Source organism: Nuphar pumila, chromosome 7, assembly GCF_984573655.1.
Source record: "Nuphar pumila chromosome 7, dmNupPumi1.hap1.1, whole genome shotgun sequence".
In the NCBI taxonomy this organism is placed as follows: domain Eukaryota; kingdom Viridiplantae; phylum Streptophyta; class Magnoliopsida; order Nymphaeales; family Nymphaeaceae; genus Nuphar; species Nuphar pumila.
Window position 1 is genome coordinate 44,574,820 of NC_143255.1, and position 72,089 is coordinate 44,646,908.

At 38.3% G+C, this 72,089-nt stretch overlaps 1 protein-coding gene and 1 long non-coding RNA gene across 2 annotated transcripts; one reads left to right on the forward strand and one right to left on the reverse strand.

Annotated features, from left to right (window-relative positions):
• The first annotated feature begins 235 nt into the window (after positions 1–235).
• On the forward strand, positions 236–7,722 carry LOC149832110 (uncharacterized). The gene is made up of 9 exons (XM_090013162.1): positions 236–462; positions 5,339–5,427; positions 5,608–5,741; positions 5,990–6,046; positions 6,156–6,265; positions 6,456–6,524; positions 7,300–7,352; positions 7,439–7,505; positions 7,584–7,722. The coding sequence occupies exons 1-9, from the start codon at positions 236–238 to the stop codon at positions 7,720–7,722; spliced, it is 945 nt and encodes a 314-aa protein (XP_089869288.1).
• A 620-nt stretch (positions 7,723–8,342) lies between these two features.
• Positions 8,343–29,613, reverse strand: LOC149832111 (uncharacterized). The gene is made up of 2 exons (XR_016433077.1): positions 29,434–29,613; positions 8,343–8,524 (listed from the first exon to the last, which is right to left on the reverse strand). It is a non-coding gene; the product is annotated as an uncharacterized LOC149832111 (long non-coding RNA).
• Between the last annotated feature and the right edge of the window lie 42,476 nt (positions 29,614–72,089).

The following is a 72,089-nucleotide window of genomic DNA, read 5'->3' on the forward strand; positions in this document are numbered from 1 at the left end:
GGCCATTCGATGGCATTGCAAGGGTGCCCCCCTTCGAGAGAGGACCCAGGCCAACTAGCGCTAGAAGCTCAGGGCAATCTGTGGCAACCTCAAAAGTTGAAGCAGGGGCCAACAACCTCATGGGCAGACATTGTTGGAAGGACAGAGACAAAACAATGGCAATGAGACCAGCCACCTAATCTGAGTGTCCTAAAGTCATCATCCTGCAAAAAGGTACTCCCAACTCATGGAACCTATGGAGTGGACCCTTCTTGTTGGCTGCCGAGGGGGATATCAATGCCAAAAGATTGGAATATGGCTTCATGTTAGAAGCTTTGCGGGGGCAAGGGCCAAGAATGGAGGGTTGTTTTCCATCCTTAAGGATGGACTCTTTCTGATTTTGGGGTCTAGTGAAGACCACGTGAAGCTCATCGCTCGGAAGGGCAGATGGAGGGTTGTAGGTTACCAGTCGCTGGTTTCCAGGCATGCCCATTAAATTAGAAATGAACTATGCTATCACAATCTACATTCGACTCCCAGAATTATCAGCTGCACTTTGGTTGAGTGATCTATTTGAGGGCATTGCATTGGCACTTGGAGGGGAGTACTTATGGGGGGTGTAAAATTGAATTCTTGAAATAAGCACAGGCACACACACATACAAGAAACACAATTTATACTGGTTGGGTCTAACCTGACATAAGTTCATTATAGAACCTCTCTCTCTATGCTTCACGTCTTCAAAGGAGACTCCTGTGTTACGGGCTAAATTTCAAGGCCAAATTTCTCGCCTTTCAAGCCAAGGAACGCCTGTGCGGTACTAGGCCTCGTGGCCTAGTCAACCTCACAACACATGTTTCCCATAGATAATTTTCTTACATAGCAGAACTTCAACTTAGCAAACTTTTCTTTCTTTTAAGAAATCCTTTCGATATGATCGTCGCATATCCGATAGCTACTTACATGAATAATCGTTCCATACCGGCTACCATCTCCAACCAAATGGCCAAACGTATCTTGCTGCATACACAAGCAAGTGTACACTGTCATAAACCGAAATGAGCCTATACGACACTACCGACTTAACCAACATTCAACGCGGGTCATAAGGTGCATGGCACATCCCCAAAGCCTTTACCAATGAATTCCAAGCCTTTAAGTATCATTGAGAGTCACCTTTCTTTAATTTCAATCACCGAAGTCAACAATGCACGGATACCTTAGCCTCACGTGTCATGGAGCGTATTGCGACTCCATGCGTACGACATAGCAAAACCTCGCCACCAAAGGGACAAGGTCTTTTGACCCCCAGTTCGAAGATTAGTTGATGATTGAACACCATAGTGAAGAGCACTACCCAAACTCATTCATTTGTGCCTAGGCATTCACTCGCCTAACCCCGAGTCACAACTTTTTGTTTGGTCGATTGAATTGATATGTATCGGTGCTCCAAAGTGATAACCTAAAATTTTGTGATTTGACAATTGATTGTATATGTGCTTGTGCTCATGTTGGTGGCTATCGACCACGAAAGTGGTCAATTATATTGATGCATGTTTGATAATAGTATTCACTGAATAAGGTACTTGTTGATGAACTGTTCTCGATGGATTCTCTATAAGGGTGTGCATGACCAGATCAGGTAATCTGGCTAGAGTGGTAAGTCTATGCAAGGAAGTGCATTGTTTAAGAGCAGGTAGCCCACGAAGATGATATATTTCTGTGAGGAAGTGCATTGTTCAAGACCTGACAGACCATTCATCTAGGGCGGTAACTCCTTGTGAGGTTGTATATTTTTTATATCATGTGATGTGACGTAGATCTTGTGAATATTTATATTATTAAATGAAATGTTATGATGAATTATGATGATCGTCTGAATTGGTTGAGGTAGCCAATTATGAATCTATGGATTTGGTTTTTCGGTTGTTACATGATTATATGTTGAACTCATATGTGAGAATCAGATCTTATCGATTTTAGATCTTGATTTGAGGTTATCATTGAGATGCTTATATTAGTGGATAGGTGAATGACACATTATGCCTATAAATAACTAGGTTGACTTATTAGGTAGATAACACATCACGCTTAATAGTTTTATTGCAAATGATTGCATTATGATTGTCTGATTTGAATATATCACACCTATGTATCATGATTGATGTGTATTATGAATATCTAACTGATTTATTTGGGAAGTATGTCCATGTGTTTCATGTTGGAACGGTTAAATATGATTTGACCTATTGTTTATAAGAATTATGAATGCAAATAAAAATGATGCAATGACCTGAATGTCTTATATATATATATTCATGTGATGACTTGTATGTCTTGAATACTTTTGAATTATGCTTTATGATGTTAGTTAAGGTTGAATGAAATATTAAGTGATGAAATATTTTTAAATACTTTATATTTGAATGCTTGAATAAATGACTTATGGGACATTGTTCACTTGTCTATCACATGATTATTGATAAATAATATATCATATCTTTACCTTTGAATGCTTAATATGTTTTCTTTAAGTTTGGGTTTGGGTTGCTTTACCAAACTTTAGTGAGTCTGACCCCGTTTTATGAATGACGGGTAATACAAGTAAAGTATGATGAGTAGCTGAAGTGAAGAATTGGTCGACCTGCATCATTGAGGGTCCACTCTTTCCTTACGATCTTGATGGTCATAATCTTTTTATTTTAAGTACTTGATCATGTAGAGACTGAACTATTATTTTTATACCCTGATTTGAAATAAAATTACAACCCTTCATATTTCAGTCTTATATTGTACGTGGTTTGAAATGTGTATATCTCGTACATTTTGAGTTGATTATTATATTTAGTCTAACCTCGCCTAAAGTCTTAACCGTTTTTAAAATCATTTTCACATTATAAGATCTGATTTATAAAACAAAATTTGTCTCAAAATTTTAATATTGAAAAAATAATTAAGGTTAAAATTTTTGGGGCCATTACACGACCCCTAGGATTCATGGATACCCCTCTAATGACCTCTACACAAATGAGAAAGTCAACCCTCAAGATGTCTTTAAAACTCAAAAAATAAAAAACAAGTTTCGATCATTTTTAAGGTGCGTCGAAGGTGTATCATACGTTACATCATGTATCGTACTATACGACACAATATAGGGTTGTATCGTACGATACACATGATACAGATACAGTACACACTCATATCGCGATACGAGTGTGTATCGTATCGCGTTTGCTTATAGTAACGATATGTATCGTATCATATTGCATGTGATACGTTACGATACTTACAACTTTAACATTATATGTTATTTTTATAATATGTTTAATGTATACTTTTATTAATATATGTATAACCATTTTTTTATGAATAATGTACATAATATTTATATTATATTTTGTATAATTATATAATTATATACAATATATATGACTTGATCGAGTCATAAGCATGAGCTGACTCATGCTAAAACTCGTCTGACTCGACCAAGTCAGCCCATGACTCAGCCGTGTTATGTTGATTTCTGGGTCATTCACTGGTTTGAACCAGTAAGTGACCGAGTCGAACCGAGTCAACTAAGTCACTGGGTTGTCTTGGCAAGTTTTTAAACCTTGTTTTGTTGTGCCAAGGCCTTGTATCCTTTCACTTTTTTCTACTATTGACTGATATTGAATTTTGAGTAATAAAGAATAGAAAATTATAAAATAGAAAAACTGATAATTGAAGCAATGTTGTAATTATTGTAAGTAATCATACTTAAGGATGGAGAATGATTTGGGCTGTTTCAGGTCTTTTAGTTGGGCTGTTTCACCATCCGCTTGCATCATTTGTGGATTGATGCAACAAAATAGGACTTGAGGAAAATCTTTAGCGGATGGAGAACGATTATAATTTCAAGGGAACTTCCAAATATGTTGTCATAATTCATAATTTAATTTTGTTTTCACTCTTTATAATTTTTTTTCTAAGTGACATGCTAGAACTTCTAGATTTTAAAGCATAACAGATTCTGCTTCCACCTTAATCAATTATTATAATGTAGAATAAGAAAACATGGTAAAAGAAGATGAATTATATTGCATTTAGTTAATTGACTTCAGTCCGATGGCTTAAAAATGATAGAGCTTGCAATGGAGGAAAGACTAACTTTTACAAAGTCCGTTATGTATAAAAAATTGCTCGAAGGCTTCTTATAATGTAAAGTACAATACTATGAAATGGAGAAAAAGAAAAGCCCCTGGTAGAGGAAGGTGGAATTTCAAATTACATGTGTTTTCCTTTTAAGTATTTGATTCTACTTCTTTAAGTGTGGGTGCACCACACTTGCATGTACAGCTGGTAAACAAATTGAACTGCTTTTGGGCTCGGCCATCGGAGCCCAAACAGCTTGTTTACCATAAACGAGCCAAGCACAAACAGAGGGTGTTTAGCTCCTGTGGATATAATATGTAGGGGTGGCAATCGGGTCGGGTTGGCGGGTTGGTGGGTCAGCATACTTCAACCCGAACCCGACCCGTTTATTAAACGGGTCGGCTGTGGCAAACAAGAATCCGACCTGTTTATTAAATGGGTAACCCGACACGACCCGCCAACCCTTTTAATAAATGGGTTGGGTCGGGTAAACGGGTTGGCGGGTTGGTGGGTGGGTTGGCAGGTCGGGTTGGCGGGTCGACCTGCCCGCCTAACCCGTTTATTAAATGGGTCAGCCGGGTTGGCATACCCCTAACACGAACCCGACCCGTTTAATAAACAGGTTAGGCGGGTCGACCCGTTTATTAAACAGGTTAGTTTAAGCCCAACTCGAACCCGCCTAAGAGGCGGGTTGGTGGGCCGTGTCAGGTTTTGCCACCCCTAATAATATGTATATATAATCTAAATGTTACATATTTCACAAAAACTGCACAGGACAAGTTGGTTGTGGTACATAACTTGCAAAAGGGAGGTTCTGTGTTTGAATCCCATCGTTCATGCTCTATAAAACACATTTATTTATTTTTTCACAAGCAAAATGATGCTCACCTTGTCTTTGCTTGGGCTCCTCACTAACTCATAATTTGCTCAGTTTTCCAGGAGCATGAGTCCTCCCATGCTGGGTCTAGAACTAAATAAGCCAAGCCCAAACAGCCTGGGTTCGGCTCATTTACCTTTCCTACCTGCAAGCTAGGAGGGGACTCTTATATCATTCTATGTTTTCTTATGGAAATATTATTGTATTCTGATACAGTGAGGTCGCCTGTACCATGTTATTTCTTCTGTGAAAATATGGCTGCCAACTTTTTCTTTATTTTACTTTATTGGTTCACTTGTTCTAATGTTTTAATTTCTTATGTGTCAACTTTTCTTTTTTTTTGAATTGCAGTGGTGTTTCTTCTTTCAACCAACTTATTCATGAGCTTTCTGTTGAATATGATCCTTCATCAACTTCTGATTATGCTTCTGGGGATGAAAAATGATGATGATACAGCCAACCTGCATCTCCTCTTTCTCTATCTTCACAATTTTCTCGAGCTACCTACTTTTCTAAGCATGATAGACACCAAGTATCTTGGATCAAGAGGATCTTCTTATAGATTTTTTCGCCTGTTATATTCTTCATGAGGATTCCTTTCCGCGTCTTTGGTTCATCAGGAAAAAAGAAGGATGCATCTATATCTCTTGATGTCGTTGGGAACCGTAAGTCTTCTCATTTGCAGTCTAAGTCAAACCTCAACAAGGATGATGTGGTGCAGCACACTACAGATAGAAGGCGTGGAGTCATTGAGGTTGTACATGAGTACTATTTCCCTTTCATTCATAAATTATTTAAGTCCATTATATTTGTTACGTAGAGTTCCTGTTTTGCACTTTAGCAGGTTTCAGCACTCAATAATAGGAATTGTCATTCCATGTTTCCAACTGTTATGTCTTCCAAAATAAGCATTACTGCTTTTAAAGTCTCTTGCACATATACTGAGAATAAATGAAATGAGCATGAATCATCACACAACCATGGATCTTTTTTGGCGTACAGGACCTGCAGCTAGCAATTGAGATCTTCATAGAATCTGTATTTGACAAAGTCCATAAGGTGGCACATCATCTTCTTTCTCCCTTTGCCACCTGCCAAATGTTATTTAGATACATATTTTCTCATAACAAGAAGAAAAAATATGCGGCTACCTATGTGGCTGTTTCAGTTCCTACTTCCACCCTTTGTGGGTCCAACTCTGACTGAAAGGCAAACCACATTTCACCAGTCACTGAATACAGGTTCTCGAACTTGTCGGGATGTCATTACAGAGTTTGGGTATCTATCTGAATTCCTTTTATGTTAGATGAATGCTTTGATTGTACATAGCTGTTCTTAAGTTGATATTTTCCAGTAGTTCCAAATATTTTTAAATATGGTTATTGCATTTCCAGATTGGCATGACTTTGTGACCATCTTGGTACTCAGGTTTTAAAAGTAATAACGGATATTGATATTTTCTTATCAGGTACCCATATGAGGCCATTCATGTTGTAACTCCTAATGGATATATTTTGCTGTTGGAAAGAATCCCAAGGTGCAAATAGGAGAATTATCTTTTACATCCTATGTCACATGGGTGCGGGTGGGGGGGGGGGGTGCGGCAAAAATATAAAAATATATATACATATAAAGTCCAAAAGTTGAACATAAATGACACTGGGTGCGTTGACTGCACCCAGGGTCGGGTTGACCGCACCGGGTGCCGCACCCTCACACACACCCGTGTCGACGCGGGTGCAGCACCCAGTTGGCCGAGTCCTTGTGACATAGTTTACATCTTTTTGTTATCTCTGTGAATAAGGAAAATGTTACTCAGTTTTTTTTTGTTATTCGGGCATGACTTGCAGAAGGTTGTTTATTTACATGGGATACTGGATTCATCTTTAGGGTGAGGGGTTTCTGACTGTGCTCACTCAAATGGTTCAGTTTTAGCATAGTTCTACAAAACTTGTGTCAGAAGTGCTATAGGCATGACAACTTGCATCAAGTTCTAATTGAAATAAGTGTTTTTTTTTTAAGATAAACTTAAGTGGCAATTGTTTTGTTCTCCTGGTATGTAATGTTTTTGAAGTCTAAAAGGTAGCAAAATAGTGTTATATGCGTCTTAAAACTCTAAAGTGTTGGTTCTACATGTTTTTCTGTCTTCCAAATATAAATGTGCAATAATGCATCCTGTTTAGTTTGAAAGTTTTAATTAATGATCGTTTTCTTTGAATTTTGTGATTCTAAGGGTTCATTAATGTGTTTGTGTGTGGTGTTAATGAGCCTTCATCTTCATCTTATTTCTGACATGTCCAGCTTACATGCAGTTGGGTTTCCAATGGAGTCGTTGGTTCTCCAGCATTTGCAGCATATGATCAAGGTTGACTTCTATGCTTGGAACTACTGTGATACGTCCCCCGCTAGTATGAAGCCAGTCATATTCATCAACCTGTTCTCATGTTTCAGGTTATGATGTTTTTCTGGAGAATCTCCGTGGGTTGGTTTCCAGGGGCCATGTTGACGACCATCTCTCGCAAGTAATAATTTGTATAGTTAACTAACTGTTGATTTCTCATTATTCAGTAATCCTCATCATTACACTTTTCATCAGGTATTGGAGGTATTCCATAAACGAGCATGGAACCCAGGATGTCCTTGCAATGCTAGAGAAAATCCATCAAGTTAAAACTTCAGAACTGCAGCACCAACATCGCATTGAAGAAAAACTAACCATAGGGGCCTATTTATAGAATACAAAAGGAGAAGATAACCTACAGATAAGCTATTATACAGAAACACTCCCACCCTAGATGGGAGTCAAGAGGGCGTTGCTGTTAAGATATGTTAAAGATATACATATATGTATATTTATTTTGCTGTAAACCGAAATACCCATCAAGAGTATTTCGGCACTTTCACTGTAATAGGCGTCAGCCCAATAGAAGCTAACTGTTCCATTTTTTTTTCATTTTTTCAGTTTTTGTAATCTTGGGAGCAGCTCCAAAGTGACTGTTGGAGCTGCTCCCAACGGTCATAAATCTGACCGCTGGGAGCAGCCCAAGAGTCACTTTGGGCTGCCCCCAAGTGATCTTTTTTGTTATAAATAGGCCTTGAGGGCCTTGTATTTTTACAACACCCTTACAAGTGATTATATGCAATAACAATAATCTTTAGACCCTTGTGTGGGTGGTTCGGTGATTCAATCAAGCATTCCACTTGATTGAAGGTGTGTTCTTGCATGTGTTTTGGATTCTATTCATTTCATTATGTAACGCCCCGAAATTTTAACCCAGATTTTTGAGGATTTTTTTTTATAACGCGGAAACAACTAATGATTTCAAGGTTAAGCATTTCAGAACGATACAGGAAGGAAAAAGCAAACCACACCATTTATTTTTATTTCAATAATAATAGAATCCAACATCAGAGTTTTCACATTATGAGTCTCAAAATAAAATTTCCAATCCGAAAGAAAGTAGGACCGCCAGGGAACAAGTAGATCAAATCTTGGTCAGCGCCTCATCCCGCGTCGCTCATAGAACTACTCTTCTCCTGAAAATGATAAAAATTATAGGAATTAGACTACCACGTCTAAGTAGAAAACTGTACTCTTAATGCAGGTATATCATGAATCGAGTATGAGATGTGGTTGTCGTGTGTGGAATTTCAACTTATTAGGAAGCACACAAGAAGACTATGTAACAGCAGTAACAGGCATATATCTAAGCAGAGAAGTAGATTATGCGACAGTCATAATTAGGCAAGTAAAGTATTTTATGCAACTACAACAATTAAGCAAGGAAGGTATTAAGCCATTAAAGCATATTATGTAACAGCACTAACAGTAACATGCATAACATCTATGTAACATCCACAATATGAATTAATTATCTCAAATCTGCACATTTTAGGATGTCATTTCATCACAAGTACCGAATGTAAAGCATGTTGAAGAGTATGCGAATGTCTCTTAACTAACTCCCTCACAGTGATACCTAACTGTTCTAATAGATGTTTATCTTTTATTATCCCGCGGGTACACACGGGCCGAGGCAACCATCTCAGAAGAAAACATTCAGGGGTATATTATTCAAGGGTATTTTATCAACCCGAACATTCTAACTGAGACTGAAATCCCAAGGGAGCGGCCAGTGACCGAGAGAAAACACCCAAAGGCCGAAACCAAAATAGGATGCATCCCTAACTTTTGCAGAAGAACAAAGATCTACCACCTAGGACATATTGGTAGTCTGGGTCCCCCAACTCCGAGGACTGGTGACCAACGAGTCACTTTAGCTCGAAACTAATAATTATGTCCCCAGAGTTTTGTACCACTTACCCTCTCCAAGGTAAGCCCGAATCTGAGTGAGTAAATCTTTTTATTTAGTTAACCTTTCAAAGTATAAGGGCATTTTTCCAAACCTTCTACTACCATAGTAGTAGATTCCCAACCTTAGTCATTTTACCAAGGTGTATAAACCAACCCAATCATTTTCCATATGGTTTACATAAACCCACTCCGAGTGCTCCGATGCCTTTAAACCAGTCAAGCACAAAAGTTAATATTTAATTTTCTTACCAGTACAATGGAACCCGACCACATACCTACATTAGGTACTTAACCCGTATCGCCCATTGAGCAAGGTTTCCCAAACAACCCCCTAGCAGGAGGGGATAATCATGACTAACTTAAGCATTTACCCAGTTAGGTTACCCCTATATTATTTCCTTTCAATTCACAATGCACCTAGGAAAAGAAATTTACATAATTTGAGTACATGCAATGCCACTGTCCATACATAACATCTCTTTGATATGCCTCACTCATTTCCTATGTAAAGGGATCAAGTGTTGCAGACAGTTTCAGTTATGGATTAGAAAGAAAAAGAATTACAACCTTAAGCTGATATGAATTGGGGATATAGAACTACAGATGCATGGATGCTAAATACAAACATTTTCAGAATTACGGTAAAATGCCAAACATAATTTTTGTTAGAGGACTTCACCGGAAGTATTCTGCTGCAAACAGTAATTTACCTAAACATGCTTAAGTCCTGCACCACAAAATCTGATAATCAAGGATTTGACACCAATATGCTGTTTTCACCTAACGAAATTTAGACATGTACTGCTAACAGTATTCACCTAAACATGCTTATGGACAGTTAGAGGAATCAAATACAGAAAATCTGATTTGGTAAACTCCACAAAATAACATATTTTTCAAGTATTAACATTGTCAAAATAATGTGACATCTTTAAACTACCACGCACTTCTGATTAACTATGTTAATATGGTAACTACGCAAACTCCAAATCTACTATTTAAACATATTACAATTCTGATCAGCCGTTTCAACCTTGAAGACAGGCAACCAGATTTTTTTTTTGACCATTCACAACTATAACAAAACCATGAACTGTGTGGATCCGATGCAAACTCTGAACATTTTCAAATACCCAGTATAGCCGACAATCATTGTATGTGTCAAATGCTAAAGACTTAACCTATTTCGACCTATGATGCATACATGCATTGAACCAAATGGGACTGCACGTATTATCTACCAACCAATGATATTGCATACTAAAGTTTCCTCGTTAAGAAATTGAATTCCAATATGCTTGTAATATTAACAGCAGGAACTCATAAAGAAGAATCGATAGGCACCATCCCCTCCGGTCGCATGTTCAACAATTTAGCTTAATGTACACCACAGATATCTAACTTTATTAACCGTGTACAGAAAGGTGAGTGATCCACCAATTTTTTTTTTAAATGGTATATCCAATAGTGATTTTCCCTTGGAATTTGACATGCTTCGGTCCACAACCTCACACCCCAAATACACGACAGGCTAAGCCCTCTTAACAAGAATCAAACTCCCTTGGCAAAAATCTAAAACAAGCCCTTAACTGAAAACAAAACCCCCTTTTTTATATATATAAAAAACCCCAATGAAACCCTCGAATCATGCGATAACAATGTTTCTTCCTTGACAGACCCATCATAACCAGATGCAATCAACACCGAACAATAAAAGTGCAGAGTTCCGACCATTTTCCGGCGAAGGGGTTGCGTCAACCACGAGGGGAGGTCGTCGGCCTGGACAGCACCACCACTGGAGAGGTCGGCTTCTCCCGGCAAAGCTTCGAGCTGCAGGCCGGAGCTCGGAGGGTGAACCGAGGGTTAGATATATATATATATATATATATATATATATATATATATAGAGAGAGAGAGAGAGAGAGAGAGAGAGAGAGAGAGAGAGAGAGAGAGAAAATGGAATAGCGAGAGAGGGAGAAAGAGGGGTTCGGGGGTCCCCCTTTGTAGGAGGGTGGCCACCCGAAAAGGAAGGGAAGCATACCTTCCCGGCGGCTGTGGTGTGCTCCCCCACCTCCCCATCTCCTTACGTGTTAGGGTTCAGTTGAACCCTAACACCCGATATATCGGGGGGAGGGGTTTTCCCCCCCTCTTTTGCCTATCGGGCAACCCATATCGGGTTGCCCCCCTTTTTTAAATCCCCTACTGTTTTCGTTTTACAGGGTGTGGGCCGGGTCCAGGCCCGACCCGCGACCCATACTCGGGATCCAACAACGTGTTGGATCTGGGCCTTGTTTAAAAAAATGTGGATTCATAATTGGATCCAAAACCCCACTTATATATTTATTTTATTTATTTTCTTATTTACGTATTTTAATATTTAAATAGGTTTATCTTGTATAATAGGTGTCACATTGATATGGGTTCTAGATCCGAAACTTGGATCCATGCCCAGATCCGCCCATTTTACGCCTAAATTACTAAAATTTTTAAATGTAAAAATTGTGGTTATTACACATTACATGTATCCGAGTTTTTGTGTTCCAAAGGGCGTTCATTAGAAGGAAGATCGTGATCAAAAGGAGGATCTTGGACTTGGAAAAATTCTGGTTGTTACATCGGGAAGCAGACCATCTCCAAAAAGGCCTTATATCACATTCATTTTCTCTCTTCCTCTCTTCATCGTGTTCTTTTGTGTCTATTTCTTCTTGTTGTAAATGGAGAATGAGAGAAAAGTGATTATCTCCATTCTCATACGCCTAAATGACACTAACTATGTGATGCGCGCATCCATAGTTAAACATAAAATATGAAAAAAGGGGCTTTGGGGGTTGGTTGACAGCACCGACAAGGAGCCTAAGCTCATCCTTACAAAGTTGGAGAATGGAAAAGAAGTTGCGCTTCAAGGAGAGGAAATGGCTAAAGTCATTCTGGAATATAAGAAAAGATGGAAGGAATGGAGGATGGGTCATTCCAAAATTATTCGATGACTCATCAATAGTGTGGACATTCACAAATGTTCTAGTTTGGCAAAGTTTTACTTCACTAGTGATGCATGGAAATACCTTAAAGACATGTATAGTCTTAAGGATATTACGCATATATGTAATATTCAAAATAAAGTGAGGACAATGACTCAAGGAGAGATGAGCATGAGTAATACAATGCACTCTCTCTCCTTTGGGATGAATTAGCTCTTCTTGAGCCAAAGCGACATTGTCTACAAGATGTTGAGCTTCGCGAAAATCAAATCAAAGTGGAGCACTTTTATAAATTCATAAATGGCCTTAGGCCCGAATTTGAAGAAACTAAATCCGCTTTTCTTCATAGAGGAGGAGTTCCTTCCATAGTTGAGACATTTGAAGAATTAACTATGGAAGAGAATAGATTGAAAAGGTCATCCACTTCTAAGGATGAAGAATCCGTGCTTGCTATGTCAAAGCCCGAAAATCATACAAAGAGTTATAAACTTCCTCATTTTATAAGAAATGAGAATGGTAGAAACCCCAACAACTATGAAAAAAATGGTGATCATGAGTCAAAGAAAGGTGAAAAAATTATTTGCTATTGTTGCTATGAACCGGAATACATCAAACCTTTTTGTCCTAAAAGAAAGAAGAAGGATTATAAAGAAGATAAAAAAAGTAGCTTTGGTTGAAAGAAGTAAAGTGGATGACTCCAAATGCATCGGTTCACTCTCCTTAGCTCAATTGATGGAGGCATTGCAACCTATGTTTAAAGCGCAGTCTCCTTATTCGGAAGCGGTCGTATCGACAAGCGACAACCATGGTAAGATCCCTTGGATATTAGATTCTGGTACTTTATTTCATATGACCCCTAATGAGTCAATATTGTCCGAATGCAAGATTAATTCAAATGATTCTTGTGTTTCAACTACCAATGACACTTCTTTGAAAATCAAAAGTTTTGGTATTTATAAAAAAACACCTATATTTCACGTACCAAATATTAGAGTAGTACCAAAATTAAATTTAAACCTTCTATCGGTTTCTCAAATCGCGGACTATGGTTGCAAAATAGTTTTTTTATCTAATGATTGTGTAATACAGGATCTCTAGTCCGGGAAGCCGATTGGGCAAGGCCATAGAAGAGAGACCTCTATGTTATGGACAATCTTGAATTGCCAAAACAACGTTTTTGTAATTTTGTGGAAAAGAAAAATATAGAAATTTGGCACAAAAGACTAGGATATCCTAGTGTGTCCAAATTACAATTGTTTTCATTTCTTTCAAATTGTAAAAGAGAAAAATTTGTATGTGAAGATTGCATTCTTGGCAAAATGAAGTCTTTACCTTTTGGAACAAGACATCTTATAACTAAGACTTCATTTAAATTAGTGCATTCGAATGTATGGTGCCCCACACCGATCGTATCCAAAAGAAGTGTTTCTTATTATGTTATGTTAATGGACGATTTTAGTAGACACTCTTGGATATTCTTTTTAAAACACAAATCGGAAGAACTTGATTGTTTTAAAAAATTTAATAGTTATATACAAAATTAATTTAAAACCAATATTCAAGTTTTTAGAACTTATTCTGTGGGAGAATTTGTGTCAAAAGAATTTAAAAATTATCTTGACTCAAATGGTATTGTACATCAAAAGTCGTGTCCATATACCCCTCAACAAAATGGTCTTGCTGAAAGAAAGCATAGACACATTATTGAAACCACTAGAACACTTCTAGTATCTAGAAATGTTCCAAAAAAAATTGGGCCGAAGCCTCCCTTACAACAGTCTATTTGATAAATAGAATGCCTTCAAAAAATATTGAAAACATTTATCTTATTAAAAAACTTTGTAAAATGTTTTTCAATTACAAAAGATTTAGGGTTTTCGGGAGCAAATGTTTTGTTCTTACCAACAAAAATGATAAACTCTCTCCTAAAGCCATTCCTTTTGTGTTTTGGGGTTATTTCGAAAACCAAAAAGGATATAAGTGTTATGACATTGAAAGAAATAAATTATATATTTCTACAAATGTTACGCTTCTTGAAAATGAAAACGGGTTTACCAAAGATAATATTTAAGAGAGTTGTGATTATTTGTTCCTCTTTGACCTAGTCAATAACAAAAGTGAAAATATTCATGAGAGCCAAAACATTCATGAGGCAAATGAGAATGTGAGTAGGAGTCTTGACAATATAGACCTATTTCACGATAATTTACAAACATATGCTCGACGTACTGAAGATCATCCATAGTGTGCTCTAGAAAGATATTCCCAAAACCAAGAAGAAGATCCTTCTACCCTTAAAAAATTCATAAGAATTTTGAAAGCTCCTATTAGATTTGTATCGTATCATTCCTTTCAACCAAGGTTTAGATCTTACCTAATGGCCATTCACCTGTATTTTGAACCTCAATCATATCATGAGGCAAAGCAAAACACTGTCATGAATGGATTACGGCTATGAAATGATAAGTTGGAAGCATTAGAAAGAGCAAACACTTGGGAAATCCAAACATTACCTAAAGAAAGAAAAACTATAGGATGCAGATGGGTTTACAAGGTAAAAACCAAGTACACTGAAACATTAGAAAGATATAAGGTTAGGTTAGTAGCTAAGGGATATAGTCAAGAATATGAGATTGATTACGATGAGACATTTGCCTTACATGCTCGCATGACTACTGTTAGAACTCTCATTGCTATAATATCGATTAGGAAATGGTTTATATTTCAAATGGACATTAAGAATGCATTTTTAAATGTCAACCTAGATGAAGAAGTGTACATGAACCCCTCTCCTGGTTTGTCTTTAGTACATGAAAAAACTCTCAGATTACGTAAGACCTTGTATGGCCTAAAGCAAGCTCCAAAAGCTTGGTATGATAGGTTCAGTGATGTGATGACACAACTTCATTTTAAATCTTGCTTTACTGATACTGCATTGTTTGTTAAGTCTTATAATGTAGGAATGGTGATTCTACTACTATACGTAGACGATATGATAATCACAGGAGATGATAAGCAGAAAGTTAATCATATCAAAGATGTGCTTAAAGTCAACTTTGATATGACAGATCTTGTTTTTTTACGATATTTTCTCAGAATAGAAGTTGCTTACTCAAATCATGGTTATTTTTTATCACAGACTAAATATGCAGCGGAGATCATTGAAATATAAGGACTCTCGGATGAAAAATTGGTCGATACTCCAAAAGTCATAAATACCAAAATTAAGATAGATGATGGAGAGCCCTTGCAAGATCCAACGCCCTACAAACATATGATTGAGGCTTTGTCTTACCTCTTTATTACCCGCCCTGATATATCTCATGATATTCATTCTGCTAGCCAATTTCAGCATGCTCTCACTACAGTGCATATGAGCGTTGTAATGAGAATTGTTAGATATATTAAAAAATCTATTAACCTTGGCTTGTTTTTATCCTCATCTTCCTTATTAGAAGTCATTGCATATTCTGTCTCTGATTGAGAAGGAGATGTCAATGATAGATGCTCAATCACTGGCTTGTGTGTTTTTGTAGGTGATTCTCTAATATCATGGTGATACAAAAAACAGCAGAAGGTGTCACTCTCTTCCATTGAAGCTGAGTATTAGGCCATAGCGACCACTACGTCTGAGTTAGTTTGGCTGAGACAACTTCTTGAAGACTTGGGGGTTCATGCTGCAAAACCTTCAAAATTGTGTTGTGACAACAAAAGCGTTGTATACATTGCAAGCAATCATACATTTCATGAGAGAACGAAACGCATTGAGATGGATTGTCACTACGTTCGTGAAGAGTTCCTGCGGAAGACTATCACATTGCCTTATGTTCCATCAGAATACCAACTCGCAGATTTATTCACCAAAGCACTATCATCACCCCGATTTCACTTTCTACTAGGCAAACTCTCAGTGGTTATACCATGAGTTTGAGGGAGGTGTTAAGATATATTAAAGATATACATATACATATACATATATGTATATTTATTTTGTTGTAAACCGAAATACCCATCAAGGGTATTTTGGTACTTTCACTATAATAGGTGTCAGCCTAATAGGGGATGGCTATTCCTTTTTTTATTTTTTTATTTTTGTTTTTTATTTTTTCGATTTTTGCAATCTTGGGAGCAGCTCCAAAGTGACTGCTGGAGCTTCTCCCAACGGTCATAAATCTGACCATTGGGAGCAACTCCAAAGTGATTGTCGGGCTGCCCCCAAGTGGTCTCTTTTGTTATAAATAGGCCTTGAGGGCCTTGTATTTTTACAACACTCTTAATGAGTGATTATATGCAATAACAACATTCTTTAAACACTTGTGGTTGTGGTTCGGTGATTCAATCAAGCATTCCACTTGATTGAAGGTGTGTTCTTGCATGTGTTTTGGATTCTATTCATTTCATTACAGTTGCACCATAGTCCCAACCTAGGTAGGATTCGGTGAAAGTATCTTTAACAAGATACTATTATCAAGACCTTAGTATTCTTGATGACAAGCACGTGCACACATGCACAATAAGCACTCTTAGAACACTTGTGCACAAAAGCACAACTCACTAAATCTCATAAATGTACAAAGGCATAAAATAATAAAAGCTTTATTGAAGAACACTTGGGCTTTGACTCAAAGCCTTAAGAAATACAAAGGGGAGATCCCCTATTTATAATAACAATAAAGGAGCCTTGGAGGGGCTCCACTCATAGACGTTGGAGCCCCTCCAACGGTCACAAATGTGACCGTTGGAGGGGCCCAACATCTATTTGAGTGGGCCCCCCAAGGTACATTTTGGTACTTAAATAAAAAGAAAAGAAAATAAAGAATAAAAAAATAATTACAATCACATTCATAAAGTGAATGTGCGTAAACCAGTGGAAATGACTAAACTACCCCTATGACTAAAATAAGAAAATATATATTTTACATATATAAATGGATAATACATACACACACACACACACACATATATATATATATATATATATATATCATATCATATATATATATGTGTGTATTATCCTTTATATATGTAAAATATATAAGATTACAAGGTTTCATAATACAATTTAACACCCCCCTCAAACTTAGGGTAAGATGACCGAAAGTTTGCCAAGGATAAAATTGAACTACGGAGCACACAAAGCTTTGGTGAAGAAATCTACCAACTGATATTCTGAAGTTACATATGGAAGATCTATAACTCCTTTTAGATACGCTTCTCGAACATAGTGATAGTCCATCTCAATGTGTTTAGTTCGCTCGTGAAAAGTATGATTTTTGACAATGTATATTGCACTCTTGTTATCACAACATAGCTTAGTGGACCCTTCTATTGTGATACTCATGTCTTCTAATAGCTAATGAATCCATACAAATTCTATGGTAGTAGTTGCCATGACACGATATTCAGCTTTTGTTGAGGATAGACACATTTTTTGTTGCTTCTTACATCTCCATAAGATCAACGAGTCTCTTAAAAATACACAAAAACCAGTGGTGTAGTGACAGTTATTTGGGTCACCTTCCCAATCAGAGTCAGTATAAGCAATTAACTTTAATTCGGAAGAAGAGAACAAGAATACTCTCTTATTTAGTGTGCCCTTTATGTATCTTACTACCCGCAAGATGGCACTCATGTGGACAGATGTTGGTGCATGTTGAAACTGACTTGCAGTATAAACTGCATGAGAGATATCTGGTCTACTAATACTCAGATACATTAATGATCCCACAAGCTGTCCATAAGAGGTGGGATCAGTGAGAGGAATACCATCATCAATCTTCATTTTGGCTCCTACTATAGCAAGAGTTTCACAAACCTTATCATCCGTAATACCTGACCTATCAATAATCTCAGAGGCAAGCTTAGTTTGAGATAAAAAATACTCTCTATGAGAGTAAGCTACTTCAATACCCAAAAAATAAGTTAAAAGTCTCAAATCATACATTTCGAATTTATCCTTCAAAATTATTTTTATGCTTTTAACCCCCTTAGAATCACTTCTGGTTATAGGCATATCATCCACATATAAGAGCATAATGACAATCCCTGCATTGGTTTTTCTAACAAATAAGGCAGTGTCAGTGAAACAGGATGAAAAACCATTTTCTAACATTACAGAGTTAAATCTATCATACCAGGCCTTGGGAGCTTGTTTTAAAGCATAAAGTGTTTTCCGAAGATGAAGCATTTTTCCTTCGGGAGTCTTCATTCCTGGTAGAGCCTCCATATATACCTCTTCATTCAGATCACCATTTAAGAAAGCACTTTTAACATCCATTTGATAGATGTTCCATTTGTTTATTGAGACAACGGTGATGAAACATTGGACAGTGATCATTCGGGCCACAAGAGCAAAAGTTTCTTCATAGTCAATCTCGTATTTTTTACTATATCCATTTGCTACTAATCGAGCCTTATATCTCTCAAGAGATCCATCATTCTTAGTTTTAACCTTAAAATCTCATTTACATCATATTGCTTTCTTACCCTTAGGGAGATCTTGGAACTCCCAGGTCTTAACCCTGTTGAGAGTTGAAAGCTCACATTCCATTGCTTTCAGCCATTCATGATTTTTTTTGGCTTCTTCGAAGTTTCTGGGTTCTATATAGGAATGAGTGGCGCTAAGCAGTGTTGTGAAAAGCGTTGAAACGTAGCGAGGCGCTCCACCAAAATCTGAGGCGAGGCATAAAGCGTAAGCCTCAATTTTTTTTTTTAAAAACTTAAAAAAAAACTATACAAAAAATCTAAAATTACAAATAAATAAAAAATACTTTATTGATGACGCAGCAACCAACAAGAAATAAAAAAACTTAAATAAATACTGAAAAATATGAGATCAACAGGTAAAAGTAACATTAATGCAACAATTCTATTTTCTACTATATGACCTGCAATACACAGATTTGAAACTCAATCTAATTCTATTTTCTGCTATGTGACATGCAAAATACAAGCAATGGTCTTTGAGTAAAGAGGCATAAATACCATGGCTTGAAGATGAGTAACATTAAAGCCACAATTAAAATTATAAGAAAATAAGGTGTCAAGCATACTTAGCAAGATAAGAAAACAACAAAAATAATTTAGAAACAACATATAGTAAAAATCAACCACTAATGTTGTTCTTTACCAGTTTTAAAAATAAACATTATGACCAACAGCAAAGCCAAACTAGCAACTCAGACATTCACAAATAATCATTATGTTATACCAAGTTTTTAACATAATTAGTAGCTGCCAATACAAGCATGCACTCATGCACACACAAAGACACATACACATACATATAAATGTATATACAATGCATGTTGTACAACATAAATTCTATCTATTTCATGTTGTATACCAGCCCAAAATTTAACGCTAAAGGAGAGTAGAACTCAATCGAATTGCAGACTGTTGTTTCACACACAAAAATAACAGAAAAGAAAAATATTTACAAATTTCTTTCATATCTAAATGACAGAAAAATAACAGAAAAAAAAATTGTAAATGAAGAGGGGAAGGAGCATTACCTAAATGAAGAAGCTTGTGTGGCCGAGAGAGAGAGAGAGAGTGTGAGAGAGAGACGAGAGAGAGAGAGAGAGAGAGAGAGAGAGAGAGAGAGAGAGAGAGAGAGAGAGAGACTGCGTGAAAACAGATATAGGGTTGGGGGCCCTTTTTTTAAACCCTATTTTTTTGTCAAATGAGGGCTTTGACCCCTCATTTGACCAAAATTTCAAACCATGTGTGCCTCAACTTGAGGCGTGCCTCCGCCCAAGGCGTGCGCCTCAAGGCGTATGAGGCGCACGCCTCAGGGCTTATGTGCTTTATACATGCACCTCAAGGCATGAAGGCCCTCGCCTTGAGGCAATGCGTGTTTTTTGCGCCTTGAGGCGTGTTTTTAATAACACTGACGCTAAGGAAGACTCTATGTTTAGGAGTAAAGGAATCATATGAAATAAACCTAAAAGGCATCTTTCTGCTTCTCTTAGTCCTACATAGGTTTTCAGCATTTGTTGAATTGGAACTACTAGGTTCATTGTATTTTTCAATTGCACTCCTAAAATTGTTTCTATCTCTATGGGTATATGTTATGGGATCTCTCATGCTTCTTCATTACTATGTTGGGAGATAGGGGGATGGGATGAACCGTCTTCTTTATCAATGACTTCATTATGAATGACATTGGCATCACTATCATCATCATTTGCTAACATTTCAAATAAAAAGGAGTAATCCATATTTTCTTCAAAGGGTTCACTCCTTTCAAAACCATTAACATTTTCCAGAAAACTCACATTTCTGGAGACATATAGCTTATCATTCTTAATATCATAACGAAACCCTTTTTGGGTTTCGGAATATCCGAGAAAAGCGCAGACAATAGCTTTAGGTGAAAGTTTGTCGTTCTTGTCAGTAAGAACGGAGCATTTACAACCGAAAATTCTCAACTGACTGTAGTCGGGTTCTTTGGTATATAATTTTTCGAAAGGCGAGATATTGTTCAAATTTTTAGAAGGTAGCCAATGTATCAAGTAGACAGATGCTAAAGTTGCCTCAACCCAAAAAACTTTTGGAGTGTTTTGAAAAACAAGTAATGTTCGAGTTGTCTCTATTATATGTCTATGCTTCCTTTCGGCTAATCCATTCTGTTGAGGGGTTTTTGGGTGAAGAATACCATGACTTTCAAGATAATTTTTGAATTCATTTGAAAGGTATTCTCCACCAGAGTCAGTTCTAAAAAATTTCAGATTCTCATTAAATTGATTTTTAATCATCATATGATAGGTTTTAAAAATCAAGAAAACATCATATTTGTGTTTAAAAAAATAAATCCAACAATATCTCGTGTAGTCATCAACAAAAATGACATAATATGTGAAGTCTCTTTTTTATAGAACAGGTGTCGGACATCCGAATTGACAATTTCAAAAGGTCTAGTTGTAAGCATGGATCTTTGACAAAAAGGTAATTTTTTTATTTTCCCAAGTATACAGTCGTTACAAGTGAAATTACTTTTACATAGACTTTTAACAAAAGGTAAATGAAATTTTTTTATAATATTTGGGTGTCCAAGTCTCTTGTGCCACACATTAATATTCTTTTGTTGGACAACATTACAAAATGGGTTTTTTGGAATTTGAAGAGAAATGGCATAGTATAGATCTCTCTTCTTAGAGTCTTCCCCAATCAATCTCCTGGACCAGTGATTCTGTATCCAACATTTGTTAGATGAGAACTTTATATGACATCCATGATCTGAGAGTTGAGAAACAGAAAGCAAATTTAAGTTTAATTTTGATATAAATCTAATTTTTGAAATAAACCCTTGTTTTTCAAAATTTATTATTTCTTTTACTTCAAGGGATGTTTCAACCGCGGTTGAAACAAAAGGAGAGAAATTTTTTTAATATTCAGAAAAAAGCTAAAACTTGGGGTCATGTGAAAATAAGCACCCGAATCTAAAAGCCAAAAGGTCTTACTGGGAAGATAGGAGTTTGACATGGCGGCTCCGGAAATAGCCCCTTTTAGAAGACGTTGAAGTGCATCCACAATTTGTTGTAATGAGAGCTCCATTTGAAGATGACGAGCACTCTTCCTTTTGAGGTTGGGATGTAGTAGTCATGGCTAGTAACTTTTTCCACTTTGGGCAAATAGGCTTAATGTGCCATGGTTCCTTACAAAAGTGGCACAAAAGCTTGTTATAATCCCTCTTCCCTCCTTGACCATTTGAGTTTTGATTCTTGAAGTGAGGAGGCTTGTAAGTCCTTAAGTTACTCCCAGGTCTTGAGACGACATTTATACCTTCATTTTCTTCATTATTGAAAGGTGTAACTAGAACACTTGGGTTGTTTTTGCTTATACCCATACGAGTTTCTTCTCCACTTAGTTTAGTAATTACAGCTTCAAGAGAGGGGGAAGTGAAAGTGGATAAAAGAGAAAATCTGATTTGTTCGAATTCGGGCCTAAGCCCATTCAAAAAATTGAAAAATCTATCTTCTTCCAATTGTTTATGAAGAAGCATTATGGCTTCTCCACTCCACTTGGGTTCGAGCATAGCAAGATCATCCCAAATAGAAGAGAGTTCAGCAAAATACTCTCTTATAGTCATATCCCCTTAATGAAGAGTTAGCGCCCTTTTTTAGAGGTAATACTTATGGGACAAAGTCCCTAGAGGTGTACATCGTCTCAAGGTACTCCCATGCTTGATAAGCCTTCTTAAAGTTGATAATATTGACGTTAATTCTTGTTTCTACGGATGAAAAAATCCATGAGAGGATTTTAAAATTCCTCATCTCCCATTCTTCATGCTTTTTGGTGTAGTCTTCAAGAGCCTTGGTTCTTTCTTCGCCTTCGAGGATTTTTATTTATCCTTCCTCTAACGAGGTTATCTTTGGCTCCGGTTCGGGAATCGAGCCTTGGACATATACCCAAAGCTCTTTTCCTTTGATATGAGCCTCCATGTTTCCGGCCCAAACGTGATAGTTGGATCCATTGAGTTTGAAGTCGAGAGAAAAATGGGAGTCTTTTTCACCCATTAGAGAGGAGAGATGATGAAAAAAAATACATACCACAAAGGATTTTTAGATCTTTCTTGATAGAAGAGTCTTCTAAAATATTGGATGAACAAGAGGATCCACTCCAATCTTCAAAAATTTGAGGGCATGCTTTTCGAGGTACCAGAAAAGGGAAGAATTCACATGATCTTTCTTTCTCCAACAAGGCTCTGATACCATGTGAAAGTATCTTTAACAAGATACTATTATCAAGACCTTAATATTCTTGATGACAAGAACATGCACACATGCACAATAAGCACTCTTAGAACACTTGTGCACAAAAGCACAACTCACTAAATCTCACAAATGCACAAAGGCATAAAAGAATAAAAGCTTTATTGAAAACACTTGGGCTTTGACTCAAAGCCTTAAGAAATACAAAGGGTTTATAACAACAATAAAGGAGCCTTGGAGGGGCTCCACTCATAGACGTTGGAGCCCCTCCAACGGTCACAAATGTGACCGTTGGAGGGGCCCAACGTCTATTTGAGTGGGCCCCACAAGGTACCTTTTGGTACTTAAATAAAAAGAAATAAAAAGAAAAGAAAAGAAAGAATAAAAAAATAATTACAATCACATTCATAAAGTGAATGTGCGTAAAATAGTGGAATTGACTAAACTACCTCTACGACTAAAATAAGGAAATATATATTTTACATATATAAATGGATAATACATATATATATCATATATATATATATGTATTATCCTTTATATATGTAAAATATTTAGGATTACAAGGTTTCGTAATACAATTTAAGAGACTCCAGGCTAGGCTGAATTCTGATAACTTTTGTAGATCCTAGTCTGGGTAAGACTCCAGGCTAGATTGGACTCTGATAAATCCAACAGAGTCCCACTTGGAGTTGGACTCAGGTTGGGCGGCTCCTTTAGCGGAATGGATCCAACTGGTGTAGATCTTCTAGGTCGGACCTGGAGCAGAAAAGGGTCTGCAACAATCCACTCATCTCAAACATGCGTTGTCCTCAAGGCGGGAACTCAAGGTAACATCACTGTAATCAACCTCTCGGCCTAGATCAAACACCTAGGTAGGATTTTCTCCTTTCGCCATATGTCAATCATCTAAGTGGCAGCTCAGATGGTACCCAAATAATTAATTGTCAATTATACCAAATGTCGCCTTAAACGCATTGCGTACATTAGATTGTTGTAACCTTACCAGATATGTAACATGGGTGCGAGTGCGGGTGCGACAATGCGGCACTTTAAAAAAACTTGGGTGTGGGGGTGCGGGACGGCAAAAATATAAAAAATTATATATATATATATATATATATATATATATATATATATAATTTTTAAGTTTTAACAATTAACAACATTTTTTTTCAAATGGGTATAATATTTTTTTCAAAAATGGGCAACAATAGTGTTTAGCTGAGATTGAGAGAGAGAGAGGTATAAAGTAAGGGGAAAGAGATTGAGTTGAGAGAGAGAGAGAGAGAGGCACGTAGTATGAAAAAGGGGAACATAGAGAGAAAGGTAGCCGAGAGATTGAGATTGAGAGAGGAGGTACACAGTAAGGGGAAAGAGATTGAGTTGAGAGAAAGAGAGGCATGCAGTATGAAAAAGGAAAATATAGAGAAAGAGGTAGTCGAGAGATTGAGAGAGAGAGAGAATGTGTACCTTAGAGATGGAGAGCAGGCATCACCGAATGGTGGCAGCTCATAGGCATCGCCGACGTCAGGGTGTCACAAACTTGTAGGCTCGTAGCGTCGGGGTCGGGAGAATGAAGAGAGGGCCAAAATGTTTTGCCCTAATCCTCAAAAGCCCATTTCATCGGGCTTTTTTTTTTTAATTCCAAAATTTGGACATATATGACCTTGGGTGTGTTGACCGAACCCCAGGGTCGGGTTGACCGCACCGGGTGCCATACCCACACACGCACCCACGTCGCGTCGCGTCGCATCGATGCAGGTGCAGCACCTAGTTGGCCGAATCCCTGTGACATAGCTTACCAACGACTTGCCATAGTGATGACCCGTAACTATGGTAGGGGCAACAATCGGCAAGGTCATATCAGCACTCATTTTTCTCATAACTGAATCAGGCTCTTGGTGCGCTTCGGTGTACCTTCAAAGGGCATTGAGTTATTGTGCTTCAGACATTTCTTATATCCCTTCACTCGGATCCCCATCAAACGTGGTTGTCTTCGCAATGGCTAATGCATAGTCACTCTCAACAACTATGGGAATCAAAATATCCAGTTTTGAGTATTTGGTGTTTTATGCACAATACAGGCCAAATTTGAGGTTGTGGCTTGCGTGATCGACTAGGAAATTTAATTGTGAATCCAATGCAATAAACCATGCTACAAAATTCTTCAAGGGTTGATGGGAATCGTGATTTTGTTGTGTTGGATTGGGTACCTCGCTACAGTACCGTAGGAGGGCTGATTGCAATGCGCATTGACCTACATCATGAGTGAAGGATCTCATGATCGAAGTTGGATACCCTGTATCTCTACCATGGTGATGCACATTCAGCTGGAAGGGATGCTACAAGGACACCCTGCTGGCCTGATTCAAACATTACATCAGACATGTGGCAGCTCACGGTGTTTCGCCCTTCATACCCATCTTTTTCACTTGGCTTCAGCCATCTCGGACCTCTTGGAGAGGCATAGGAAGCAACCTTACCTGGTTCGAACATGTCACCGAACAGGTTGGGGGCAATCCCTTCCGACTCAGTTTTGGCTGCCTTCAGTTGGAATTTTGCATCAACAAGCCCACATACAATGCTATGAGTGAGCTTCTTAATCTGGTTAATGCTGGGAGTGTGTTTCTTAATCTGGTTAGTCATCTGCATCATTTCAGCAAGCTTCTTCTTAAACCTTTTGTCCTCCTCTTGAAGCATTAGTGATACTCCTTTATGTAATTAATGGATTGGAACAAAGTTGTCAATCGAGGAAGCGGGAGCGGGAAACGCGGAACGACTTAGAAGAGAACCAGCAATCATCTCGGAAGCAAACCGAAAGTGACCTAGGAAGCGAGGGGCAAGCGAAAAAATACAAAAAAAAATAAAAATACAAAAAAAATAAAAAAAAGGGGGGAGTGGGCTTCCCCTAAATGGGAAGCGCGCTTCCCAATTTTTTTTGCGCTTCTCGACATATTTTGAAAGCAAGACGTTTCGCACTTTCGAAACGGGCTTCGGGGAAGCGCGCTTCCCCATTCCCTATGGCACTTCCGGTAACTCTGAGTTAGAGTATTTCAGCATCCCTACTCTGAAGTCCCAACACCATTCTCGATGCTCCTTGGTATCTATGATTGTGAACCTCTAGTTGGGATTGAGTCACATTGTGTTTCACGTACACCAAATAACCAAATCATAGAATCAATGTACGTGTGAACGCTTCCCAAAATGATACGCCAAGGCCCTGTAGATTTTTTCTATTTTCGAGGTCTGCATCACCCGAAAATAATGCTCGACCTAGAATATCCAGCTGGTTGGATCCTTGTCAGTGAAGGTGTAAAAATTGATACGGGATGGCTTCATGACTCCAAGTCAAGTGTTGTTGGCCTGCAGAACAAACTATTTTCGGTCCAAATTTTGGGTGGTGTAGAGGGTTGGGGTAGGTTTTATGGTTGGTTTTGGGCTTGGTCAACTGGTGGGAGGTCTTAGGTACGTAAAACAGATTTTTGGTGGATTTTTTAAGGGTTAAAGGTCAAAAATAATTAATTTTTGGGACTAGTCAAGATGTTACAGGTTCAGTCTGGGATTTGGGATCTGACAGGTTACAAATATTTGGCCGGATCTCAGCAGTCTGGATAAATTTTAGAGATCTGTAAATTGGATCTAAAAACTAACAAGTATACACTCCTACAGTTAAATTTTTAGGAACTTTGGCTATGGGACCTAGCCTAGGGAATTTTTGAAAGTAGTTGGTCAAAAACCGGTCAGGATCCTGGCATGGTTTCTGACATGGTCTAGCAAAAACACGATATCTACAAATCGGGATAGGATTTTTCCAATTCGTAAATTGAGTTTAGTTTAGGACATATAGTACTAACTACAATGATTTTTTTGACATTTTTAGGGTTGTCAAACTACATAAACCAAAAATTTAAAACAGGACTTGGATGGAAGCCTGTACTAATCCTTCCTAAGAACAGACAAAAATTCGGCCCGACTTCCGAAAGTTGGATCAGGGTCACTAGATGTCGGATTCTAATGATTCAAAATTTAATTTAGGAGATTCAAAGAACCTGTACGGGTACTGAGAAGGATACACAAATGCTTAGATCGCTACACAAAAACCAAGAAGGGCATGGGCCCTTGATGCGTTGCTCAGTGCAGTTCGGCTGGTCGACATGGCTTCCCAAGAATGTCTGCTCTGATACCACTATTAGAAACCTGACCCTTGGGAGGGACGGTTTCTGTAAATCCGTTCTCGAGAAGGCTCTGGTGCAGGGAAAAGCTGGGAAAGAGAAAAACTTATTCTCAATCTGGCAAGGCTCTACGTCAGATAGGGCCAACAGTAGGGCAAAGAGAGAATATCAATCCATCTGAGTGGGTTGTTGCTGAGGAAGACGTGGAAGAGGAGAGAGAGAAAAGGCATTGGTAGGGCTCAAGAACAGAGAGAACAAAAAAGGAATTAATCTATTAATTTCATTCATAATCAATCAAGAATAATAACACTTTTTTATATAGTCTACCTAAGAGTCCTAAAAGAAGTAAAAGACCAAAAATAAGAATCAAAATAAGAAAAGAGGTTGTCCAGTCTTGGGCATATCTGGATCCAAAATGACTTCTCAAAGTCGGATCCAAAACGGTTCGTAACAATCCACCCCTCTCAAACTCGCCTTGTCCTTAAAGCCAGAGCTCTCTGAAAATTGTTATAGCACCCGATCCTTGTCACCTCTGGGGTCAAATACTAAGCTCATGGTTTTCCCACGTATTCTGATGGGATTGGGTCTTGGTACAGGTAATGTTTAAGTCCAATCTTGGTCTGTATATGGACTAGGTGGGCTCAAAGTTTGGATTAATTTTGAAACATGGATTGAGTTTGAGCCTGGATAGGTACGAGAATGGTTTTGGATAGGATCTGATTGGGTTGGGTAATGATCCATTTGTTTTAAATAGAGTTTTGGATCACTACAGGTCAGGTTTGATGGGTTTGGAGTAGAAAATGGGTCAATTCAAGCTGAATTTGGGCATGGTTGAAGTTGGATTGGGTTCAGATCCACTGAATTAGGGTGATGAGTCCAAGAACCGGGTTGAACCGAACTTGGGAGGGTCTGAACCGGATCTAACATGCTGGAACTGGATGGAAGGGGGTCAAACTGGTTCTGAATCAAACCGGGATGGAAGGGAATCCAATAGAGAGAGAAGCAAGGATCTCACCTAGCAAGCATGGGGATCCAGGCGGTAGGCGAAGACTCGACTGGAAGGGAGAAATGCATTTCCATCTATCCGGCAGTGAGAAGGGATGGAAGAACAAGTGAGGGAGCAGAATCTTTCCCTCAAGAGCAAGCACATAAGAACCAAAATAAAACTCAGAGGTTGAACTCAATAAATCTCATTGAAGAAAAACTAAACTATACATACATATTTATAGAATACAAAAGGAGAAAAAGATATGCTACAAATAAGCTACACAAAGGAATACTCTCACCCAGCTACAGAGGAATACTCCCACCCTAGATGGGAGTCTAGGGGGCCGTCTAATAACTTCCACAGATCCCAGCCTGAGTAAGACTCCAGGCTAGGCTGGACTCTAATAAATCCAACAGTCTGGTAAATCTCGTAGAGTCCCACGTGGACTTGGACTCAGGCTGGACAGCTCCTCTGGTGGAACGGGTCCAACTGGGGCAGATTCTTTGGGTCAGACCTGGAGCAAATAAGGGTTAGTAACATCCTGTTTTCTATTTCCACCATCATTCTCCATAAGAAAATACTGATTTCTTATCATCAATCAAATAAAACAAAAGGCCATTGCTTATGGAGGGACAAGAGTCCCTGCATGATGGAATTGTGAAATTCCAAGTATTCCACAGGGAAGCATGTCTTTCACCTTGATCATGGTTAGATGACCTATTATAATCTCAAAATCAAGAAAGGTGTTCAATAATGCAAATTAGATTGTCTATGGTGATTGATCATCGATTTCTTCTAGAAAACGCTGAAAATTGATCAACCTGTGGCCCAAAGATGGTTTTCCATCAAAACGATATCGAATTGCCCACTTTCCACAAATCCATATGACAATTCCCTATTATCATGAATACCAGAAACGAAAAAACAAAGAAAGTAAGGGAAGAAAGTCTAATGTTATCTGACTCAAAATCTAGTCCTTCCTCCCAAGTTAGTCCCAACAACTGACTTAACTGACTGCTACCATCTTCACAAAATCTGAAAGTTGTGAAGTGGGTTCTACTCTGTGCGGGAAAAGCGACCATTTCACAAGCCATGGATGTGTTGCGATATACTAATCCAAACTTTTGAGATCACCCATCTTGCAAATAAAGCTTCTCACCCAATTCCCGATACTATGCCCATAGAGATGGAAACCTACACTGGAAACAGACCAAAATATACCAAACTAAGAAAGAACAGAGGTTTTGATCAGAGAGAGAGAGAGAGAGAGCAAACCGAACGATCTTCTCGACGTAGTCGGAGAGGATGGTATTCCAGAATGGACCCATGGCAGCCGTTCCCTCCACCACCACGATCAATTGCTGCCTCTCCTGCATCGCCATGGCTTCAAACACACGCAGGCGCAGAGGAGAGAGAGAGAGAGAGAGAGAGAGAGGTCGTACGCTCACGTAAACGCACGCCTTTTGGAAACGGGCGACTGGGGCAGGAGCAGCGTATGACAAAAGGACACGGTAAAAAAGACACGTGGATACGACTTTCTTTGTTTTTATAAAGAATCAATAGTTCCATACCTTCATTGGTACACATTTACCCCCTTGTCTAGTGTTTTTTGCTCCTTCAAATAGCTCGTGCCCATCAGAAAACCTACCAAAACCAACCCGCTAACAAACATTTTATCAGATTTTACTGTTTTTTGAAATTCTGACATTACAGATTACTTGATTTACTAGAATTTGACACTTGGATCATGCATTTTGGATGAAAAAATTGTATTTAGAGCATCAAAAATTTATAAAAATTATAGGCCATTGATTTTTGAAACCTTATAAGAACTTATTCCTATAAAAACAAGCCCATATATCACATTTGTAAGGTCAGAATTTCAAAAAAAATACCAAAAATTCTATAAAATAAATTTTTAATGGGTAGGTTTTTATCTCCCAATGAAGGTATGGAACTAAGGATTAAAAATCACCTTTATTTTATATTTATATTTTTTTAATATCAAACCTTATAGATGTGATCTATCAAATGAGTTTTGAATCATGTGATTATAACATATAAGCAAGGTTTTTAAGGGCTTCAAAAATTAAGGGCTCACAATGTGCCGACTTTTCACAACTTAAAAAATCATATTTTTTACATCGAGGAAACAAGATTCGAGATCCAATTCTTATTAAACAAACCATGTTGAACACATCCATGTGGTGAGATTGAGCCGATACACCTTGCATTTATAATTTCCAACTCAATAGTACTGTACCTTTATTAGCACCAAATACAAACCCGTACATAAGAGCCCACAAGAGCTCGGACTTCATGGTTTTCAAGTTGGAGGAGACTAAGAGTTTGATATCCATGGTGTGCATTCTTTGCCTCAATGACTAAGCAAATGGGAAACTACCACAATCAGCAGAGATCAATATTTGCAAAGTTCTATATTGCGAACCCCAACCCGGTGCAAAAAACATGGCACCTCTCAATCCGTAATGGGATGTCGAAACTATAAAGGTGGTTTTCTCCTATTAAATTAGAAAATAAAAACAATAACATATAAGAGGGCATGACAACGAGTGAATTGGAGTAAGCAACTTAAAAAAAAAAGTCCGTTGAGCTCCGAGTTCGGATCTCCCCGAGCTTATAATTGGTTCTATTTGAGTTGCATTGTCTTCAACTCTCATTGTTATTGCCACAAAATGGACAGAATATGAGTCTGTTGTTAAACCCATTCAGTAGATATGAAACCTTTCATCATACCCCATTGTTCACACATTGGTCATATTTGAAAAACCATGCTTCGTATATAAAGCTTGTGATTTTTTTTTTTTTTGCCAACTATTGATTTGTAAGTAAGATTTGGTGGTCAAGACTTTCAAGATCAATAGATTGTATCATTAGAAAATTATAAAAAGGTTGACGTGCATTCAAATTTTGAAGACTCAGATCCAGATCCATTAACCCAAGTACCTTATGCTGACCCTAGTTTTTGGTTACCCAGATAAAGTCTATTTCACCCAATACTTGAAGAGGATCCATTTGGTGTTGCTGCAAGCTCCAAGCTTCATCCAGTTGTAGGACCCATCATCAGGATGTGTGCCAAGTGGGATCCGCTACAAGGGTGCCACCTCATCAAGGCATTAAAGGCTTGAGTGGGATCCACAAGTGGGGTGTCCCTCTTGGTTTAAGGAAGAAAACTTGTGGGGCCTACCTTGGGGTGACTTCCTTATTCATGAAAGAATAAAAAAACATGTGGGCTGGCCTAAAAGCGGCTTGGCTAAGTTTGGCCAAGTCAAAAAGGTGCTATCTAGAAATAGTCCAAGTCTAAGGAGGTATTACCTAAAGCTAAGAAGGTGTTATAAAATTTGGTTTAAGCCTTAGAAGGTATTTTATAATTTTAGAGTAAGTTTAGCTTTATTTAGCTTTTGATTTAATTTAAGCTTTGTAACTTGTGAAGGCGGTAAATACCCCTCATTGGCATATATAGGCTTGTAAACTCCCCCATTTTAAAATATGCAAAAATTAAAGTTAATATTGACTCTTTCTATTGGGTGTGCCCCACTCTCTCCCTCTTCTTCCCCATTGTGAGTGCCTAACCATGACTCATCTCCTTCTCTCTCTCCAAGGCTTGCCCCAAACCCAGCTCATTGATTGGACCCTAGTAGTCAAGCTCTCTATGTGGACTAAGGTGACAACCAAGATCTACCTACATTCGACGGACTGCATCAACCCCGATGGTAACTCCTGTGTTTTCAGTCTATTATGTGGAACCCAGACCTTTTCCAGTTGGTCAGTTGCTTGTAGCCAACCTAGATAGACCTAGTACAAGTCTGGTAAGTCAATCTTAACCACTGACCCTAGCCCAAACCCATGTTGGAACCCACTTGTCCCAAGTAGCCTCCAAACCGGGCTAGAATTTTGTTGTTGTTAATCTGCCTAACTTGTGTTAGTCATATCTCCCAAACCAGAACTGATTTAGGATTGAAACTTTAATCTTAGGTTCTCCAGCCTGTTTCCAGTCTACCCTCCAAAAATCAGCATTTGTCTTCATTCTAGTTGGAAGAAGTGATTTTTCTATTATAATTTGTCCGAGTCAAAACACAATATTGACCCAGTCCAAAACCCTAATTCCTATCGCCTGTTTCTGAACATATATCTCTCAAACTCAATGGGGTTAGGCCCTGAGATTTTTACATGAGCTTCTACCATGCGTTTAGAACCATGTCCTAAAATGTGGTAATGTTCTATGCAGTAGTTTGAGAGAACTGAATTTTCTCTTGAACTGTGTCAGAACGAAACTCTGCCCTATCCCACCTCTTTGTCCTATTCCTAAATTCATACAAGCTTGTCCTAATGGGTAGGTGAGAAAGCAAAAGTGATAGAACCTTGGGGATATAAGATTTGGTATACAGGAATAAATAGGAATAGGAATGGAGTAGGGATTGTTATGAGTCATCAGTTTATAGATAATGTAGTTGAGGTTCGTAGGAAGGGTGATAGAATTTTACTTATTAAATTAGTATTAGGTTCAGATATTATTAATATTATTAGTGTTTATGCACCTCAAGTAGGTTTAGATGATTCCATTAAGCATCAATTTTGGGAAGATTTAGATGGAGTAGTACAAGGGATATCTTATAGAGAAAAGCTTTTCATCGGCGGTGACCTTAATGGACATGTAGGCATTAGTAGGGATGGATTTGAGAGTATCCATGGAGGCTATGGTATAGGAGAAAGAAATGAAAGTGGAAAAAGGATTTTAGATTTTTGTTTGTCCTATGATATGATCTTAGCAAACACTTGGTTTAGGAAGAGGGAGTCTCACCTAGTAACATTTAAAAGTGGGGTTAATACGAGTCAGATAGATTTTTTCCTACTTAGAAAGAGAGATAGGGGTTGTTGCATCGATTGTAAGGTTATACCGGGAGAAAGTGTAGCTACACAACATAGAGTTTTAATTTTAGATCTTAGAATTAGACAATGCCGCAAAAGGGATAGACATAGGATAGATCCTAGAATTAAGTGGTGGGCACTGAAAGGAGCTAAACAAGAAATGTTTGTAGAGCAGGTAGTTAAGGAAGTTGATTGGTGTCTCGAAGAGGATTCAGAATCAATGTGGAATAAGATAGCGGGTGGCATGAGAAAAGTGGCTAAGGAGGTATTGGGTGAGTCTAAAGGCGGTGCACCACTAGGTAAGGATACATCATGGTGGAACGAGGATGTCAAATTAGCTATTAAGGTTAAAAGAGAGTGTTATAGAAATCTAAGTAAGAGTCGTGATAATGAGAATTTGGAGAAGTATATGATAGCAAAGAAGGAAGCTAAAAAATTAGTTCGAAACGCGAGGGCTAAGGTATATAAGGAGGTTTATGACAAGTTGGATATCAAAGAAGGCGAGAAGGATATTTATAGGCTTGCAAAGATGAGAGATAGGAAATCGAGGGATTTGGGTATGGTTAGATGTATCAAAGATGAAACGCAAAGGGTTTTAGTCAAAGATGAGGAGATTAAGGAGAGATGGAAAGATTATTTTGATAAGTTATTTAATGATAGTCATGCTCAAGATCTTGGAGACTTCTCCATTCCTTTTCATGAGATAAATTGTGACTTTATGCGCAAGATTCAAAAGAAAGAAATTGCAGAGGCTTTGAAGAAAATGAAATCAAGAAGGGCAGTTGGCCCAGATGGTATACCTATCGAGGCTTGGAAATGCTTGGGAGAGAAAGGTTTAGAATGATTGACAAATCTTTTTAACTTGATTTGGCGAACAAATAAGATGCCTAATGAGTGGAGGAAGAGTACTTTGGTGCCTTTATATAAGAATAAGGGTGATATACAAGATTGCACAAACTATCGTGGTATAAAACTCATGAGTCATACTATGAAACTTTGGGAGAGGGTGATTGAATCTAGGTTGAGGAAGGTTGTCATGATATCGGAGAATCAATTTGGTTTTATGCTTGGAAGATCAACTATGGAAGCTATACATCTTCTTAGACAACTTATTGAAAGATATAGAGAGAGGAACAAAGATTTGCATATGGTTTTTATTGATTTAGAGAAGGCATACGATAGAGTACCTAGGGACGTTCTCTGGTGGACAATGATGAAGAAAGGTGTTTCTCTCAAGTACATTAGTATAATTAAAGATATGTATGAAGGAGTAGTAACCAATGTCCGCACTTGTGAAGGGGTGACAACCAATTTTCCGATAACGGTTGGGTTACATCAAGGATCTGCTTTAAGCCCTTTTCTATTTGCGATAGTGATGGATGAGCTTACGAGATCAATTCAAGAAAATGTACCGTGGTGTATGTTGTTTGCTGATGATATTGTTTTGATTGATGAGTCTAGAGCTGGGGTTAATGCTAAGTTAGAATTATGGAGACAGACATTGGAAGCTAGAGGTTTTAAGTTGAGTAAGAGTAAGACTGAATATATGAAATGTCGGTTTAGTAAGCAACAAAGTAGTGATGGGAGTGTAGTGAAGCTTGGTGAGCAAGAAATACCGGTGAATGATTATTTCAAATATTTGGGTTCCATCATTCAAAAGTATGGAGAAATTGATGGAGATGTAAATCATAGGATAAAGGTTGGGTGGATGAAATGGAAAAGTGCAACTGGAGTGTTGTGCGATCGTAGAATGTCATTGCGGTTGAAGGGAAAGTTTTATATGACGACTATTAGGCCCACTTTACTATATGGTACGAAATTTTGGGCTGCCAAGAGACATCATATTAAAAAAATGAGTGTAGCTGAGATGTGGATGCTTAGATGGATGTGTGGAAATACAATAAAAGATAAGATTCAGAACGAGGAGATACGTAAGAAGGTAGGTGTTGCACCCATTGAAAATAAGATGCGAGAGAATCGTTTACGGTGGTTTGGACATATTCGGCGAAGGCCTAATGATGCTCCAGTTAGAAGGTTGGAGAAATGGAAAAATATATTAGTTAAAAGAGGTCGGGGTAGGCCTAGGAAGACTTGGATGGAGATGATAGGAAAGGATATGAATGCTTTGAACCTCACCGAGGACATGGCATTGGATAGAAATGATTGGAGGAAAAGGATTCATGTGGAAGACCCAAAATGAATTTCTTTTTTTGGTTCATATCGCTGACCCCAATTGTTTTGGGATGAAGGCGTAGTTGTTGTTGTTGTTTGTTGTATACAGGCTTGTCCTGATGCCGCCTGACCTTAAAACTTAGTTCGTACTTTCATTAAGGTGACTGAAATCATTACTTTAAATTTGTGTTTTTTTCTCTACATCCTTTGGGTGTAGCAATTTTCTTATCAAAACTTGTCAGTCTACCAACCCTATTTTACCCGATTTAAACTTTAACCTAATCCTTAACCTAGCCGAGCCTACCCGCTGCCTAAATTTTCTAGTCCATGCTCAGCCGTGAATCAAGAACACATCAAAAGTCATGCTAAATGCTTAGTCTCCCACTTAATGCATACTGAAAATCAACCAAGCGCCCAATTCATCAAAGGTTGAGTTTGCTCGATACCTTGGTTTTCTCATAAATGGGTATGAGTTGTTTAAAAAAAATATTCAAACTATGTGTTGATTTCTAGAATGGGCAATAACTGTCATATATTCTCACAATATGAGTATAAATACATAAAGCGTATATTGTAAATCTTACGATTTTAGAGATTGCATTTGTCAAATATCAAAAGTCTTTAAACAACATTAGAACATTTGAATATGGCACAATCATTTTCTTCCTTCTTTGTTGCACATCATTAATATTTTTTAACATATATATGTAGATAATGCTCCTTCAAATACGATCGAGTTATAGCATAATTAACAAAAACATTTAATTAACTTTGCTAATATACACTATTTATAATTTTTTAATTTGATAATATGCATATATAATTGCACACATTCTTAATGTACATGTTTTCTTGAATACTCTTCATGCATATTAAAAAATGTCAAACTTTCTTACCAATAACTGATATAGATAGTTCAAAATGATTTAACAAATATATACCTTATAAGCAGAATTTTTTGAATCAAATACATGTAATTTTTTTTTTGGCAAGTGAACTGATTGAGTGATATGTTTTGATTGTTTACAAATAACGAGCAACTTCATTAATATACAAGGCAACTTGATTATCACACAACAAAAGAACGTGATGTGAATTAAGATTATGCCAACAATAAAACTCATGAATTTAATATGATATATCATTATTTCAATCTAATTTGTGAAGATAGCAGACTTGCCAAACCACATAAAATTAAAGACACAAATTTTAACGTGGTTCGATCACAGGGATCTACGCCCATGGTTTTGGTCCTCTCTCAATCTCTCACAGAATAATTCATCTGAGGGAGAGAGGACCTATGTATTTATAGAGCAAGGCTACACTATTTTGAGGAGAGTTATCCTCTTTTAGGTACATAGCAAAGTCCCTCTTATGTAGGTGATCTACATGATTATCACCTCCGATAGTTTTGAATACCTTGTTTTGTCTGTATCTTTGATGCAAGACTCTCCAAGGTAGGACTCTTAGCTGAGTTGGTCTTGTTCATCTGGTGGGAGTCTTCATCGATTTTATGAGGGAGTCCTCTTGTGGAGGACTTGCTCATACAGTGGGAGACTTCACTGACTGCATAGCTCCCTAGTCTCTATCTCTAATACAATGGGAGCCTTCACCGACTGTATCAGCTCCCTCGTCTCTATTTCTAACATCCCTCCTCAAGCTCAACGTCCTGGATGTGACATTGAGCTTGGATCTGAAGTATTGAAACTGAGATACTGTCAAGGGCTTCTTTAAGATGTTTGCAATCCGGTCCCGTGAGGACAAGTTCTTAAGAGGGGGTTGTTTCTTGGCCACTTTTTTCCTAACAAAGTGGACATCAATTTCAATATGTTTGCTTAGATTATGAAACATTGGATGTGTTGAAAGGTATGTGGGGCTGACACTGTTACACCGAACAACTTGAGGAGAGGACATATATATATACCAAGCTCACGTAAAAGAAACTAGACCCAAGTGATTTTGGCAGCAGCATTAGCGACAGTTCTATATTTGGCCAATGTGTTGGAGCGAGAACCAATGTGTTGTTTTCTGAAACTCCATTAATCTAGGTTTGGTCCCAAGTACATGGCATATCGAATTGGGATGGCCTGAGCCATAAGCCATATTGAATAGTAAATTTCAAATAACACAGAACGTGTTTAAGAGCTGCCCAGTGCTCAACGGTGAAATGATGCATAAACTGTCTGGTCTTGTTAGAGTAACATACTATAAATCTCCAACAATACTACGATAAAGAGTTGGATTTTCAAACTCTTCACCACTCGTGGCGGAAAGCTTTAGTGAAGCAAACATGGGCATAGATATGGGTTTACCATCCAACATATTGGACCTCATACTAAGATCCAAAACATGTTTTCACTACCTGGAAGAGCATATATTGCTTATATACCAAGAAATGTAACCTGCCAAGATCTTTAAGAGAAAATTATTTTCCAATAGAGGTAATCACTTCGTGAATAATAAATAGACAATTGTCTGTAACTAAAATATTATCAACATAAATTAGGATAAAAAATTACAATTTATCTCTGTAAAAAACAAATAAGGATCAATTTTTGAGCTAACAAAGGCTCGCCCAACAAGAGCATTACCCAATTCTTGAAACCATGTTTAGGTTGCCTATTTTAGACCATAAAAAGCTTTTTTAAGTTTATAGATGTAGCTAGGAAACTATAGATCTTTAAACTCAGGTGGTTACCATGTACACATCCTCCTCTAAGGTTACATTAAGGAGGAACACATTATTAACATCAAGTTGCCTTACTTCTCATCCTGCATATAAAGCAATAGACAACACAATGGGAATAGTGTTGGGTTTGACCACTGTACTAAAAGTTTCAAAGAAGTCAACTCCTTCTCGATGAAAACCCTTTGCAACGAGATGAGTTTTACACCATTCAACGGTTTCATTGGCAATCTATTTTATCTTATAGACCTACTTGAAACCTTCAAGGTTGTAAGAATCATTTAAAGGAACAAATAGTCATGTATTGTTTCTAATCAAGGCAGCATACTCTGCTTTCATAGCATGTTACCACCTAGGGTCTTTGACGACTTGTTTATAAAAAGAGGGTTCTTGATCACGAGTAAGCTCACTCAACAAAGCCGTGGGAAGGGAGTATCTAGAGGAATGATAGACTTTAGGCTTAAGAGTCCCATCATAATTAAGCATAAGTAATCATATGATAAGTTCGTTGTGGGGCAGGAGTAGGAGGGTCATCCCGGTTGGCATTAGGATGTTGCCCAGAAGCTCTGGGAAGATCCCCATGATCAACAACAAGACCACTATTAGGAGAATCGGGTGCAAGGTTATGTGACGATTCAACTTCCTTGACAATGGCCTACGAGACGAGCTTAGGGAAAGGGTCGGCTGCAGGTAACACAGATTTGGGATCTATAGGGATAAACATAAGTGGGACAGTCTGACTGGATGGATTTTGCTTATCCTGGATTTTGTCTAAGGAAAACTTGGTCTCATCAAAGGTGACATCTCGGAATATAACAATTTTGTGAGACTAAAGCTAAAGAAAAATATACCCATGATGGTTATTGTTATAACCCAAAAAATATGAGCTTTGGACCATAAGTCAAGTTTATTTTCTTAATAAGGTTGAAGATTAGGATAGCATTCACCCCCCAACGGTTTTGAGAAATTTATAGTGTGGTTTCTTCTTAAAAGGATCCCATGGGTTGCCCTATCCACCTGGGAACTGTCGTACACCATGATGATTAAAGTTTAGGGGTCTACAATAGAATCAACCCTCTTTCACATCCTCTGAAGCAACCTTGGCTTCATGAGGCTTACTCATGTTTCCATCTCCTTCAGATAGGTGAGCTTTTTGAGAAAGAAGAAGAGTATGAAGCTCAGATAACATGATTGGGTGTATGAAGCTCAGATATCATGACTGGGTGTAGATACCAAAATTTTATAATTCTCAATTGTTAATATCTTTTGAAGACAAGTGCTTGCAAGTACAGAACAAGAATTGGACACCCTGCATACTCGGACGACCAAATGGACAGTCGTCCACTACGGGACAACAGAAGGAATTGTCGTCTATTATTGGATGGCATAGTGAAACATCGTCCATTATGGAATGGCATACTAGAATGTCATCCACTATGGGATGACACAATCCTTTCACAGTCTGCTATAGCAAATGTGAAGATAAGTTTTGAAGCTTATCACTATCTCTTTCCAACACCCTACATGTCTTTCGGGGTGGGAGGACTCCTCTTAGACAAACCTTCATCTGAGATGACTCTCTTGGATAGGCTTTATCCTCATCTAGGATATACCAAGATCCATCTAAGATCGAATCTAGACCTAAAAAATCTAGTGATCAATATTTGTTTTGAATTCTATAAATAGGAGCTCACCCCTATAATCTCGGCATCTAGAAATCTCATACCTAAGTGCTAATCCTAGAGAAGAAGCCTACCCAAGTTTTGTTTGCACTCAATCCTGATGCCATTGAAGAACACTCATATCTACATGGAGGTGCTAATAGACAAAAAACAGCTTGAATGATAAAGCAGACCCTCGAATTTGAAAAAGGTATTTTCTATATCCTCGATCTATTTATTTCAATTTCACTTATTCTTTGGATTAGGTGCTTATACATGTTTCTTATTTTTATTTGCATATTAAAATCTATGACGGTGTGATTCGAGCTATGGAGAAAGAGAATCTTACCCCATCTTTACCTTCTCGTCAGGTGAAGGATTATCAAAACTTACAAATGGCATCCCCATAATTTCTAAAAAAAATTGCATCATCCGAATAAGTCCCATATTTTCATTGTTCAAATATTTCTATTAGCAATTTTTGGCGATCACAGTGGGATATTGTACTTTTTTTTTGTAGCTAGAATTGCATTGCGAGGAGATTTTGATCCCTAACAAGCCCAAAATCTTTATCCTTCATATTTATGTCTTTATCAGGATAACAAACCCAATTTTGTCATCCACTGATATTTGGCCATCTACTAACCGTTGTTCACTTTATTTGGTCGTTCAGATTCTGTCATCTGCAGGATCTGTCGTCCACTGACAGATAGTGTCATCTACATACCCTCGTATCTGCATGCTCTATCATTCACTGACGGACAATGTTGTCCTTAGACCCTCGCGTCTGCAAGTTCTGTCGTCTGGTAGGTCTTTACTGACCAAACACACTATAGATCTACTGTTTAATTTTTTGTTAGCTACTTTACTCCATTATAGGTTATTTTGCATTAGATTCATGCATTAATATTAGGCCTAAGTTTTCTCACAATTTTAGAGACCCTTGGTGGATATTTTTTATATCATATAGAAAATAAGAGAAACACAACCTCCATCAAGTTAGGGTTTGTTTTAAAACATTGTTTGATTCTATTGTATGCTCTCTATTGTTATCTTCCTCTCTCTTAGAAAAAGAGTCTTCTTTTGTTGCAAAATTTTTCAAAAATATCTTATCATATCATTTGGATCTTCGGATCCTTCCACCAGTATCCTTAAGTTGTTAGCTTGAGTATATCAGTGGTAGTACCATTGGAGCCAGATATTACGTATCAGTACCCTTAAGTTGTTAGCGTAGATATATCAGTGTACCCACAATAGAACCCTAAACCCTAGAACCTGAATAGAGCTCACAAATCAGTGAATACTACTTTCTAGGGTACTCATTATTTTGTAAATCTCTCATGCCTGTGTGAACATGCATACCTGATCTAAAGCCCGTAAACTACAAATCTAATCCATCCCAGAGGAACCACCTCTGAAGAATTTTACATACAGGATACCACACCATATGATGCAAAACATCATATTTGATGTAGATTCTGAAGAAATGACCTATACGAACATTCCTGATGAGTCTATAGACGATCAAAAAAGCAAAAAGACCAAAATGTTAACTGACTTCAACTCACGTCGATGACCTCATCAGTCTCGTAAAGTCTCTCGAGCGAGTTATTCTAGCACAGATGAGTCTACCAAAAGATGAATTCTTGGGACCTCACATTTTAAAGCTTGGTTTAAAGAACGACACCCTCACCAATCTCGTAAAGTCCTCTATGTGGGTTACGAGACAAACAACTCTAGCACATGCAAGTCTACTAGGAGACGAACCCCTAGGACATCACATTTCAAAGTTTGGTCCAAAGAATGGGATGTGCTAGCACAAGCCAAACAGAATATAGAAATGATAGAGAAAAAAATGAAAAGACACAAGAGCAATTAGGGCAACAAGCACGAGCTAAAGGAAGATCCAGAAGAGCCCACAAATCAGAATATGAAAAGTCATAGGCCGACAGAGAGATCAGAAAAAGGACCAGACAAACTCTAGAACCACAAGAGAATAGAGAGTACACTCAGTGGGGAGAGTCTCACGTGTCTGATATGAAGAGGAGAGTTCACTGATTTTGGTTGACCGGTTCAGTCCAAACTATGTTGTCCAAGTTAGACATAAAAATCAAATCATTGAAAAACATGGTTTAAAGCCTAACCTTAAAGATGAAATATATGAACATAGATATGAGAGAATACTCCATGGATGACTTTCTGTTGAAGGGATACGATGATGAGAATAATGAGACCCCTCCAAAATCCCTAAAGTTCAGCAAAAACGGAGACCCAAGGACTCATTTGTCCTTATTCATGGGAAGTATAGTCAAATATCGAAACAATGATAGAAGGCTAAGTAATTGGTTCCCCATAAGCCTGAAAGGAGAGGCATTGGAATAGTTTGTCACCCTAAACCTCAAAAATATCAAAGAATTCAGGTATATTATAAATATGTTCATAGAGAGGTTCAGATTAAATGTTGAGGTTCTTCCCACCATCAGCCAATTATATGATCTGAAGCAGAAAAAAGAGAAAGGTGCCAATAAATTCATAAATCGATGGTGATCCATGACTAGCAGGATGAAAGAGTCGATCTCTGACTCTCATGCTTTGGTCATCCTAATGGACTTCTTCTTTTGACCTCTACAGAGCCTCATCAACATGGCTCAGGTTGTAATATATGTCAAACTCATTAAGAAGACTACCACCTTTGAGGTATCAAGAGAGGAGTATATAATGGGTACTTGAAGAACAAAAAAGATAACTACATTTATAGAAAGTCAAACTCATCTAAAGGCCATTTCAACACAGTGCAGACCATGATGCAAAAGGCCAAGAAAAATAGTAATTAGGAACATAATGCAGATAACTAGAGAGCTTCTCTAAAGAAGCATAACGAGAACAGATATGGGGCAATCCCATATAGATCAGAGTCTAAAAATGTATCAAGTTCGAGCAGCCTCAGTCACAAGTCATGGATATACTGTTACAGAATGGCCTAATCAAATTACCTAAGGTCTTAGGTCCACCACAAATGAAGAGTAAAGACCCAACACAATACTGCAGATACCATAGAATTGTAGGTCATGACAACAAGGATTACTTTATCCTAAGTCACATCATCCAAGATCATATAGATAGTGGAGAGTTGCTAGTAAATGAAGAACAATTAGAGCCGAGCAACAAAGACTGCATCACAGAAAAAGCGGTTTGGGCTTGTGAACCAAGAGAGAACTAGTTCCTAAGAAAAGGTATGGAGCAAAGGCCATCTAACAACAGAATGGTTTGGGTTTCACGAACCCTCATATGTAGTAATTATTCCTACTCGATGCCTCTAATACCCTATATCTGTTATCAAGGACAACGAAGGGTTTAAGAAAGAGGAATGAGAGAACCAACAAATCAGACAGATAAACATGATTCATCTGAGCTCACTAGATAACAATCACACCAAAATTTCTCTCTGAACGTTCATCACAGAAAAAGACAACCTCCATGTATAGTCTCTATTGTCTAAATTTAAGGAGCAAGCTAATATACCAACAGTAATGTCAAAGAAAAAAATGACCCTTGTCAGCAAGGTTAGTCGTGAGTGGAGCATCATCTAGTTTATGACAAATGTGAGTAAGAAACTTCTTAAAAAGCCCAAGGTCATAAGAGAGTCTCTTCCAACTGCACCCAGAATGAGAACCTAGGGTCTTGGCTACAAAAGGCCTCCAACAAAGAAGTGGCCAAAAGAGCTCACGTGGGTCTTGAAGGATCATTTCATGAAAAGGGCTACCATAATAAGCTCAGTGAAAGGAGAAAATAGCACAAGACAAACTCTTCCCTTACAAGAACTCTGCCTAGGACAAAAAAAGCTACAAGGCAGCCTGAACTCTTCTATCTCTCCTCCAGCAAAAGGAAGACAACATGCTCAGAACACGACTTTCACACATCGGAGCAAAGTCACATGGTATGGAGAAAAAATGACATCTTGCACAAGTGTGAACACCCCAATTTTTTCAAAACTTTGTAAATATTTCCGTTTTGCCCCCAGCTTCATCTTCTGAGAAAATCAAAGCCAAATTTTAATTATTCTTCAGATCTTCTGGGTTAAATCCCATATTGATATATCCAATTTGGTTTCGGGTCCAGACCCAGTGTTTTAAACCCAAATCTGAGCCTCGTTGTCCAATTTTCAAATTAAAATTACAAAAATACCAAAAAAATGGTTTTAATATCTCGGGCAGTTCATCTGGCATCCGTTTGGGTCCACTGCTCTGTATCTCTCGATTCGAGGTTTAAAAACCCAATATTTTCTAAAATCCTGGATTTGAACTTGTTTTTCTGAAGAAAATTCCAAAAGATGAACTCGAATTCTCAGTAAAACCTTCTTTTGTAAAATTTTGCAAAATCTTATAAATAGTTTAGAAACCCCATAGTTTTAGAGTTTTGTTTGCAAAAATATCTAAAAAATATATAAAAAATGAAGAAAAAGAGCAAAAAATCAAAAGGAAGAGAAAAACAGACAAAAAAAATAGTTTTATCTCTCGTACTGCTTAAGTTTTAGAATTTCATCCAAAAATACCAAAAAATGAAACAAAGAAAAAGAAATATATATATATATATATAATAGAAAAGAGACAAAAATTGGTTTTTGAAAAAAAAACACTTTTTAAAAAAAAAAATCTTTTAACTAAAACCGGTTTTTGCCAAAACCTTTTGAAAAGAACCCGCCTTTTGTTTTTTTTTTTTATAAAAACCCCTTTTTTAAAAAATGAAAAATTGGTTTTTCTAGGGTTACGGAGGTGCCTCTCTCCATTATCTCTCCATTTTTTTTCTCTCCACTCTCTTTTCGCAAACCCTCTCTCCAGAACCTTCCTCCCCATCGTCAACCTTTGATCGCCACGGCCATTGGCCTCAGCCCTCCATCACCAATCGTCTTCTACCCCTTCTCGAACCTCCATCTCCCCCTTTAAGAGGAGTCACGCAGAGAGAAGGGGGGGATCGATTGGGAGCATCATTCATACACGATCCTCTCTTGCAGTATTGTTCATCTTTCATCAACTTCTCCTCTGGCAACACTCCTTCCATCGAGCAACCCCCTCTTTTCATCTGGATTCCTCCCTTAATAGTAGATGCAAACCCCTCTAAAGAAGAAAAGAGAGGCTTCCCTTCTCTCCATCCCTCGGGATCCCCTGCAAATAAGGGTGAACGAGCCATCCATATATTTGGGGGCCATCGCAACCCGTCCACTGCACGCACCGCTCTCCCCCCATTTCGGGCTTCTGCAGAATTAATAGGATCAGTCAAACATCAATGGAATCACCGGATTTCAATGGACAAGGAGTTTTAGGCAAATCGGTAAGACCCCTTTCTGCTTTCTCTCTGTATTTTCCTCTAATTTCCTTGCCTTCTTTTAGTTTTTCTGGTTGATTGCCCCATTAAAGCATCCACGCACGCATCGATCTTGCATATAGCAAGTATCGATCTGTGTAAATATGCAAGAACAAAAGAAACGAAAGTGTTCCAAGACATTTTTTTTCTCTTTCCAAATTACATCGATTTAGTTTCCACCTCCATGTCTTGATTTAGTGTAGAATCACCGATCCTTGATCTGATTTTGGTTTTGTCAGGCCCTTCTTAATTCAATGGATAGAAATAGTGTCATCTTTTATCATATTTTAGGTTTCGTATGCTACATAATGAATGATTTCTTTAGTTGAATATTGATTCATCGCTGCCTTCTTCAATCCCTGGTTTACTTTGAATTATGATTATTTTTTGTGTTGTTTGTTATTTTATATCACCCTGGATTATCAATCTAGTCTCATGATTACATTGGTTGCTAGTGCTCTCTCTCTCTCTCTCGGCGGCGTGATTCTGTGGCTACATTATATCTGAGTTTGATACTCTCCGATTTGTCCTATGTTTTGATCTGCATTTCATTGAGATATTAAACATTTTGTATATGATAAATCTTGCGCATGGACCCATATTTGTGTATCATGTCTAAAAATAGTAAGGACCCCAGTTTTTCCTCTCAAAATCGCATGATCAGGGGATATTTGAAAAACCAGGCCTCTTGGTGACCTGTCTCAGCTATCTATTGAGAGGTATCAAAGAGATGCTATCTGCTGGAAGGATATGGACACGCAGCTCTGTCCGGTCCAATAGCCCTTCGGCATTTCTGAGCTTCCCATTCGTGATTTAGCGGGGCACGGTTGTTTGATCTCAGGTAATTTTGCAGACAGTTTCTACTTTGGATCCCCTCCTGTGGGCTTCTATGTCAGATTTTGCGAGTTCAACAAAGACACCAAGCCCTTAAATCGACTGACGAGGAAGAATCTGCTTTGACTCAACATTGTGGTTTTATTTACGAATTGTGAAAGTTTTTCATGATCTGTCCTATGATATTTATCAGAATTAGTTATGCTAGTTGTAGATAGAATTTTATTGTCAACATTTTGCTCATGTTTAGCATCAGCACATTCCCCATGTGAGGCAATTTGTGGTCAAGCATTTGGGATCATCAATTTCATTAATAAATTTAGTTACGTTTTTGCTGGAATTCATTATAAGCTTGTGTCACACTCCATTGAAAATTCCTACATAGTGAGGTCTTTTGTCTCTATTTTCCAAGAAAAAGGAAAGATATATATAATCCTGCGAAATTCGACTGGGGTTTAACACTCCCAGTCTGGAAATCACAAATATTTTGTTCAAGAAGTTTATGGATTAAGTGGGGTGTTTTATTAATAGCTGAAGGTGTATTTGAATGGCTAATACTGGTTGCTCCTGGAGGATTGTATGATCTGTCGCTTTTAAGGGATATTCCCTACACTAGAAGCTTTTGTCATTTCGTAACAATGGCCATTGGGTCCTTTGCCAAGTCGAAAAAAAGATATGTCAGGATGTCTATGGTTGCGTCTAGAGCTGCTGAAGAATGTTATCCCTTGAAATACACCTTCACCATTAAGAACCGCATTGCTAATAACCTTTTGTGAACACCCCAAATTTTTCAAAGATTTATAAAATGACTTTTTTGCCCCTAACCCCATTTTCTGAGAAAATCAAGTTATTTCTTCAGATTTCTGGATTAGATTCCACATTGACATATGCAAATTCAACTTCGGGTCTGAACTCAGTATTTTAAATCCAAATCTGAGCCCCGTTGTCCGATTTCCAAAAATAAAAGCACAAAAATACCAAAAAAATGATTTTGAAAGGCTCGGGCGGCTCATCCGGCACTCTGTTGAATCCTCGACCCTATATTTCTCAATCCAAGGTTGTAAACCTCGAATATTTCTCAAAAATTCGGACATAAACCCATTTCTGAAGAAATTTTCTCAAAATAGTTTCTAAAATTCTCAGAAAAACTCCTTTTGTAAATATTTTACAAAAACATAAAAAAAAATTAGTTTCAATCTTTGATTTCTTGTAAAGCTTTAGAATTTTATTCTAAAAATACAAAAAATATATATATAGAGAAAAATAACATAAAAACCAAAAAATCGAGAAAAGCTACGGATGATTTTCAAGCTTTTAAAGCCATTTCTACCAAAAACCTCATTTTCAAAACCATTTTATAAAAATTTTTAAAAAAAGGGGAACCACCTTTTTGAAATATCGAAAAGTTGCAACGGACTCCTCCCGCATGCTCTCTCTTGATTCACCATCGTCGATCTTCAACAGCCGCCATGGTTCTTCACCTTCCATCCGCAGCGCACTTCTTCTGGAACTCTCCATTCTCTCTTTAAAAGGAGGCATCGACTCCATTTCAGGGATCATCCATAAACTTCCTGGAGGTCGACTCTTCCTTCTTTCAGATCCATCATCTTACCAATCATCGAATTCCGTCGGCTGCAATCGATCAATTTCATCTACGATCACCATTCACCCTTTTGCTAACGAACATCGGTTATCCCCTTTTTTTTTTTTCGAGGCATCCATCCCATTATCGAGCATTTTTTTTCTTTTTCGATCGAGGGACTCTCAATTTTGGCAAACGAGCAAATCAGAAGCCTCACTTCCTCCAGCCCCTTTTGGCGTGAAGCAATTCAGTAAGTGCTTTTGTCTCCCTTCGATTATTTCTAGTTTATTCTGGTTTTCCCTATTTAGAACTTCATTATGCACTATCGGTGGTATTGAGTTGCCTGTGCAACGTCAATCCATCCCTGTGCAACATCAATAGGAATCTCTAGATTCCAACATCCTCTCCGTCTCGTTGCAATTTTTCTTCAGTTTGCTTAAGTCTTCAACATTTTTCTTCATTATCGATCATCAAGCACTTAGAATTTCTTATATTCAGACTGTTTATAATGTACATTCTGGCTTCTCCTGTTTTATTCTGTATGATGCATCGCATGTGACCAATGTCGATTCCTATGCATTTACTCTGACTGTTTGATCGATCTATTAACTACATCTTTTATTCTCTGTGTTGCGTTCGTTTATGTTTGCCTTTCTTTAGTATTCATTTCATTGCAAAACAAACTTCTGTTAACTTCAGCTATCACAAGTAATCATCAGCATTATTTTATATCACCACATTCAAGATTTCTTTGGCAAGAGCATATATGAGGGGTGGTGGATTGAGTGTATCTATGCTAATATCTACCTCTCCTCTGTTCTTCCCCATTCCGGAAGTAGGTTACATTTTATATGGCAGCACTACCAACAGGTTTTATTTATTTATTTTGAGAAGCCTTAGAAGAGAAACAGGAAAAGTTGCTGTGGAATATAGTGCAAAGGCTGGGTGTCCCATTAGTCATGAGTTGCCACATTTTGGCATTTCTTGAGAGAAATCAACATAAGGGAGTTATGGTGTTGGTTGCAGTGTCAGATTGACAATTTGGCAATTGCCCAATCAAATAGTTGATATTGAGTCGGTAAGTTGTGCGTGATGCAGGTTTATCTGATGGCTGGAGCAGATTTACCAGGTTTAAGCATATGTATCACAAAATGGCATATCTAATGGTGCATTTTCAGGTGTATTAATTTGACTTACAGTTGTCAAAGGCTTTGGTATGGAGTTGCACGCTCCTGGCACAAGTACACTATTACCTCCAGATTGCCCGAACTTTTACAATAGCCAGTCAGAGGTTTAGAGGGGGGAAACCCATTCCCTTTTGTTTTGCCACATGGACAAAACCTTGTTGGGAGCATTATCTATTTAAAACTCAAGCTCCAGTCACTGCAAAAATACTTGCAGCAGTAGAAGTTGTTGCTATGGAGCATTAGGCTGTTAGGATCACTAATGTATTCGTAGCATTGCAGTCCTAAAGCTGCAAGGAAAGCCCCTGTTTTCATAAGCCGGCCACTGGTGCTTTGCTTTTATTTCACCCTCCAGCATGCTTGCCTGCATAACCATTCAACGTTTGATATCAAAAGGGAGAGAGAAGGTTAGATTTTTTTTTTTTCGGACCACTACAGGTATGTTTTGCACTTGCTTTTCTTTTTTTTTAGTTATGCTTGGTGCTCATTGTTTTGCAGAATATATATGTATCTCCCCATCTTAACCAATCCCAACACATCAACACAATTAACGTAATCACATTTCATCCTCACCCATTTGACATGCAGTAGGAAAAGGGTTTGTTGCAGAGAACAAGATTGGATTCATATTGCCTTCAATAAATTTGTTGAAGAAAGGCATTTGTGATTTTGCAAAAGTGACTGTTATGATGGCTCAACCACCTTGCCAGCTAGAGATTTTTTTCATTCATTAAAGGGAAATGTTGAGATGGTTAGTTCTAGGATGATGTCTAAAGTCATACAGGTCATGCTGTAATGATCATTTTCACAAGTTCATAAATAGGGGTCCTTCTTGAAGCATTTACATATCAACTTCTGTATGCATTCTCTGTACTAGCATATCCTTTGAGCACAGTTGCTTTCATCACTGTATCCATCTCCACCTGTCATCACCTTGCTTTATCAAACTCAACATCCTTGCATTCGCTTTTAGTCATTCACTATTCATTTTTCACCTGCACGTTAACTTTATCTCCTGCATATAGGGGTGCCATAAGTTATACATATACTGCTATAGTTTCAGCTTGGGTGTATCATTTACCTATGTGATCCATATATCATTTCCAAACATATGCTATGTTTCATATACCCTGCATGTTATACAGCATCCCACTTCACTATCAGTTCCCAACTGCTTCCAAGTAGCATTTATGGTCTCCTGTACACAGCACCTTTGCTGTCCAGCCATCTCACTTGTAGATATTACCTACTGTTCGTAGGATAACATCTCATGTCATCACTGCTACAATAACTCCCACCATTCGCACTCCCTGCAAACCATATCATTCACCCCTATCCACTATAACATTGCTTACAGTGTACACTGTAGCCCCATCCTGTAGGCTCACAACAGTGACTTCCTACACATCACCACTATACCATATAGCAGCAAAGTCTTCATCTGTTTATCACAACCACTTAAACCGGCTCTACCTTTCATTAATACCAGCTGTATAAAATATTAGTACCCTTCATTCTTTATTGTCACTCCACTGTATTCAACACTTACAACCCCCTCCACTGTGGCTTTAATTTCTGCACTCCACGAAAATCGTTGCAATTCCATGCCTTCATTAAGCGCAGCACATTCTCACTTCCATTCGCACTTAGATTTAGGTTTGGTTGGCTCTTTGGCGTAAAGTTCCATGTTAGAAGAAGGAACTCCAGCTCTAATACATACCTCAGAGCTCTCAGCTCTGAGCAACCCTTCCTGTCCTCCTGGTAGGCATACTTGGAGATTTTAAACAAGAGTTGGACACAATATGTAGCACTTGGTGGGCTATCGGATGAGTTAAAAGGCTTGTATTTTCTTTCTAAAATGAGAATTGAAATTTAAGTTTGGTTTGCTGAATCTGTAATCATCAGTCAATACCTTATAGCTGTGTATAGTGCAGTAGTATCAGCAGTTGTGTAGTAGGGTCAGTAATGGATGCTTGCACCTAATCCTACCTGCAGAACTTTGTAAGGAATGTTACAACTCCAGATTTAGGAAATTTTAGGTGTTTCAGCTGCAAAGTTTTCATATATCTCATATTTTATTATCCAAACATATACATATACATGTAAGCATGTTGATATGTATGTCATTTTTATTCTTTCCATTATAAATATCTTGCTATATGAGCCTTTCTACCATTAACATTCATACGATATATATGATCTTCTTTCTCTTTTCATTACTAATCAGGTTGTTTTGCAGAAAATCTCTGGAAAAGGCTATTAGTTAGAGTTGTAAAATTTGATTTCACATGTTGTAATAGCTAGATTTGAATGAGAATTTGTATTTCCTGCTTTAGGTAGAATGAATGAGCATTGTAAATATCATGAATGACTTGTTTTTCATGCATTTTGGCCTTTATTTCTCAAATTCTCACAAAATGGGAACACGAATGGCACGTGCACCATTTCATAAGAGGTAAGTTAATTCTAAGTTGATGATTTACACCAACGGCCATAGTCGGGGTGTAAACAAGACTTAGTATTTTTAACTTTTATGAAATAACACTGGATCCACACTGGATCCTTTTCAAAAATCATCATATTTTTCAAATATTTTACCTTTTATCAGGGTCTAACTTAGAATTAATTCAATATATATACCAATGGCCATAGTCAGGGTATATTGAGAGTTAATTTTATTTTAAAACTCTATAAAAGCACAAAAATGTGTTTCATTCTTCACTAGAATTTAAATATAGATTACTATATAATACATTCAATCACCATAGTCAAGGATGTATTATATTTTCAATCTTATTTTAATTCATTTAAAGAATAAAATAGCTTTTCAAAGTCCAATTTCAAACTTATTCAAATTCATTCATCATATAGGATAGAATTGCATCATATTTTCCAAACCATTTTTCATAAACCCAAGTGGTTCTTTTCCTTCATTTCTTAGATCAAAACCTATTCAAATTCAACTCTATTTCTCAAAAGGATTCAAAAATTCAATTTCAAGGTCCCATTTGACTTTGAAACTTCAGAATCATCTTGTATTTCAAATTCCAAATTCTATCTCCAATTCAAAGTTCAATTTAACTTTGAAATTTATTTGTATATTCAAGATTCAATTTCTAAAATTCATTTTTCCAAATTCAATTCAAACTTAGAAATTCTTGATTCATCTTTTAAATTCCAGATTCAAACTTCGAATTCAAAAGTCCAATTTGACTTTGAAATTCATATTCAAAATCAAATCCAAAATCAAATCCTAGTCTCAACTTGGATCCAGATTTCCAAGTATAAAACTCCATTCCACTTTGGATCTCCAATTACAGATCCAAAATCCATTTAGGATCCAGATCCCATTCTACCATTGGATCTCAAATTCAGATCCAAATTCCAATTCTTAGGATCCAGATCCCATTCTACCATTGGATCTCAAATACAGATCCAAATTCCAATTCTTAGGATCCAGATCCCATTCTACCATTGGATCTCAGATTCAGATCCAAATTCCAATTCTTAGGAACCAGAATCCAACTCTACTTTGGATCTCAGCTTCAGATCCAAAATCCATTTCTTAGGATCCAGATCCCATTCTAACATTTGACTTCAGATTCAGATCCATATTCCAATTCTTAGGAACCGGAATCCAACTCTACTTTGGATCTCAGCTTCAGATCCAAAATCCATTTCTTAGGATCCAGAACTCAATTGTACTTTGGATCTCAAACTTCAGATCCAAAATCCATTCTTTAAAATTCAGAACCCAATTCACCTCGGATCCCGGACTTTAGATCCAAATCCATTCTAGGATCTAATATCCAATTCTACTTTGGATCTCAGACCTCAGATCCAATTCCATCTTAGGATCCAGAGCCCAACCCTATCTTGGATCTCAGATTTCAGATCCAAATATCATCTTGGATTCCAAATCTTGAATCCAATTCCATCCAAAATTCCAAAAACCAAATTTCACCTTAATTCCAACCCTTAAAAAACAATTCCATTTCATTCTAGATTTCGAATCAAAGTTCCCATTTCAAATCCTAAATTCAAAATTCAACTTTGACTTCTATTCAGAATCTAGACATTGGATTCAGACTTCATCTTGAAAAATCCAACTTTTAAATCAATTCCATTTCTCAATTTTGTTCAAATTTCCCAACTATACCTTTTCTTCTGATTCAATTCCATTTTTCATTTCTATTCTGAATCAAAGTCCATTTATGACTCAGAAAATTTCTTTCTTCTTCTTTTATCTCAAAAACTTCGAACCATCTCTTTCCAGATCTAGATTCATCTTCCCAAGCTCTTGATTATTCTAAAAACTTAGAATTTTAAATCTTAAGTTCTAAGTTAGGAATCATTTCTTCACTTTATCAATTTCACTTGGAAATTCTTCAAAATATTTTCAAAAAGAGCATACATCTTTGCATATTGCACAAGCATGATTCATTGTGCATTTAGACTTAGGATAAATACTTAGATAAATTCTTTGCAAAGCAAAAGGCATAAAATTCGACCCTTGGTTCGATTACCCCTGGTAAAGGCGCCAGGAACGGTCGAACCTCGTACCGACGAGCGGATCTCGTCTCCCAATTTTCCCGCAAATATTTCAAAAATGGAGGCGAGTTATTTCAAATATTTTCAAAATTAAGGTCAAGTGAGACCCGCAAAAGAGTTCCTCTTCTCTTCTCTTCTCTTCTTTCTTTTCTCTTCTCTCTTTCTTTCCGTTCTTTTATCTTTTCTCCCTTCAAAAAGGAGGAAAATAAGAGGTTGGAAAGGAAAAGAGAAGGAAGAGAGAAAACATTATGAGAGGGAAATTTTTTTGCGATGATCACAGGTTTGGCGACCGAGATGGGACCCGTCTTCGTCCGGATCGAATTATGTCTTTTCTTTTGCTTTGATATTATCTAAGTCTTTATTCTACATATGTCAGCTTCTTTTCCATGCAAAACCTTAGGGGCCTAGATTTTGTCCTAAGCTGACATCATTGCATATAGGATTTAAGTATGGTTTGGTAGGACCATATTGAGGAGATTATTCATGTTCACATTAGACTTAGGTCTTAAATACAACTCTCCTCAATTCTAGGGATTGAATGCAAAACAATGTATGCAAGTGTGTGCTTCTCTTCATTCTAAATCTATCTCTTTAGGACTTGCATTAGAGCCATCTGATTTTTGCATGTTGAACATGTTTTCAAAAACATCCCTTACCTATATTGTCCCGGTCTTCACATTGCTGGGCTGTCTCACTGAACCATAGTTCGGGAAAGAGCCTCACAACTGGACCACTTATTTGGGTTCGTGCCCCCCTACCACGTACCTAAGGGCCATAGTCCGAGGTATATCGGTAGGTGCTCAAGGATGTTGGGAAGCCATTACCTTAGAACCGGAGAAATATTTCTATGCCACGTACTTCAAGCTTCGGCTTGGGTATATCGGCGTATCTTGATTGGAATCAGATGATCTGAACCCTAGAGTTAGGATTAAGGTCCTACAAGCCATTTCAAATATTGCATTTAGAGTCAGCCTTTAGGGAGTGCTGTATGCGCATCCTTGTTTGTGCAGCTTTGGTTGTGTGATATTTCTCATATTCTCTCATATATGTATCAAACCTTTTTCAAAAACCCTGGGTGTATTATTCAAAACTTACCTTTATTTTCAAAAACCCCAGGTGTATATTTCTATCTACCTACATTTCTTTTTCTCTTTTAGATCAAACTTTCTTCAAAACCCTGGAAAATTCCTTTAAAATTTTATCAACCTTTTCGAAATTTCCAGGTTTGATTCTCTAAAGAGTCTATCCATAAGTCCTGCATTCTATCTAATTCCTCTTATTTTCTTTACCCCAGTATCACTTCAATGGCGTCAAATTCTCTCAATGCTGTCTTTCCCCGAGATCATGTCTTCTATCAGATTCAGGATGGATCTCCGGATCTGCGGGTCATTCAGTCTCGTCCTTTCTTCCCTCGGTGGTATTATTCTTGGTTCGCCACCTTCTCACGTATGTTCCCAGACCACTTGGATGACTGTGGGTTGGAAATGGCATCAGCAGTAGGCAAGCGAACCATCAATGGAGCGTTGATTCAAGCCATGGCAGAACGGTGGAATCCACGTACCTACACATTCTGGTTTCCTTGGGGGGAAATGACTCTACTGATGGATGAGTTCAACGATATTATGGGATTGCCCGAACCAGCTGGTCAACCAGATGATCCTGTCGAGCAACAGTTTTTGATCAACATCAAAGGGGTAGATGTTCGAGAAGCCTTAGCAAGAGCAACAGAGAGCAGATCTTGGCCTCTCACTGAGATCAGTGGAAATCAGTTCATCGACCTATTTAAACTATATCAAAAGTATGGAGCCTACAAAGAGGTTGACACTCTGTCTCGAGCAGCGAAGGACAGGATTCAGCATGCCATGATCTTGTGTACAGTGGGGTTAGCTTTCTTCCAAGATGGTCAGAATTTCATAGATATCAGAGTCGCTCAGCTCTTTCGAAGATGGGGAAGCAAGCAGACCCGTCAGCTCTCAGTCTCCATGGCCGCATTAGCCTTCCTTTACAGAGGCTTGGCCCGATTTGCTCTTGGGGAGACCATTCTAGTAGAAGGATGCACTTACTCCTTGCAGTCGTGGTTCCTGCGACACGTCCCTTCGAAGGCCAATTCTTTCAGGTTCAACAGTAAGCAGCCGAAGACGGTCATCCAATGCCGAGCTCTGATCGAGAAGCTGCATCAAGAGGAGATCACCTGGGATTTCTTTGACAGAAGAGAGACTGTTCCTCGATACACTTATGCTCGTGACAAGCGCTACAAGTTGATGGGCCCTTTCTTTTGTGTTGATTATCAGCCGGAACGATGTCTGAGGCAGTTTTCGCAGCGGCAAGTTCGTGCCAACACCCGTTTCCCGACAGGCAACATGTCAGAATTCAACCTGCAGTCGGATCAGTGGTCTGGGGCATATCATGTCGCAAAATATACCTGGAATTCCTTTATTTCTCTGTCTATATTTCCTGGGCCAAATGTATCATCTGAATATCAGGAGTGGTGGCAAACTGTCTGTCCACCCTCTCTTTGTCTTTGAAAGTTAAAAATATCAATAAAAATTTACTTTTTGGCCAAAAATGTTGTTCTCTATATTTTGTTTATAACACAAATAAAAGTCATAAAAACTTGAGTGACGACCTAATCCCAGGTAAAAGGGATATTCCTTCCGCATTTCTTCAAATCCTATCATGGTTGACGACCTCGCCTAGGTAACAAGGCACATTTCTCTGTTATCATCAAATGGTAACACAATTATCACAAATCGTGTGATGACCCAATCCCGGGTAATGGGATAATCTCTTAAAATTGTCTACCAAATCCCTTCATTTCTTGACTTCTCTCAAAGGAATTATTATTTTCAAAAAAGCTTCTCCATACTCTAACCATTCCCATATTCTGCAGGAAAGCTTTGGCATCTGAAAAATGGTTCAGACAAGGGCTGACAAGAGGGCTGCTCAACAACACAGTGACAACGAGTCAGAGGAAATGAATTCTCCTAGATTGTCCAAGAAGCATGACTCCGGAGATGAAAGCGATGTTGATCCGGCCATGTACCAGGTTTTTCAGAAAATGATGACTAAAATGATGGCCGAGCAGGCTAAGGCGGCTCCAAAGAAGGCGGCTTCTAAGACCAAGGCTAAGAAGAAGCCCATGAAAAAGCCAGTCAAGATCAACAAGCAAAAGATACAGCGTGACAGTACCTCTAAAGATTCTGAGTCAGCGGAAGAGAATTCTGAAGAAGAACAGTTGATCTACATTCCAAAGCACCTGCGGCAGTCCAAGAGGCCAGTGGAAGAGCCAGTATCAGTAAAAAAGCCCAAGTATGGGGCCCCCGCAGAAGATTCAATTCAAGCTTTAACCAAGATAGTCAAGGACCTGCAAATTCGTGACAAAGGAAAGAGGTCGTACACCAGGCAGGACTTCTATCTCGGTTTAGAAGGGGACAAGGATCTGGAGAACCTCCCCCGGAAGTTCATCAAGTTTGATGGAACCGGCGACCCGAAAGCCCATTTAGCAATGTTCTTCGCAGAATGTGCCCGGTTTAGTGAAGATAACCGCGCCCTTTTCCTTTGTTTTTCCCGCAGCCTGGACGGGATAGCAGCAAAGTGGTACGCTGAACATGTCAATCCCATCGAATTAAGGGATTTCGACAAAGTTGTTAATATGTTTGTTGAACGTTTCCTGTTCAACACGGAAGCCCTACCTACCCTAAACCACTTGTACAACCTCAAGCAAGAGCCCAATGAAAAGGCCAGGGATTTTATCCATAAATGAAGAAGTATTTGCAATAAGATGAGGAATCCCATTTCTGAGGAGCATGCCCTCCAGATCATCCTCAACAATTTCTGTCAGCCCCTGAAAACCCTCCTCTTCCCATATCCCTCCAAGTCCTTCATCGAGCAAATGGGATGTACGAAGGTGTCTCTTCGGCAAAGAACATCTTGGATCCAAAGAAGAAGGCCCATTTTACCTACTCAGCTGATATCCCCGAAGACCATCCGGGCAGTAGCAACAGGAATGACAGTGGCAGCGGGTCGAAACCTGAGCAGAACAGGGGAAGAAAGGGCAAATTCTTCAAGAGCAATGACAAATCTCTCCCAACCGGTCCTCAACAAAAAGGGGACTTTCAAGAAAAACCAAAACACATCAATTGGAGTAAAGACAGAAAATTCACTCCTTTAGACCAGCCTCTAGAGAAAGTGCTGAAATACCTGCTATCCCATGGGATGGTAAAGTTGCCCAAAATTGCGGATCCTCCAGTGTTCATGGGTAAGTACAGAGAGCAATACTGCAAGTTCCATAGAGCCATGGGACATGATACAGAACACTGCTTCGTCTTGAAGCATTTGGTCCAAGACTGTATCGACAAAAGCATCCTCGTAGAAGATGAAGAGGAAGGCAAAATGGAAATATTGTCTGCTCCATTCCCAAAGCATTTGGCGTCAACCATCTTGGAGCACTCTTTCCTCCCACAGAGTCGTATCCACCCATGCTCTAGTGAAGAGCTAAAACTCCAGCATCAGGTAATAGTTCTACATCAGGATCAGCCTATGTCTCAGAAAATGGATATCTTCTCACTTCTTGACCAAGTAAGCATACCAGTCAAGGATGAAAAAATTTCAATCTTCCCAAAGAGCTTTCTTAAGAAAGAAGCCTGCGCAGAGAAGGCAGAAACCTCTAAAGCAGCAGAGGAACAGGATGATGATTTCCAGAAGCCAATTACGGCGCTTTCCAACATTTCCATCTTCGAATTAACGCATGATTCTCCCAAGCATCAGGAAAAGTTGGATGATCTGTTAAGAAAGATCAAGGTGAAGCCGGGCACCACGCCCGAGGATATGGCACAAATAGTAAATCAAGCAATGACTAATGCGCCTATCACCTTCTCAGATGAGGACTTGCCTAAGCCTCATTCATTCCACAACAATGCATTGTATATAGTGGTCAGGACCAGGGGCATGACTGTCCCGCACGTACTTGTGGACGGGGGCAGCAGTCTGAATATTTGCCCAGAAATGACAGCGAAAGCATTGGGATTAAAAGAAGAAGAGTACGTGCCTGACCCCATCACCATTTACAGTTTTGACAATCACGAGCAGACGGCCAAGGGCAAGATTTTCTTAGAGTTTTTTATCAACTACTCAGTACACACGGTGCTATTCCATGTTGTCAATGTGCCGCCAACTTACAATCTGTTGTTGGGACGAACATGGATCCACAACGCCAATGCAGTTCCGTCGACCCTCCACCAATGCATAAAGTGGTCTAAGGGCGGAATGATTACCACTGTTTTGGGCGAAGACCCTGAAGAAAGGCTGCCACAGCCTATGATTCCTCGTCCCACATTTACAGCAGACATTCCTAGCATTCGGGAGGCAGAGGAAATTAATCTCAGTGACAGTCTAGAGATGCTGAAGCTAAAAGATGTCATGGAAGAGGAAAATGTCGCAGCCACGGTCCAATGGCAGGGACCTTGTTTCTTCAAGCTAGGAGGACGCATCAATTACACTTCCTTCAAAGATCATCCCTTATTTCCTCAGTTCTCCAAAGCCAGAAAGGGATTTGATTTGCTGATAAAACATGGATACCAGTCATTCCGAGGCATGGGGAAAGATGAAGACGGCATGATAGAGCCCATCATTCCAGTTCGGCATGCAGACAGTTCAGGGTTGGGGTTCACCGGCCAGGATTCCAGCAAGAAGACCATTTTTGTCAGAGGAAGCCAATAAAGAGATGATGCCTTAGTTTTCCTGCTTTCTTTTCTTATCTTTTGTTGAAACTTGTAGGGACAACACGATCCCATCTTTTGTCAATGTCTTGTAAATACTTCATTTCCAATCAATGAAAGATCAACTTTCTCTTCACATTTTGAGCATCTATCATTTCTTCTTATATTTTGTCTATGTCATTGTTCTTTACTTATACAAAAATTTGATTTGGCTCGTACTTTCTCTCAAAAACAACCTCTTTTTGGCATTTACAGGACCCTTAACTCTTAAATTAATGACAAGATTTGTTATCAATCCCAAGTATCTAAAATTAGCAAGGTTTCCTGAGATGAAAGACAGAGCAGAGCTCAGTCAGACAGCGAAACAGACTGAAGAGCCAGCTGAATTTGATTCCACTATTCAGGATTTGCCAGAATTTGCTCACATTCAGAAGCAGGATGAACTATCATCTTTGGTTCAAGATCCAACTGAGGATATTAACATTGGGTCGGAAGATGATCCGAAGATTCTCAAAATCGGGTCGAGTCTAAGCGAAGTTAAAAAAGCTAGACTCATCCAATTCCTCAAAAAGCATCATGAAGTATTTGCCTGGACTTATGAAGATATGCCAGGATTGGATATCAAGCTGGTTGAGCATCGACTCAAATTGAAGCCAGAAGCCAGACCAATCAAGCAGAAACTAAGGAAGTTAGATCCTCGAATTGAGCAACAAGTCAAGGAAGGACTTGAAGATTTATTAAAAGCAGGCTTCATCCGGGCCATTGATTACCCAGATTGGTTGGCAAATATTGTAGCAGTCCCTAAAAAGAACGGAAAAGTTCGGATTTGCATTGATTTCAGGGATCTCAATAAGGCCACCCCGAAAGATGATTATCCACTTCCTAATATTGACCTCTTGATCGATAGCACAGCAGGTCATGCCATGTTTTCTTTCATGGACGGATATTCAGGTTATAATCAGATCAAGTTGGCCGTTCGTGATCAGTCGAAGACCTCATTTACTACTCCATGGGGAACCTTCTGCTATACAGTTATGCCATTTGGGCTCAAAAACGCCGGGGCAACTTATCAAAGGGCGATGGCCGTTATTTTCCACGATCAAATGCACAAGAATATGGATGCATATGTGGATGACATTTTGGTTAAGTCTAAAGAGGAAGAGGATCACCTCGATGCTCTTAGTCAAGTTTTTGAAAGACTCATTCTTTACAAGTTAAGACTTAACCCTCAGAAATGTGTTTTTGGAGTAGAGTCCGGCAAACTGCTCGGCTTCATCATCAGCAAGAAAGGGATCGAAGTGGATCCGGCCAAAGCAAAAGCCATTATTGACATGCCGCCTCCAACTAATCTGAGAGAACTGCGAAGCCTTCAAGGGCGTATTCAGTCTATTCGCAGGTTCATCTCCAATTTGGCTATGAGATGTGAGCCTTTTAACCATTTACTAAGAAAAGGAGTTAAATTCGAATGGGGATCAGAATGCCAACTCTCGTTTGAGCGCATCAAGCAGTATCTCCTTAATCCACCAGTTTTGAAGCCGCCAAAGCTGGGAAAGCCTCTCCTACTATATATTTTAGTCAATCAGAATGCCTGTGGTGGATTCCTCGCTTAGTATGAAGAAGGCAGCCTGATAGAGCACGCCATCTACTACGTGAGCAAAACATTCATTGATTATGAAAAGAAGTATTCTCAGATAGAGAAAACTTGTCTAGCTCTGGTCTGGATGTGCCAGAAATTGAGACATTACTTGTTGGCTTCTGAAATTAAGTTTCTTTTAAAGCTCAATCCGCTCAGATACATTCTTGAACAACCTTTTCTCACTGGACGAATCGCAGAGTCGCAAGTCCTGCTGATGCAATATGACTTAGAGTATGTTTCTCAAAAGTTGATTAAGGGCAAAGCGATCGCAGATCAGTTGGCAGATTTCCCTCTGACAGAAGAAATTAAAACAGAAGATGATTTTCCTAACGAGCACATCTGTAATGTCCAACAGCCCCCAGTTTGGAACTTGTTCTTCGATGGCTCTAAAAACATGTCTGGCATCGGGATTGGAGTCCTGTTGATCACTCCAGAAAAAGAAATGATCCCTTATTCTCTCAAGCTTGGTTTCCAATGCACTCATAACATGGCCGAGTATGAAGCTCTAATACAAGGCCTCAAAATCTTGCAAAATTTTGATGTCAAAAGAGTACATGCCTTTGGTGATTCCCTACTTGTTGTCAGTCAAGTTAACACTGAATGGCAAGTAAAAGATCCAAAATTGATTCCGTATCAGAAGATCGTCTTAGCTCTTGTGGACAGCTTCGAAGAATTTCAGCTCAGTCACATCAGAAGAGAGCATAATCAGATAGCTGATGGTTTAGCCAGTCTGGGCTCCATTCTGTCCTTCAAAAGTGGTGAATCATGTCAGTCTTTTGAAATTGGCAGACTTGAACACCCCGCGTTCGATTCAAATATGCAAGTAAACCAGGTCAATCAGAAGGAGAAGCCTTGGTATCAAGATATCAAGAATTTCATTGAGACTGGTGAATTTCCACCAGAGATGCCAAAAAGGGAGCAACGTGCAATTCAGCGTATGTCTACCCGATATTTCATTCTCGCCAATATCCTCTACCGCCGTGGATTCAGTTCTGAGTATTCAAGATGCTTAGACAAAGAAGAAGCTTTGGAAGTTATCCAAGAGGCGCATGAAGGGATTTGTGGTGGCCATGTCGGCTATCAAACTCTCGTCAAACAGATCGTTCGAGCAGGGTACTATTGGAATACCATGCAGCAAGACTGTCATAGATTTGTAAAGAAATGCGTCAAGTGCCAATTACACGCGCCTTACATTCATGCTTCGGCCGCATATCTACAATCAGTTGTTTCCCCTTGGCCATTTTCTATGTGGGCTTTTGACGTCATCGGCCCGATTACCCCTTCTGCTTCTAACGGCCACAAGTATTTCCTGGCTGCGACAGAGTACTTCACGAAATGGGTTGAAGCCGTTACTCTACGCACAGTAGAAGGCCGCCATGTGGTTTCTTTCATTCACAAGAACATTCTTTGCCGCTTTGGCATTCCACATGATATTGTCTCAGACAATGGAACCCATTTCAAAAATGAGAGAATGAAAACCTTCTGTTCTAAATTCAGAATTTCCCATCATTTCTCAGCTCCTTATTATCCTCAAGGGAATGGCCAAGCAGAGGCCACCAATAAAATTTTGATCCGTATTTTGGAAAGGACTGTGAAGACAGGTTGAGATTGGCATGAGCAGATTCATGACGCACTTTGGGCATATCGGACCACCATTCGGACTCCGACTAATGCCACTCCTTCAGAACTTGTTTACGGAACTGAAGTAGTATTGCCTCTTCATGTCCAAAAGCCCGCTCTCAAATTCGCTTCTCTTATAGAATTGCCACTTGATCAGTATCAGCAGCAGAGATTGGTGCAGCTAGATTTACTGGATAAAAAGAGACTTAAAGCAGCAGAGCACGCTCAAGCTTATCGGCAGAAGATAGCTCGACATTATGCCAAATCTGACATTGAGAAAAAATTTCGAGTTAACGATTTGGTGCTCAGATCGACAGCTCATCTCAAGCATCGACCACGGGGCAAGTGGTCACCCAATTGGGAAGGCCCTTACGTGGTTAAGGAAACATTACCTCGCAATTCGTATCGTCTAATCAACGCAGATGGAGTGGAAATGTCAGATCCCATCAATGCTCTACATTTGAAGAAATTTTATACTTAGAATATTCATTTTGAAGCCCTTGTACTCTTCAAAAGAGCCATTTTCAATAAAATAATGATCTTCTATCGATTCTTACATTTCTCTCCATGATACTGGCGCATTTTATTTTGATCCATAATCATCTTCTTTCATCATATGCAGGCAGGATTAGACAAAAGCTCTTTTTCTCGAATTTTGTTAATTCTCATTTTGATCTTATTTGATTTACTTTTTGGTTTGAGCAAATGTTCTTCAAGCTATTGCTCATTTATGTCAAGTTTTAAACAAATTTTCATCAATCTTATTAAAATTTTCATCTACCTTTATCTTTAAAAACTACCCCTTCAGGTTAAGGGATAAACCTGATGCCTCCTGTCAATGAGGTATTCTTTTTATTATCCCCCCCCCCCCCCCGTTCAGGACGAGGGGATAAAATCCTGAAAGTCGACCACATGCAATTAAACTATGATGGTCCATTAAATTTTACCAAAGAATCTTTATTCTCTGAAAATTTCGCTTTGTTTTAGCTCATCTTTTACAACCCGGTCCTCGCACTAGGGTATTTTCCAAAATCTTCAATTATATATTAAGCTCATTTGGAGGATCCGATCCTCGCACCAAAAACTTTCTACATTCAATCTTTTGATCAAAATCTTTTCTTCTACAAAATTCGAGTTCTGATTTAAAATCTCCCAAAAGCTGATGTATTTCAAACGTCCCAGTTTTACTGGTCAGGTATTTCAAACGTCCCAGCTTTCGCTGGTCAGGTATTTTCGAAAAGATCCAACACTCGTTGGTCATGTATTTCAAACGTTTCAGCTTCTCGCTGGTCAAATATTTCAAATGTCCCAGCTTTTGCTGGTCAGGTATTTCAAAGGATCCAACACTCGTTGGGCATATATTTCAAACGTTCCAGCTTCTTGCTGGTCAGGTATTTCAAACGTTCCAGCTTTTGCTGGTCAGGTATTTCCAAAGGATCCAACACTCGTTGGTCATGTATTTTAAACGTTCCAGCTTCTCGCTGGTCATGTATTTCAAACGTCCTAGCTTTTGCTGGTCATGTATTTTAAAAGATCCAACACTCGTTGGGCATGTATTTCAAACGTTCCAGCTTCTCGCTGGTCAGGTATTTCAAACGTTCCAGCTTTTCGCTGGTCAGACCCAACACTCGTTGGTTATGTATTTCAAACGTTCCAGCTTCTCGCTGGTCAGGTATTTCAAACATCCCAACGTTTGCTGGTCAGGTATTTCAAAAGATCCAACACTCGTTGGGCATGTATTTCAAACGTTCCAGCATTTTGCTGGTCATGTATTTCAAACATTCCAGCTTTCGCTGGTCAGGTATTTCCAAAAAAAGATTCAACACTCGTTGGTCATGTATTTCAAATGTTCCAGCTTTTTGCTGGTCAGGTATTTCAAACGTTCCAGCTTTTCGCTGGTCACACATTTCAAACGTTCCAGCTTTGCTGGTCATGTATTCCCAAAAAAAGAACTCAGCTTTTGGTCGTGTATTTTCAAAAGACCCAGCTCTCGCTGGTCATGTATTCCCAAAAAAAGAACTCAGCTTTTGGTCGTGTATTTTCAAAAGACCCAGCTCTCGCTGGTCATATATTTCAAAAAGTCTCAGCTCACAATTTTCGAGCTCCCAAATCAACCTCTTTTCCATAAAACAAACCCTCAGGGTGCGATTCCCCCATTCTATCATTTCCAAAACCTTCGGGTTTCAATCTCTCAAACATGTCATTTCCTAATCTTCAAATCTCTCAAGATTATCAATTCTCCAACCTCTATTTTTCAAAAATTCACTATTTTCTCAACCCTCGGGTTATAATCTCCCAATTTCGATCATTCTCAACCCTTTTTATTAAAACCCAGTTTTTCATAACCATTCGTGTATTTCCCAAAAGATCCAACACTCGTTGGTCACGTATTTCCAAAATGTTCCAGCATTATTGCTGGTCATGTATTTTAAACGTTCCAGCTCCTCGCTGGTCAAGTATTTCAAAAGGTTCCAGCTCCTCGCTGGTCAAGTATTTTAAAAGGTTCCAGCTCCTCGCTGGTCAAGAATTTCAAAAGGTTCCAGCTCCTCGCTGGTCACGTATTTCAAAAGGTTCCAGCTCCTCGTTGGTCACGTATTTCAAACGTTTCAGCTTCTGCTGGTCATGTATTTCAAAGGTTCCAGCTTTTGCTGGTCATGTATTTCCAAAATCAAGAGATTGCAACTCAAGGTCTCATCAAAATCTATATTGAGTAATTATTTCACAAAGAATTCGTGAAAACTTTGCCAATTTGCTAAAAACATTTGTTGATTCTAAATGTTCTGACTGCACGAAAAGAATTTTCTCAGATTACCTCCTCTATTTCCTTCCAAAAAGGTGAAACTTTTTGCGAAAAAAGGTAAAATTCAAATCTTTTCCTGTTGATCAACCAAAAGGATGTAAGAAATGTCCTCGATATGATCAATAAAAGAAATCTTCAATGATGTTGAAAAGCCAGAAGAGAATTAATATTGATCTTGGCTATGGTGCATGTTTTAAAATGATTTTCTGACAATCAGGCAGTGGAAATATCTTGAGCTATAAAAAGAATCCACTCAACCCATCCCTTCTCATTTTCGTTTGAAAGTTGCAATCAAATATCTGCAAAAGGGACCTCTCAATTGTCGTCAAGATGAAGGCGAATTAAGCGAGTAGATCCCCGGGGCCTAAGAAGATTTGAAACATCTCCAAGATGACGGAGTTTGTGACGGATCCTTCCAGGGAAAGTTCGGATCACTGTCGAGATGAAGGCAGATGCGATGAACCTACCGACAAACCCTAAAAGATATTTGATTTCAGACCTTTTTGAGCTAATATCATATAGAATCCCTGAGATAAAAGAAGGATCGGAACATCTCCAAGATGAAGGAGTTTGTGACGTACCCTTCCCTGAAAAAGAGAGAAAAGTCAGGACCCATCCAAATGAAGGATGATGTGAAAAACCGAGAAAGCCCAGTGACTCAAAAAGAGTACAAAAGATCATCGTGGGAAAACACCCGGATATCAAACTGCCAAAGTTGTCAGAAGTCATCTTTTCTCATGCAAAATTCTTTTATCAATATCTCTTCATTTTCTGCTTTTATGAAATTAAGAATATTTCTTTTATTCTCATATCAGGGAAATGGACAACTTCCTTGAAGAAAATCATCAGTGCTAAAATTTGAATTTGACTCTTAGAACTGAAGAGTTAACCTCATTGGAGAAAACACTCTAGGTAAAAGAGGGAATATCGTCGCACACATATGCACATTTTTTTAAGCGTTGAAGTCAACTATAAATTTATCTTATTGGCAAAATTTTCTAGATATTCTAAGATTGAAATAAATATTCAATATCCATTTTTTATGCAATCTAGCGTTGTTTATATCTTCCAGAAGAGTTACCCCATTCAATTGAAGTATCTCTCCTGTCCCATCATGGTTTCGAGAAATCCGTGTGGTCGTTCCCACTCAGATTAAGGGTCAAAACCTGTACTCCCTGCGAGAGGTTGTTAAATTCAAAAGCTGATTTAGTCTCAGCAATGAGACACCCAATTTCTTCTCCCTTTTCAAAAGCTTTAGGGACTCTATATTTTCCTCCTTTCGCAAAAAAAAAAAACCCTTTCGGATTTGTTCGTCCAAATTCCGAAGGTCCCATCGTGCTTTCTCCATTTTTGAGAAACCCGTATGGTAGATTTCCTATCCAGATTAAGAGTTAACCCGGAACCTCACTTCGCGAGGTATCTTCCTTACAGGTTTGGGTAAAACCTGAGTCACATTCCAATGAGATTCCTCGTTTTGACGAGATGATTTCTTCCAGTCCCATCATGGCTTTTCCCATCAAGGAATTCATGCTTTGTATATCCATCCAAGATAGGATCCTACTTGAGCTTCATTTCACAAGGCATTCTCCAAAATGTCCCATCAAGGTCCTCATGTATTCCTTTCCTCATTTCAAAATTCATCTTGATATATTTTCGCCCCATCCAGGTTAAGGGCTAAACCTGAATCATTCCGATGAGAGTATCTGGACTCACCCATGAGTCCTGATCAAAATCCTCATTTCCCACCAATTCAGAATTTTCACTCAAAAGTCCCATCACGATTTTCTCATTTCTATTATTTGATTACATCATTTTCGAGGATTTTGTCTCACTAAAACCATTCAGGATAAGGTCTCAAAGCCTGAGAAGCCATGTTTCCCAAATAAATTCTTCCACACCCAGTTCAGATCTGCTGACTGAGGCATTTTCAAAATTTGGAGTGTTATCTTTGCCACTAAGCTCGGCTTTCAACCGGCTTAGTAGCAAAGAGGGGCATCTGTGAACACCCCAAATTTTTGAAAGATTTATAAAATGACTTTTTTGCCCCTAACCCCATTTTCTGAGAAAATCAAGTTATTTCTTCAGATTTCTGGATTAGATTCCACATTGACATATGCAAATTCAACTTCGGGTCTGAACTCAGTATTTTAAATCCAAATCTGAGCCCCGTTGTCCGATTTCCAAAAATAAAAGCACAAAAATACCAAAAAAATGATTTTGAAAGGCTCGGGCGGCTCATCCGGCACTCTGTTGAATCCTCGACCCTATATTTCTCAATCCAAGGTTGTAAACCTCAAATATTTCTCAAAAATTCGGACATAAACCCATTTCTGAAGAACTTTTCTCAAAATAGTTTCTAAAATTCTCAGAAAAACTCCTTTTGTAAATATTTTACAAAAACATCAAAAAAAATTAGTTTCAATCTTTGATTTCTTGTAAAGCTTTAGAATTTTATTCTAAAAATACAAAAAAATATATATAGAGAGAAAAATAACATAAAAACCAAAAAATCGAGAAAAGCTACGGATGATTTTCAAGCTTTTAAAGCCATTTCTACCAAAAACCTCATTTTCAAAACCATTTTATAAAAATTTTTAAAAAAAGGGGAACCACCTTTTTGAAATATCGAAAAGTTGCAACGGACTCCTCCCGCATGCTCTCTCTTGATTCACCACCGTCGATCTTCAACAGCCGCCATGGTTCTTCACTTCCATCCGCAGCGCACTTCTTCTGGAACTCTCCATTCTCTCTTTAAAAGGTGGCATCGACTCCATTTCAGGGATCATCGATAAACTTCCTGGAGGTCGACTCTTCCTTCTTTCAGATCCATCATCTTACCAATCATCGAATTTCGTCGGCTGCAATCGATCAATTTCATCTACGATCACCATTCACCCTTTTGCTAACGAACATCGGTTATCCCCTTTTTTTTTTTTCGAGGCATCCATCCCATTATCGAGCATTTTTTTATTTTTCGATCGAGGGACTCTCAGTTTTGGCAAACGAGCAAATCAGAAGCCTCACTTCCTCCAGCCCCTTTTGGCGTGAAGCAATTCAGTAAGTGCTTTTGTCTCCCTTCGATTATTTCCAGTTTATTCTGGTTTTCCCTATTTAGAACTTCATTATGCACTATCGGTGGTATTGAGTTGCCTGTGCAACGTCAATCTATCCCTGTGCAACATCAATAGGAATCTCTAGATTCCAACATCCTCTCCGTCTCGTTGCAATTTTTCTTCAGTTTGCTTAAGTCTTCAACATTTTTCTTCATTATCGATCATCAAGCACTTAGAATTTCTTATATTCAGACTGTTTATAATGTACATTCTGGCTTCTCCTGTTTTATTCTGTATGATGCATCGCATGTGACCAATGTCGATTCCTATGCATTTACTCTGACTGTTTGATCGATCTATTAACTACATCTTTTATTCTCTGTGTTGCGTTCGTTTATGTTTGCCTTTCTTTAGTATTCATTTCATTGCAAAACAAACTTCTGTTAACTTCAGCTATCACAAGTAATCATCAGCATTATTTTATATCACCACATTCAAGATTTCTTTGGCAAGAGCATATATGAGGGGTGGTGGATTGAGTGTATCTATGCTGATATCTACCTCTCCTCTGTTCTTCCCCATTCCGGAAGTAGGTTACATTTTATATGGCAGCACTACCAACAGGTTTTATTTATTTATTTTGAGAAGCCTTAGAAGAGAAACAGGAAAAGTTGCTCTGGAATATAGTGCAGAGGCTGGGTGTCCCATTAGTCATGAGTTGCCACATTTTGGCGTTTCTTGAGAGAAATCAACATAAGGGAGTTATGGTGTTGGTTGCAGTGTCAGATTGACAATTTGGCAATTGCCCAATCAAATAGTTGATATTGAGTCGGTAAGTTGTGCGTGATGCAGGTTTATCTGCTGGCTGGAGCAGATTTACCAGGTTTAAGCATATGTACCACAAAATGGCATATCTAATGGTGCATTTTCAGGTGTATTAATTTGACTTACAGTTGTCAAAGGCTTTGGTATGGAGTTGCACGCTCCTGGCACAAGTACACTATTACCTCCAGATTGCCCGAACTTTTACAATTCCCAGTCAGAGGTTTAGAGGGGGGAAACCCATTCCCTTTTGTTTTGCCACATGGACAAAACCTTGTTGGGAGCATTATCTATTTAAAACTCAAGCTCCAGTCACTGCAAAAATACTTGCAGCAGTACAAGTTTTTGCTATGGAGCATTAGGCTGTTAGGATCACTAATGTATTCGTAGCATTGCAGTCCTAAAGCTGCAGGGAAAGCCCCTGTTTTCATAAGCCGGCCACTGGTGCTTTGCTTTTATTTCACCCTCCAGCATGCTTGCCTGCATAACCATTCAACGTTTGATATCAAAAGGGAGAGAGAAGGTTAGATTTTTTTTTTCGGACCACTACAGGTATGTTTTGCACTTGCTTTTCTTTTTTTTTAGTTATGCTTGGTGCTCATTGTTTTGCAGAATATATATGTATCTCCCCATCTTAACCAATCCCAACACATCAACACAATTAACGTAATCACATTTCATCCTCACCCATTTGACATGCAGTAGGAAAAGGGTTTGTTGCAGAGAACATGATTGGATTCATATTGCCTTCATTAAATTTGTTGAAGAAAGGCATTTGCGATTTTGCAAAAGTGACTGTTATGATGGCTCGACCACCTTGCCAGCTAGAGATGTTTTTCATTCATTAAAGGGAAATGTTGAGATGGTTAGTTCTAGGATGATGTCTAAAGTCATATAGGTCATGCTGTAATGATCATTTTCACAAGTTCATAAATAGGGGTCCTTCTTGGAGCATTTACATATCAACTTCTGTATGCATTCTCTGTACTAGCATATCCTTTGAGCACAGTTGCTTTCATCACTATATCCATCTCCGCCTGTCATCACCTTGCTTTATCAAACACAACATCCTTGCATTCGCTTTTAGTCATTCACTATTCATTTTTCACCTGCACGTTAACTTTATCTCCTGCATATAGGGGTGCCATAAGTTATACATATACTGCTATAGTTTCAGCTTGGGTGTATCATTTACCTATGTGATCCATATATCATTTCCAAACATATGCTATGTTTCATATACCCTGCATGTTATACAGCATCCCACTTCACTATCAGTTCCCAACTGCTTCCAAGTAGCATTTATGGTCTCCTGTACACAGCACCTTTGCTGTCCAGCCATCTCACTTGTAGATATTACCTATTGTTCGTAGGATAACATCTCATGTCATCATTGCTACAATAACTCCCACCATTCGCACTCCCTGCAAACCATATCATTCACCCCTATCCACTATAACATTGCTTACAGTGTACACTGTAGCCCCATCCTGTAGGCTCACAGCAGTGACTTCCTACACATCACCACTATACCATATAGCAGCAAAGTCTTCATTTGTTTATCACAACCACTTAAACCAGGTCTACCTTTCATTAATACCAGCTGTATAAAATATTAGTACCCTTCATTCTTTATTGTCACTCCACTGTATTCAACACTTACAGCCCCCTCCACTGTGGCTTTAATTTCTGCACTCCACGAAAATCGTTGCAATTCCATGCCTTCATTAAGCGCAGCACATTCTCACTTCCATTCGCACTTAGATTTAGGTTTGGTTGGCTCTTTGGCGTAAAGTTCCATGTTAGAAGAAGGAATTCCAGCTCTAATACATACCTCAGAGCTCTCAGCTCTGAGCAACCCTTTTTGTCCTCCTGGTAGGCATACTTGGAGATTTTAAACAAGAGTTGGACACAATATGTAGCACTTGCTGGGCTATCGGATGAGTTAAAAGGCTTGTATTTTCTTTCTAAAATGAGAATTGAAATTTAAGTTTGGTTTGCTGAATCTGTAATCATCAGTCAATACCTTATAGCTGTGTATAGTGCAGTAGTATCAGCAGTTGTGTAGTAGGGTCAGTAATGGATGCTTGCACCTAATCCTACCTGCAGAACTTTGTAAGGAATGTTACAACTCCAGATTTAGGAAATTTTAGGTGTTTCAGCTGCAAAGTTTTCATATATCTCATATTTTATTATCCAAACATATACATATACATGTAAGCATGTTGATATGTATGTCATTTTTATTCTTTCCATTATAAATATCTTGCTATATGAGCCTTTCTACCATTAACATTCATACGATATATATGATCTTCTTTCTCTTTTCATTACTAATCAGGTTGTTTTGCAGGAAATCTCTGGAAAAGGCTATTAGTTAGAGTTGTAAAATTTGATTTCACATGTTGTAATAGCTAGATTTGAATGAGAATTTGTATTTCCTGCTTTAGGTAGAATGAATGAGCATTGTAAATATCATGAATGACTTGTTTTTCATGCATTTTGGCCTTTATTTCTCAAATTCTCACAAAATGGGAACACGAATGGCACGTGCACCATTTCATAAGAGGTAAGTTAATTCTAAGTTGATGATTTACACCAACGGCCATAGTCGGGGTGTAAACAAGACTTAGTATTTTTAACTTTTATGAAATAACACTGGATCCACACTGGATCCTTTTCAAAAATCATCATATTTTTCAAATATTTTACCTTTTATCAGGGTCTAACTTAGAATTAATTCAATATATATACCAATGGCCATAGTCAGGGTATATTGAGAGTTAATTTTATTTTAAAACTCTATAAAAGCACAAAAATATGTTTCATTCTTCACTAGAATTTAAATATAGATTACTATATAATACATTCAATGACCATAGTCAAGGATGTATTATATTTTCAATCTTATTTTAATTCATTTAAAGAATGAAATAGCTTTTCAAAGTTCAATTTCAAACTTATTCAAATTCATTCATCATATAGGATAGAATTGCATCATATTTTCCAAACCATTTTTCATAAACCCAAGTGGTTCTTTTCCTTCATTTCTCAGATCAAAACCTATTCAAATTCAACTCTATTTCTCAAAAGGATTCAAAAATTCAATTTCAAGGTCCCATTTGACTTTGAAACTTCAGAATCATCTTGCATTTCAAATTCCAAATTCTATCTCCAATTCAAAGTCCAATTTAACTTTGAAATTTATTTGTATATTCAAGATTCAATTTCTAAAATTCATTTTTCCAAATTCAATTCAAACTTAGAAATTCTTGATTCATCTTTTAAATTCCAGATTCAAACTTCGAATTCAAAAGTCCAATTTGACTTTGAAATTCATATTCAAAATCAAATCCAAAATC

Bases quoted from the DNA above. Each gene is read 5' to 3' on its own strand.
- LOC149832110 (XM_090013162.1), top strand. From the start codon at position 236: ATGGAGTGGACCCTTCTTGTTGGCTGCCGAGGGGGATATCAATGCCAA. The intron at 6,525-7,299 runs GTGCAAATAGGA...GCTTACATGCAG, and splicing joins CTGTTGGAAAGAATCCCAAG to TTGGGTTTCCAATGGAGTCG. The intron at 7,353-7,438 runs GTTGACTTCTAT...CTCATGTTTCAG, and splicing joins ATTTGCAGCATATGATCAAG to GTTATGATGTTTTTCTGGAG.